This window comes from Enoplosus armatus, chromosome 14, assembly GCF_043641665.1.
Source record: "Enoplosus armatus isolate fEnoArm2 chromosome 14, fEnoArm2.hap1, whole genome shotgun sequence".
Taxonomy (NCBI): domain Eukaryota; kingdom Metazoa; phylum Chordata; class Actinopteri; order Centrarchiformes; family Enoplosidae; genus Enoplosus; species Enoplosus armatus.
This window is the reverse complement of record NC_092193.1, coordinates 23,322,635-23,393,560: the sequence shown is the minus strand read 5'-3', so window position 1 is coordinate 23,393,560 and position 70,926 is coordinate 23,322,635. Positions and strand designations below refer to the sequence as shown.

Here is a 70,926-nt window from a genome sequence, read left to right as displayed (position 1 = left end):
AGCAGAGAGTCAACCTGCTCTACAGGTTGGGAATTGAACCCCCCAACCCACTCTAACCAACTTTACCTCCCATGCAACAGTGCTAACCACTGCGCGCCACCATGCCTAAAGGAAGTAGAGGACCTGACCTGCTGGTGTCAGGACAGCGTCAGCAAGACTCAGGAGCTGATAGTGGACTTTGGGAAGAGGCAGGGAAGGAACTACACCCACCTTAATGTCCACATCACAGAGGGCCTGACCTGGGTGCTGCATACTGACTCAGTGGTGAGAAAAGCGAGGCAGAGACTGTTTCACCTCAGATGCACGAGGAAATTCCGGTTATCCCCTCATTTACTGAGGAGTTTCTACTCCATCGAGAGCGTCCTGACGTGGGATCATCACACCTGGTACGGAAACAGCACCGAACAGGACCGCGAGGCCCTGCAAAGAGTGGTTCGATCAGCTGAATGTACAATAGGTGGTGCTCTACCCTGCCTAAAGGATATTTACATCAGGCGCTGCAAAAATAAGACGGTCAGGAAGAAGGTACCGGATACATAAAGCCAGCACTGAGAGGCTCAGGAAGAGCTTCTACCCTCAGGCCACTGGGATCCTAAATCATACATTATTATTATTTTTATCATTATTAATATTATTCTTTTTGAAGGATCAACTTGGATTACGTTTTACTGTGATTGTACCTTGTATGATTGCATGTGACAAATAAACTGATTGATAAAGGGGAGTAAGCTTTTAATTGTGGAACAGACCATTCTAGAAACCAAGGGGGTTTGTGGCCATGATGTGGCGGGTACTTGGTACAGCCTGATTAGCCAGCTCCTGTATTTAGCTGCTCTGCTGGGGGGCCCATCTTTTGCTGCTCTGCCTTGACAAGATGTTCCTCCTGCGGCAGGAGCAGCAGCAGCCAGGGTCAGGGTTATGCAACCAATATGATATGAATTTGATACTTGCTACAATTAATGCTTTTTGATCCTATTTTGTAAAATTCTACCATGGCTTGTATTTGAGGATGTGCTGCCACATGTATTCAAACTTACGGCATGTTTTAAGAGATGCTTAAACAAAAGATCAGTTATTTCTCATCCATATGGGTTCCTATTTTGATCACGGTGTGTTGATGTTAGAGTGAATCTGTTAGGTGTTAGTGCACTTTAGGACACAGAAGCGGAACCCGCTCGCAGACTGGCAACAGCAGATGAAGATTATTTTAAAGTTGAAGGAGTTGAGTATCCGAGGAAGCCGAAGAGTGGCGTGGGAGCGGGCAGGTGGAATCCGAGCTGGGCTGTGGGCCGGCAGGCTGGCGAGGCAGGCGAACAAACAGTCACAGGCAGGAATGGACCTGAGTCACAGGCAGACACAAAGTTAGTCAAGTTGTCGGGGGAAAAAAAACATGAGGAATCTCTAGTTACAAGCTTGGCAAAACCGAACGATCTGGCAAAGACTGGAGGGTTGAGCTGGAGTAGTATACTGCTGGGGCTTGATGAGTGGATGGGTTGCAGTAGGCAGTACATACAGCACACTGCTTGTCATAGTATGCTTGTCAAGTATAATGCAGTATGCCAGGCCAGGCTTAGCCGGTTTCTGGTTTTGGAAAGTGGAAGTAATAATCATGCAGGTATTATGCCCCTGCCTTAACGACGTCGGAACAAACCTTTAAATTAGACCTTGTAGATGAATCTAAACAGTTCCAGGCCAAAGACAAGCAGTCTCCTAAGCGAGAATTATTAGGGATCTGAGTCAAATAATCTGCTATTCAAATAATTAAATTAAATTCCTGGCTCACTATACCTACATAGCGACGATCTGTGTCAGATAATCAGAAATGAGAAGCAGTTGAGTGTCACAGTTATCTCTCATTGAGCCACAAGATGGCAGCAAATAACTGATGTACTGACGGACTGTGTTGGTCCATCTACAGTCAGATACTTCAGAAAGTTATCTTAGTTAGAAAATATTAAGATGAACGCCAGGTGTTCACAGAGAATATCTATGTCTAGACATACGTGTATATAAAAAAATGCCTGATTGGATGATGACAATTCAACATGCTGTACTTAAAGACATAAACAGACAGACCATATATAAAAGAAACATGGGAATATAGAAAGACATGATGTAAATGTGATTTTAAAAAGCATTTAAAACAGAAGATACAAATAAGCTAAAGGGCTTTGGAACTCCAGATACGTAGTGCATACAAAATGAAAGCTGCTTATTCCATGTTTACATGCTCATTTAAGTCCAACGATGGTTATCACAAGTGGAGGTGTACAGCAAAGGATTCAACTGTCCAGACCTGTGCAGTATATTCAAGGGAAAAAGCCATTGGTTTACAATGATGTCCTGTTTAATTGAGTTAAATCGCTATTGTGTGGTAACACAGCTGAAATAGCAGTTGACTCCTTTAAAAACAACCAGGACCATGGTGGTGGTCTTCCTATTAGCACGCACGTCGTGCTTCGGATACAGCTGATCCCGCTTCTGCAAAGCGGTTTAGAGTTCCATGCACTGCCCCCTTAGAAACCTTTAGTCTAGCAATGATTTGACGCTGAGAAAGCCCCTCTTAGGGTCTGCTCAGGGCTGTGCGACCACCAGGGGCCTCCAAACAAGCAAGATACAGTGAAATCCTCTGTTTTATTTCAACCAGGAGAGATTTAACTGGGTGAGCAATTATGTACTGATACGTGCATAATAAAGATAAGAAATGTGAAAGTCTTTGGCGATTAGACCCCATCGTGGTGCCATAATGTTCAAGGGGGTAGTGAAGCCTTTAGTATAGAACTTTTGTTTGCCTAAAGTTGTTTGAGTTGTGATACCTCAAAGAAGGGGTGTCATTTTTTTTTCCACTGAACACTTAATTAGGTAGGATCTCGTGTGTGTGTGTGTGTGTGTGTGTGTGTGTACTTGTACAGCTATGTTTGTGAGAACCAATTTGAGTTTTTAACCTTGGGAGTAAGGACATTTTTGGAAAGTGAGGACTCTTTGGCCGGCCCTCACTTTCAGACCGAGCTTCAGTGGGCTGTTTGAGGGTCCAGACCATAGACTGTATATGAAGATGGAGGACGACAGCAATTTCCTTTTAAGAGGCAGAAACCTCGAGCAGAAGCGGGACTCTAGGTGGGTGGGCATCTGCTTTGACCGGTTGGGTTGGAGGGAAAGAGAGGTGTATAGCAGCACCGGTAATAGCCACAGCAACTATAATAATAATGAAAATATGACTGATAATAGTAGTTACAGCTGTAATAATAGCTGAGATTAACAATAGCAATAACAGCTTTAATAGTAACAGAACTACGACTAAGCATAATAACTGTAGTGATGAGAGTCAAGCGGGCCTATGGTGGCAGCAGCACCCAGGCGTACCAAGACCACGATCCACAGGAACCTGCGAGACAAGAAAGCACAAAGAAACAAAGAGGGGAAGATATAAAGTTAGTAACATGCATCGGAGGGAGATGAATGTGTAAAGATGGAGAGGGAGAGGAGGAAAGCTCAGTGCATCATGGGAAGCCCCCCAGCAGTCTAGGCCTATAGCAGCATAACTAGGGAGCTGGTCCAGGCCGGCCTGAGCCAGCCCCTAACTATAAGCGTTATCAAAAAGCAAAGTTTTTAGCGCAGTGCTCTAGTGGGGTAACAGGGTACTACAAGATATTTAAGATATGATGGTGCCTGACCAGTAAGAGCTTTGTAGGTGAGGAGAAGGATTTTAAACTCTATTCTAGATTTTACAGGGAGCCAGTGCAGCGAAGCTAACACAGGAGAAATATGATCTCTTTTCCTGGTTCCTGTCAGTCCACGTGCCGCAGCATTCTGGATCAGCCGGAGAGTCTTCAGGGATTTATTGGGGCAGCCTGATAATAAGTAATTGCAATAATGCAGCCTAGACGTGACAAATGCATGGGCTAGTTTGAGACACGATAGATAGATAGATAGATAGATAGTCAATCTCAGCTGTCAATCAAGACATTTCACCCCATTTTTATAGCATCATAATAACTAATTACAACCAAAGTCATCAGAAAAGCCTACTACCTAGAGGTAGAACCATGAGAAAAGAACTACCTAAATTGACAGAAAACATTTTTGGGAAAAAATGGGGGGAAAAAAACGACGTGTACTTTGGTTTGGCCCAAATCCCAATCCGCTAACATAGCCACAGTGGGGGGGGGGCAATCGAGATGTTTTGGCTTCACTTTTGGGGAGCTGTCATGTCGTCCATCTTCACATACAGTCTCTGGTTCAGACATGGTTTTAAGGTTCTGGTTAGAATTAGGTTTAGGTTAGGATTAGGGTTAAGCTTAAGGGTAAGGTGCATTATGTCAATGAATGTCCTCACAAGTATAGAAGTACAAGGTTGTGTGTGTGTGTGTGTGTGTGTGTGTGTTTTAACAGGGAAACATCAGTGCTAATCAGTGAAACGGTTAGGACACTGACATGGAGGCTGGGGGTGGGTTGGAGGGTTCTGCTCCAGGCCCCATACGGGCTCTGTCCGGCCCTGCACCTGCAGAGGCATGCGGGCATGAACATCGCATGCCCGCATGCCACCTTCATGAAAGCAGCACGCGCGGGAACCGGATAACGGAGATCAGTGAAGGCTGTGCAAGAGGCGAAAAGAAAACGTGGAATATTCAGGATATTGCGATAAAATCCTCACAGCTCACCCGCTCCGCAGCACTGAACCCTGGGTGTTTGGGATGGACGTGAAGGATGGTGCGTGGGAGATGTGCACGCATCGGGGGACTAATCCAGCTCTGCTAGGGGAGGACAGACAGGGATATAAAAAAAAAAATAATAAAAAAAAATAATAAAAAAGCGACCTGAGCATCCCGATTTTAAAAGGAGGAGGGGTGGATGGGGAGGTGAGAGCTCCAGGAGTGAAGGACGGGGCCACCATCGCATCTCCTCGGATGTGCTGCACTGTTCCGCTGAAGGACCGGGAAGCCAAACCCACCGGGGTTTGGAGGAGCCTATATAAAGCCCAGCAGCGGCGTTCCGGCGGATCATCATCACCACCATCATCATCATCATCATCATCTCGCCTCCTCTGCCTGCCGCTTTTTTTTTTGTTCGACCTGCAGACGGGACTCGGATCGGATCACTGTTTTTTTATTTTTTTATTTTAGTTTTCTCGTAGCACACAGCAGGAGCAGCCATGTCTCACGGATGGGGATACGGAGCCACTAACGGTGAGGAATCTCGCAGCATCCGGCCGGGTCTTCATGTGCTGGGTGTTCAGGTTGCTGTAACAGGTTAAGGGCATGCTGCCTCACACTGAGCTCAGGTTTTACTTGAGTTCAGACAGTAGCCTATATATATATATAGATATAGATATATATCTATATATATATATATGGCTCTCAACAATTACTTCAATAAATACAGCACCACAGCAGCCTGCTTTATAGTACAACTCCAGGTTAAGGTTAACAGAGCATTTCAATTTTAAAAGTTCCTTTAAACCTTTTAGGCCTTAACTTGCCCAGTTAGCTATACTCTGCAAGGCTTGTACGATGATGATGCAGGCACCACATGGGGAAACTTTTAAAAGGTGCACTGTGGGAGTTGAAACAAGCCCACAGAATGAACAGCATCAGGACACACACACACACACGCATTCATTTTTTTCATTTTACTGCTGAATGGCTCCAGGAACCTTTTAATGGATTTGAGGTATCACGTGAAAGACCTGCAAACAGCTTCTAATAAGACACTTGATCTTACTTTCCATTTCCTTTTTGAAAAGGCTGCTTCAGGGCAATGCACTAGCAATAATACAATGGTAACGCCATGCTAAGGACGCTGCTCACCTCGACCTTCGTTTGAGGAAGCGATCTGAATATCACACTGCCGCCAAATGGAACGTAGGCTTTTTGAATCTTTACTTTTAATGGAGCGTCATGAGGTATCAGGAGTACTTCTTTCGACACCACTGCCTGATAAAGCAAGGGTCTGGACAGAGGCGGGGAAAAGAAAGGGGAATTACTGTCTCAGTCATAATTACTTTATAGAGGATGGTGTTGGAGTGTGTATCAGCGCACTTATGTATTATTTGAATATGTATTTGTAGGACCTGACACATGGGTGGAAGGTTTTCCTGTAGCCAATGGGCCCAGGCAGTCTCCCATCAACATTGTCCCCAAGGAGGCCCAATATGACTCCACTCTGAAGGCTCTGAAACTCAAGTACGACCCCTCCAATGCCAGGGGCATTCTCAACAACGGACACTCGTTCCAGGTGGACTTCGTGGACGACACCGATAGCTCCAGTAAGACTCAGCTCGGCTCCTCGTGTTAGGGCATGGAGCTCACACACACACATCCACTGCATTAGTTGCCCTTGTATTTGCATGTTTTGCTCAGCTGTACAACCCCTGCACCACAAATGATGTGTAAAACATATTTACATAATATAATATAATGTAATATAAGGTTTAGAAAAATGAGCAAAAAAAGATTCTAGAGCCAGAATTCTCTCTTCTGAAACTGTGGCCCTAAATGATGAAAAAATATATATGCATATGTATTTCTTTCCAGTAAGTAAACTTTATCTGGCCCTCTTGTTTGTGCCTCCACCCCTGTTGTGTGTGCACAGCAGCAGATAAGAGCGTCTAATGATGTCAGCGCTCAGTTAACCCTGATCGGCCTTGTTTCATTATCTGGAGGTCAGTGGGACATCTGCCTCTGCTACCTCTGCTGACGCCGTTTGTTCAACCCTCATCCAGCGGAGCACATCAATATATGTTCCCAAAAAAATGACATGCAACTTCAACTTTTATTATTTATGAAACATAAAAAAAAAAAAAAACATCATAACATGTTGCACTCTCTTGAGTTTATTATGGCACCAAATATGTCCTGTATATTTAATATTTAAAGCAGCAGCAGTGACTGAAACTACCCTCAAGTGAAAATCCAATTAAGGCGGTACTTCAACTGGTTTAGGATTGCAAATTCACGCAGGACTGACAACTGACCCTTTATGCGTAAAATTCCGTGCAGTGCCCCCTTAAAAAAAAGATTAGTTTTTCCATTGACAGAGGATCTCTTGAAAGTAAAGTTTAAACGTACCATTTGGATTTGCACCTGCGCAAAGCGTTTCTTTGAGGTGACAGGACCACAGCAGCAAACATTACACACCCTACACCAAAAGTCCCAACATGTCTTTACACTTCGATGACGAGCATAGGTTTGCTTAAATTGCTGATGTCAAATTTGCCTTTTCCTGAGTGCGGTCTCCAATGACTCTGTTGTCGTTTTGTTCTGACCAGCCCTGACTGGAGGTCCTATTTCTGGAACGTATCGCTTGAAGCAGTTTCACTTCCACTGGGGAGCCAGTGACGACAGGGGCTCCGAGCACACCGTCAATGGCATCAAGTTCCCCTGTGAGGTACTGAAGCTACTGGAGCGTCTCGGAGTTACCTCAACGGGAATTCAAAGATGCTTACAGCTGATAAACAGATAGGGTGTGTGTGGTGTTAATGGTGATGCTATCCGGTCTTTGCAAAGAGGCTCAGGTAAAGAAAAATAACAATATAATTATTAACATCTGTTTCTCATGGTTCTTTTAGTATTTTGCAAAATCACAGGGGATTGGGAAGATGACTGTGAGGCATTAAAGACTCTGAAGTCATTAATGTGTAGTTCTTTCTGGGAATTTGGGGGTTTACATTCCACAATTGAAAAATACAATGGGTAATGAATGGGTCGATTCAAGTATCTTAGACCCAACATACGTAACAACAATCTGTACAATTAAAAAAGTAAAAGAGTTGGGGGTACTTGGACTCATGACCTCAGCACGTCTAACATCCTGCCGTTTATATATATATAGATTATAAAGTTTTGGGTAAGATGACACACTGTCTGTAGCTTGTGCCGTAAAAGTCAAACTCAGCCTCTTCCTCTTGTTAGCTTCACCTGGTGCACTGGAACACAAAGTACCCCAGCTTTGGAGAGGCTGCCAGCCAGCCTGATGGACTCGCCGTGGTCGGGGTCTTTCTCAAGGTCAGTCTGCGCCTGCGCCACAGACTAGGGGTGGGAAGATGCTTTGACAATGCACTGAATTAAACTGTGCGTGTTGTGCTCCAGATCGGTGCTGCCAACCCCAGGCTTCAGAGGGTTCTGGATGCCCTGGATGCTATTAAGACCAAGGTAAAAACAACTGTCCCTGAATTCCCAAAACACAGCTATGAACAGCGATATATAACCTTGGGAAAACCCAACCCAATTGCCATGGTTAACAATGAGTTACTATTGCTTTCCTTCCTTCTTCCCTTCTTCCCTTCCTCACTCCCTCTCCTCCATCCATCCTTCCCTGATGCCTGCAGGGAAAGCAGACCACCTTTGGGAACTTTGACCCAAAGACTCTTCTTCCTGCCTCCCTGGATTATTGGACCTACGATGGCTCTCTGACCACGCCCCCCCTGTTGGAGAGTGTCACCTGGATCGTCCTCAAGGAGCCAATCAGTGTCAGCCCTGCACAAGTACTTAACTTCTTTCACACACTTACTTGCTTTACCTATATAAAATCACAATGAGTAAGACAGAACACACACACAAACACACCAGACGCAGAAAGCAGGGCTTCAGTATTGTATATAATCTCAATATCATCACATATCAATAAGGGGTGTAACGATTCACCAATACGAATTGGAATCCGGGTATAATGTTAAAGATGCCATTACGCGGACCCCTGGATCGATCTAAATGTACCATGAACAGGCCGATAAAACGCAACGTTAGCGCAGTGTTGCTTGCAAGGTAAAAACAAAACATGTCCGACACGGGTTTACAGTGCACCATCAAATCGAAAGTTTAGAAGACGTTTGTATTTCATAAGAAGTAAGGGACATTGGACAAAAGTCTGGCCCTTTGTAAGGTCTCTTTGTAAGACTAAGTACCGCGGTAGGACGACATATCTCAACACGCACCTGGTGGGAAGGCATGGAGGAACCCACACGGGTGTTGCGGTTTAACGAGTGACCCCGTTAACTGGCGACTTTCAGCCAAATTAGTCTGTTGTTGTTGTTACAATGGAAAACAGAACGGAAATGGAAAATGAATGCCTACATTAAACTAATGTGTGTCAGACTGCATCATATCACACTGAATTGGATTGCACAGAATCGTTTCGTATTAAAACGTATCGCCCCTGAATCATATCATAGCCCATGTATCTAGATAGGACCCCTAACGTCAATATCACCTCTGTTTGCTGGCGAGCTCATGAATGCTCAAAACTGAGGTGATGGACCTGCAGGCCGTATTTTTGCTCTTCTTTTACATTAAAACGTTAATAGTTCATTAACATAGTTTCATTAATGACAAAACGCTGAACAAAAAAACAAAAAAACAAACAAACAAAAGAGCAAGAGTTAATCTGTAAATCAACTCCTCGGACGGAGCAACTACAGAAAAGTGAGATTATTAGCGCCGTGTCTCTAGATGACAGCGAGAAGTAGGGCTCCCTCTGAGACCTTTTCCACCTGTTAAATTCCACATTCTAACCTCAGACTATTCCCCACAGTGTGCGCGTGTGTTTCTTGTATAAAAGTGTTATACCCTTATAAAAGGGTTGGACCCCCCCCCCATGTCGACGTGTCCTTGAGCAAGACACTGAACCCTAAGTTGCTGATGTAGGTCAGCACCTTGCACGGCAGCTCAGTCGCCATCGGTGCGTGAGTGAATGGGTGAATGAGACCTGATCTTCAAAGCGCTTTGGGAACCGCGAAGGCCGAAAAGCGCTGTATAAGTGAAGACCATTTCTACCATTTACATGTGTCTATGTGCGGCGAACATGCACACAATACCTGCTGGTATGTCAGGTGGACATGCTGCTTCAGTACAGCTAGTGAGTCCGGCGGGACTGCGGCTGAATTCTCCTGTGGAAGCTGAAAATGTTTGACTTAAAAGGAGAAAATGAAAAGGATGAATGAAGTCAACAACTGCCGAATTAATTAACTATAATATATCAATTATATTATCTTGGAATAGCCCCAAACACGCTTCAGACTTTGATTTGGCCGTCACCTCGTGTAGTGTTTGTGCATGGTTTACGGAGCCAGAATTCTGGTCCAGACGCTGACAAGGTCAAGAGTGTCAGACGCCGTATCATGCTGTAGAGCAGGGTGGGTCTGAGTGCCCCGTGTGTCACAAAGATTACGCCGACTGCCTGTATCAACAGCGGACAGTTTGCACTCTATCTCTTAACATAAAGAACACTGCCACATTGTACGTTCATGTGACGTAAAACCCACATGCTAATGCTCACTTTTCCCTCCCTAAATGAAGCCTAGATGTAAAATGACTGTAATAATTATAAGATGTGTAGAGAAATATTTCTGCAATGCAGAAATGAACGCACCGATACGCCACGGCGCATGTACTTTGTTGTGACCGGGAACCGCAAGCATTGCTGAGTGAGCCTGCTGACGGAAACTAAATTCAGGCTCACCAGCTAGCTAAAAGCTAAATGGCTCCCAGAGGAGTTGTTGTTTATGCCACGTACTGCTGCTGTAGTTGTTTCACACGCAGCCAGATCTCTAACACTCACACTCCACCTAACATGCACTCTTGGTTGCAGTAGCTCCGTGTTCGGAGATTTGGCTTGTTTTTTCAGAGGGAAATGAAAGTGGTGGACATCTTCCATATACATCTTAATGCTACTATGTGCAATATGGGACCAGTTTCAGTGTGTGTGTGGAAGGGGGCTAACCATGTGTACATGGGAGATAACCTCCACAGAAAGAGGGTGGGGAAGGTAACTGCCCTGTACTACATTTAAAGATTAAAGATAAACTGGAGCAAGTGAAGCAGCTGATTGCATTCAATTCCACTTTTCAGCTGCTGGCTAATCATATAACATGATCCAGGTAGTCACTGTTTCCCTGTACAGTAGCAGAGCGAACGCTACTGTATTGCTGGCCTGTTTTCTCCCATGCAAATCAAAGTGCTCTTTAATTTGACCAACTGAGGATACAAGAGCTCATGGGAATGTGTCATCGTTCCTATGCAACACACACTCACACATTTGCATTTGTGAAATGATTCTATAGCCACAGAAAATGGTTGTTCCTGATTGGATGGCAGGTGTCGGATATCTGGAAAGTTATATATCCGAACTGTCTGTTGGGTTTTTTTGCACTGTACACATAATCACAGATTCTTGTTGGCATAGCGTTTATGTTGATACAGGTGATACACATATTGTGGTTACAAACTTTTTTCTGCTAAAAACTTGTATGTATGTGTCTGTTTGAATTTGAAATGTCAGTAAAACTGAATTCTCTGGCCCCTCACTAACCGTGACGTAATAGGCAAGACTCTGAAGTATATTTCAGAATGTACGTTGACCCCCCCCCCCCCCCACCCCCCCCCCCCCCAACTGGTAGCTGCCGCTGAGTCAAGTATAGACCCCTTTTCTGTTACTATTATGATGTTTTTTGTGGGCGGGGCTTAGGTGGAGGCAGAATAATTCCCAAACACGTTAGCTAACCGCTAGCTAGTGAGTTTTGTTGGTTTGTTTTTTAACAATGGCTGAAGAAACAAACCCCCAACCTGCTCTAACCAGCTTTTCCTCCCGTGCAACGGTGCGAACCACTGCGCCACCATGCCGCCTGGTTTGAACTGGGAGTTGAAGACCTTTTGGACAGGCAGCTGATCCCAATTCACCCTCACTACATGCCACCCACCCCCACCACCTGATCCAATTCGCCACCAGTGTCAGTGTACCTGGTACAGAACATCTTAGGCCAAAGATTTATGATCAACCATGCAGTCATATCAACAGTGTTGTGGACACTTGGGTAAAGACAGGAGCATCATCTGATCTCCACCTGGTGGCGAATTGGATCAGGTGGTGGGGGTGGGTGGCATGCAGTGAGGGTGAATTGGGATCAGCTGCCTGTCCAAAAGGTCTTCAACTCCCAGTTCAAACCAGAATAGTTTGTCCTGCATTCCAGAAGCTGTAGCCAGAGTTGGGTGCCTGTCATGGTGGAGCCTGCTACTGAACACCAGTGTTGAAGGAAGTGGTCAAGCTGAAGAAAGCCTTTCAGGCTCGTTCAGCTCAGGGTCCGGACAGAAGGCCAGAAAGAAAACTCTGTTGTTGAACCTGATTCCAGAGGAGCAAATTTGCCCATCCATTCTACGTGCACTTTGCGGGCTTGCGACCATGTCGTCTGAGATGTTTTATGAGGGGCACTGTGGTAAAATGGGGTGCCAGAGCCATTCGTACAATGGATCCTATCCTATTCTCTGCAATAAGTCAAGTACACATCTCTAGGAGGAGCTGTCCAAAGATGTGTTGGTAGTTCCTGGTGAACTGTGTACTGGCTGCAGCACCAGGTCCAATTCATGACAGATCGCAGTCCCAGCTTTTGAGTCCATATGTGTGAACAGCCCGTAAGGCTAAAGTCCAAGACAAGGAGGCAGAGCAGCAGGGCTGCCAAGTGCCACTGATGTAGGCAGATCCATTGTGCTGTCAAATAGATCATTGCAAAGTGGCATCTGAGTGGAGTGGAGCGCACATTCCAGGACACAGGTTCATTGACCCCTGTAAATCCTGCTGTACTCTCGCTGGTGATGATGGAGTTATACATGCACCCGCTAATGTGACCTTAACCGTCTTTCTCTTTTTCTTCTTTCTCCTTCCTCATTAGATGGCCAAGTTCCGCAGCCTCCTCTTCACCGGCGAAGGAGACGCTCCATGCTGCATGGTGGACAACTACCGGCCTCCTCAGCCTCTGAAGGGCCGCCCGGTCCGCGCCTCCTTCAAATAAGCCCTGCTTCGTCTTCATAGCGCCTCTGCCCCCTTTGCTCATCCTCTCCCGAACCTTCTTAATCCCATTGTTCTCCACGCGCAGTCTTTACTTAGCTTATATTAACCCTATTGACATTAACTTGAAAAGTAGAATAAAACCCCATCTGCTTACATGTTCTTTAACATAGACTAACTGGATGTATCTTGAATTGAAGGCATAAAGACATAGGCCCGATCTACACTTGTCATTTCAAGTGTCTCGTATTCGGATGAAATCCAGACGATATTTAAGGCTTAACTTTCTTACACTTCACTTTCATTTACGCATGAATTAATCGTATTTATGAGCTGCGAGCAGGACAAAAGTTTAAGATAAACGCTTGAAGCCGTGTTTTCCTTGTTGCCATGGCAGCCTTGTCGTTGAGACAGAGATCAGCGTCCACTTCGTGTAACTTTAGCTGCAGTTATCACAGGGACCGGAGGAGACAGACCTTGGATGTATTAAGTGATTCAGACAGTGAGTGGCTATTTCCAGGCCGCTCACTGATATAGTTGCACTACGGGAGGAGTAAAGATTGTGTATGTGTCTTGGAGAGACGGATGCATTTATACCTTTTAAACATCTACCGCCTCTTGAATGCTTTTACACTTGACTTTTTTGAGATCATACAGCCCATCAGATGAACCCCAGAGGCATGTAAATGTAAGGTACCCTAAGAATTTTGATCTATTCCAGCAAACAAGGGACTAGTGACCTACTGAAATTGTCACAACTACTACCAATTGAAACCCTGGCCCCTGATCTCTGGCCATTTTGGCCATAACATGTTATGTATCCCATTTTGGCCACGCTACAGCTAATAATCTAAATTATGTTCTGTATAGTGCGTATTGATGTGTGCCAAGGCAGTCTGCTTCATGATAGCCAAAATCCACCCAAAATAGAACTTTGGACATTTTAATAAATCTAAGAATTGAAATCATCAGCAATATACTTACTATTAGCATTAGTGCATTGATGTAAAAATGTATATTATGGGATCATGTATGCTATATACTACAATTGAAAAGCACACCTAGCCCATCCGAGGTGGATATAGGCCTGAAGCACATGCAGGGATATTGATCAATGACAATAATGATAATAATTCCTCCATCATTTTTAAAATATGAATAACAACTAAAGCATTTATCAACTTTCCTGAAGCTTCTTTCTATGCATTTCATTACGTTGCGAATTGTGCCGCAGACAGCTGCTCAGATTGTGAAAGCGAATGTTTTGTACCGATGTCTCATTTTGTCAGTTTGAGACAAAGTGGCCATACTATAAGTTTTGGACGTGACATTTATCAGTGGCCGCCACCCATCAGCTGGCATTTCTATGCAAGCAGATTTTTTTTGAGACTTACCGCCTCATGATGGTACAGTAATGACATGGAACGCCCAAGTATGTTGGGAGGGACAGTCTTACCCAGTATTGGCTGATGGTAGAGCCTGAGGCCATGTCCACATTAACGCATGAAAATAGAAAATGTTTTTTTTTCCTCTGTGTTGGGCCTCCGTCCATTCTGGGCAAACGGAGCTTTTTGCCAAAATCAGCCGGCACCCTGCCGTCACATCTGCATTACTGTGGTCATGGCTTCAGCCAACTTAATCTATCAGTGGCTCTACAGTACAAGTGTCACTCCATTTTAAAACTAGGACAACTGAACTACCTATCACCACAGTGCATTAAACATTGTTTTTTAAGACCCTCGCAAGACAGACCTGCTAAGTTGGAAAGAATTTAAAGGATCAGTTTATGACGAGACATTAACACGTAGGCCATAGAAGTTTTCATTCAGTTGTTGTACTTTGTCAGCAATGTCTACAGTCATTACTCCGCCCAGCTAAGCTGAGACCGGTGGCGGGTGTTCATAAGAGACCAGCGCAATGTTACTTTTTAGCTTTTATATCGAAAAAATGTATCGAGAAAAAAAAAAAATCAGCTTTTCAGATTGTGGCTATAGTGAAACAGCTGTAACCCTTTAAAGCGTGTCACTTGAAACTGCTGTCACGTCGCAGATGGAGAGATGTTTTGTGTGAATCTGTCATGTCTTTAATGGAAAAATAATTTTGATCAATAAAAATAAAAAAACCTCATAACTTACAGATGTCTCAAATTGTCCTTCTTGCTCACAACTCCTAATCACATATTAGGACTTTCAGATTTCAGGGTCACTCAAAGGGGGGGGGGTTTCCTTAGTCAACCACAGATAGTGTTCTTTGGCCATTCTAGCGATTGTAATGTCGTTAGTTCTGTTGGTCCACCATGAAATATTTCAACCGCCGTTGAGTGGATCGCCATGGAATTTTGCACAGACGCGAATGGTTTCCGGAGGACGAATCCTGTTGACTTTAGTTGTCCCCTGATCTTTTCCTCTAGCGGCGCCATGAGGTCGACAGTTATAGTCAACTTCGTGGTGGCTGTTTGATGGATTACCATGTAAGATGGGCCAAGTACCCGCAGTTCCCAGCGGATGGAATGTAGAAACTCCGGTGATCATCTGATCCTCCGTCACATCATATATTCTTAGTTTGTCCAATACGACTTTATGACCAAATGACCTGCAAAGCTAAAGACATCCCCATCAGCTTCGGCTGTACTTCCTGTTTGATGCCACAATTAGCAAATGTTAGCACGCTAACAGGCTAAACTAAAATGGTTTAGTAACAATTACTACATTTTGCATTGAGACTTTACATAATGCAGACAATTAACAAACAGGGTGCAATTATGAAATAAGATTCTATTATAAATCTATTACAAAACGGTGCTGCGGCATTTGGCAGGGGATGAGTGGTGTTGGCGTGATGTGATGTCCTTATGTAACACTGTTTGGCTGTTTGTTTGTGTCTCTACCAACAGTCCTTTGTTAAGAGTCCTTATTATCACAAACCATTAGCTGGACGCTCTTTGTTGGACAGTTGGCCACTAAACAGCCACTCTGTCGCTTAACTGTCTCTTTCGGTGTCTCGGCCCGGAAATACAGAACAAATGACTTGAGATGACGAGCAACATAGTAACAGAGAAAACAGCGGGGACAAAGTGAAGATCACTGGTACGCAATAAAGACTGAGGGGCTCCCATTGCCTTCAGAGGTCAGGAGAGGATTGCCACGGAGATAACTTTGTAGATGAGGATTATGGGGTGCACTGCAGCATCTGGTGGCTATGGCAACCTCGGAGAACGGCGATGCTGAGCCACTGGCGAGTGTTTCAGACACAATGAAAGTGATGACAAACGAAATCAACCACTTCAGGCTTGGACGAGATGACTGTCGTGATAAGTCTGTCATTGGCCGACTATTTCAGTCGGAACCCCCCCCATTTATTTTGCCAACGACTAAAAGCCAGTCCCAGATTTTACTCTTGCTCGGTCACTCTCTCTTCCTCCGCCAACGTCCTCTTTGGCCTCTCCTCCTCTGCCACGATGTCCGGACTGAGAGTTCCGAGCTATAGCTTCTTCGTTGGTGGTGTGTGACGTAGTGCCGCAAAGCGTTACGCACTTCTCGCGGGAGATTGTACCTGCCCATTACATAGTGCAGGGCCAGGCGTTAAGGAGTGGGAATGGGTATTGCAAGTCAGTGTACCAACTAAATGATACTGAAGCTGTTATTTTAAGGTAAAATAGTTACATAATGTTGCTTTAAGTAATGTTGTACCCATCTCGAAGCTGCCATTTTTAGTAGCTTTCAAATCAGCAAAAGTTCGACCATAATCCATCAAGTCTGCAGTGGTAAATGTTAACTGTTGTTTATTGGATTTTGGTCCAGATGTCCCGCAGCCCTTTTCCAGAAGGTAAGTGGAAGTTGAACAGTACATTGGTGGGTTCCCCCTAATGAATGAAAGTGTCCAGCTGGGAAAAGGATTTTCCACAACCTGGCAAAAGCAAAAGTTGCTCGGATCAACGCCTTCCGACTGATCTATAAATCATTAGTAAACGATTGATTAACCATCGAAGCTATTGAGAGTTCCTTGGGTTAGTCAAACACAGCCTCTCTCTGACCAGTGCCTGCCCCGAGAAATCAAAAGGCGGCGCCATGTCCAGTATTCAAACCCAGGACCTCCATGCCCCGACCTGGCAGTAAACCACCATGCTGTTAATATGCTTACACATTGCGTCTTTGCTTGCCTGCCTGTCCACTTGCGTGGAAGTGTGTGCTTGTAAGAAAGGGTCTGGTTGGGTGGGTGAGGTCTGGTCTCTGTTATCATCCCACAGCCACAGACTGGGGGGGGGGCTACAGCGAGAGGACAGTTCCTCAGAAGCCGCTCACACGGAATAATTATCAGACGCAGACACGGAGACAGAGGGTCGCAAACCCTCCTGACACATGCCTACGTGGATATCCATGCACCATTACTAACACAAACACACACACACACACACACACATGCATAATATCAGAATGCACAATAATGTCAAATGATACAAATGTATAATCAATACACAAAAGTGACAGTACAATAGTGTAATATGCACAGCAATAATAATAGGACACACTGCATGCCCAAAGACACAGTCCAATTAAAATAGCTTGTTAATGGTCCCGATGTCCTTGTCCACTGTCTCCTGTCTGATAAATCTGGAGAGGATATTAATGAGGACAGATGACCCAGTGGCTCCACAGAGCTACAAAAATGGCTAACAATGGCGTGTCCACTTCAAAGGCAAACTGGGGAGGTTTTCTATGTGTGTGTGTGTGTGTGTGTGTATGTGTGTGTGTGTTTCTGCATGTGTAGCGTGGCTGTCAGGATATGAAAGGAGCTTTGATGAATCTGAATGGGCTCTCTGCTTTCGCAGACTAGGCCACTGTTTTAGGGAGAGAGAGAGAGAGAGAGAGAGAGAGAGAGACAAAGACTGACGGCAAGAGGAGAGAGAAACTGAATTCTCACTGAAGATGGTTTGAAGGTTGTGTTGTGATTGTAAACATGATTTTTTATTTTTTTTTGTCGTTAATCTGCTTCTCTGCAGATTCTGCCCTGCTTTGACGGAGAGATGCATGACTAATCCTCTGTGTTAACTCCAAATATTACGTAATGAAAAGATTCCCTCACCAACTTTCTCTCTCTCTCTCTCTCTCTCTCTCTGGCACTACAGCCACCCCTCCCCCAGTACCATAGTAACGTACAATGCCACTCTCTCCACGGCTGAGTGACAACAGTAACCATGACAACTGCATGTTCATATCATAAAATATAGAAAAGGGGGGGGGGGGGGGGGTGCACAGGCAGCTTTTCATTGGAACAGTTTGCAGGCTGACCTGAGCAATGTGTTCATCTGTAAACAGAACTGTGGCTGCTCGCCCTCATGGGACCACACTGATTTGGGGGTCTTATGTATTATAATATTTGTATGTGTGGATCAGTGCAAAACAGTGCTACAAGATATTTTCTGGGTGCGCACAAATATGCGCCACGGTTGGCTAACAGTGCGGCACATTGGATAGGAACCATTCAAGGCCCACTGGAAGATACGTATAGCCCAGTCATGGTGTCGGTTACTTGACATGGAATAAAGCTGACAACGAAAGCTATTCATTTGGGATGAACAAGTGATTGGGTCTTGGTCACATTGTTCTACAACTATGGGTTTGGTGAGGCATTTTCTAATAAGGGAAAGATCAGCAGATTCAGAGAATCCGTTTTCTCAGTAAAGAGCATAAAACATGGAAATGGTTCAGAGAATCATTCATATAGTTTGGGTAACAAACTGGATGCTGTGTCAGTCTAGAAGAAGGAAAAGCTGATTTGTTCAATGTGCTGTCTGAATGACATAGAAAATGAGATTGAGATGGGGGGGGAAAGGCCTTTATTGAAAGAAACAGTAGGGCGAGGATAGTACCTGTACATGTTGGTGTTGCAAAGTGTTGTAAAGGACTGAATTAATTTCCTACAGAGGCTTTAACAGTGGGCCACCAAAAGTGTTAATGTATTTTCTCTCTCAGCACGATTGCTGACCGGTTACCATAACATCTGATTTTGGTGACTGTCATTCATTCCTAGACAGCCACGGAGAGCTCTGAGTACTTGGGCATCTGATGAGGATTTCTCCTGGATGTCCTCCCTCAGAAGGAGGAGCCCCCTGGGCTGGAGAGATTACAGGCATCTGGTCAGGACATCTGGGAAACAGGAAGTAGTATCATCACAGCACAGGTAGTACTGGTAAAAGGATTTGTTTTAAGGTCTAGGGGTTTTAATTACTGAAAATACCCTTTAAGATGATTCATCCCGGTGACATGATTTTGCACTTGTGCTATACAAAGCTTGAGATGAGGAATGGGAAATGCGTTGGGCTTTGACGCACCGCTGTTCTTCAAGTCAGCACACCTGTCATCTCTTTCTTCCTGAGCAGCTAGCACAACAGGTGAACTCCAAGCACTATGAGTAGGTTCAATAACTCAAATTTGACCTCCTTCTGGACTAGCACAAATTCCGTCTTCATACTACAGAAAAGGGCCATAAGAACTGTCGGTAAGGCTAGTTATATCGTATAATGTATATATATATATCGTAAGGGAAATTTTTGATTTAATTAATTAAGTATAAGTTAGGGATAAGGATAGACATCATATGTATAATATTATGTTGGAGTTTGTTTCATGTATTTGATATAATGCTTTAGTATTATTTAACCACTTCCATTGGTTGATGTTGTGTATACGAACTAAACTAAACTAAACAATTGAACTATATAAACTTTTCTAGAATGAACAAAGAACATCCAAGATCTGTTCCACTCTGACTCTCCTTATGTTGCATAAATGAGTTGCACGGTTGTTGCACTGAGTGGCTGTAACTCAGGTGGCAGTTGGGTTGTTCTTTAATCGTACGGTGGGTGGCTCAATCCCTGGTTCCCACTGTCTGCATGGACAAAGCGGAAGGAAGCCCTTCGTTCACGCCGCTGCAAGGCAGACCATATTAATGTTGTATCCCTTTTCCCCCCTGCGGCTCCGCAGCCTTTTCCCCTCAAACTGTACACAGTGCAGTCATTTTTGTACAGTCTCCTCTGCCGCATTCACAGTTCCATCGGGCGCTGTGAAAGCCATGGATGTCAATTTTTAATGTGGCGGGATATGTGGATGCACATTCATAAATGATTTTTCCCAGTAGGCAGGATAGGTTGATCCATTATGTATCTGCTGGCCTTTCGAGGCTGTCATGTCTGTCAGGATGTTAACCTTTTATCAACATGGCATCATGGCTGCTTAGACCTGTTTCGAGAGACATGCATCAAATGAGAAGAGAATGGCAGCAGAATATAAGAAATTCCCATGAAATCAATGTAATAAACATTACTTTGTATTATACTTTTGACTTACTTTATTCCACTCATTGCTGTGCGCTTTACTATTTATTTCCAATTAGCTTGTAGATTAAAATCATATACAGTATGTGGACACCTCAAACATACTTCCAGTCAACTGTTTGACCACTGGTCCAATGTGAAAGGTATATTTAACCGCAGGAAACTTTGGCACAATATTTATGCTGTTTACCACAAGGCCCGGACGACATGGTGATTCAGTGGTTAGCACTATCGCATGGGAGGTAGAGCAGGTAGGGGCTTCGACTCTCTGCTTCACCCCCATCCACGTGTCGATCGAAGTGTCCTTGAAACCCTATGTCGCTCCCGACGGAGGCCAGCACCTCGCATGGCAGCTCAGTGTGAATGAGTGAATGTGACCAGATCTGTAAAGCGCTATGGGAATCGTTACAGTCGAAGAGTCCATGAAGTCCATTTACCTAACCATGGCTGTCTCAATAAGTCCCTGAAGACTGTCCAGCTGATCCAGAATGCTGCAGCACGTGTACTGACAGGAATCAGGAAAAGAGATCATATTTCTCCTGTGTTAGCTTCTCTGCACTGGCTGCCTGTAAAATCCAGAATAGAGTTTAAAATCCCTCTTTTGACCTACAAAGCTCTTACTGGTCAGGCACCATCATATCTTAAAGAGCTCATTACCCCACTAGAGCGCTGCGCTCCCAGAATGCAGGGTTGTCTCCAAAAGCAGAATGGCAGCCAGACCCTTCAGCTATCAAGCTCCTCTCCTCCAATTATTATTATTAGTCATATTTCTTTCATTATTAAGGTTGTTATTGCTATTATTAGTCTATTTCTGTTATTATTAGTCATATTTAGCAGATATGCCTCGATCACTTGCTGGGGTGGGTATTGTCTTTTAGTATCCTTTGGGCTCTGCGCAGGGCAGTGGAGATGGCATCCTCTGTTGGTTCTGAGCGCAAAACTGATGAAGGTCCAAGTTGGCTGGGATGTTGCCTGTTGATGAGCTGGAGAGCTAGTGTCTGATAGCACTCCATCAGAACGGGGTGAGTGCCACAGGGCGGTAGTCGTTTAGACTGGACACCGCAGACTCTTTAGGCACAGGGACGATGGTGGCTGTCTTGAGGAAGGGGGGACAGAGATCCTCGCGCATGATGGAGGCGCTCCTGCTTTCGTAGCCTGTGATGGTCTGGATCACCTGCCACACGTCTTTGGTGTTGTTGGTGTTGACGTCTCTCTCCAGTTTCTCCTGATGTCTCCGCTTTGCCTCCCTGATGCCAGCTTTCAGACTCGCTCTAGTTCTGTATGCTTCCGTGCCACCTGACTGGAGGGCAGCTTTTATGGCTCAGGATAGGGCCCTCACCCCTCCATTTATCCAGGCCTTCTGGTTGAGGAAGGATTTTAACGTGAAAACTTTGCCCAGATGGTGACACTAAAGGAAATGTGGTCAGTAGTTATCCGGATATCTTGCGTCGGGACCAAGTGTTTGGACCTATATTGACATCCTTAGCACGTCCCATTAATGGAGGCAAGACAAAGCAACATTGATCTTTATTTTTGGAGTGTTTGGCTAAACTCTGTTCTGTTCTTGTTGTTGTGACTGTGCAGCTGCACGGAATACAACAAAAAAAACATCTCCAATAACACCGAAAAGCACCTGGAACTCTCAGACACTCACTGATATTGTAAAGGTGACCTTCTTTCATGTGCTCATATCTCGGGCAGACAAAATCGGAACATCTCTTTCAGAGACAGGTCAGCTGAGTTTGTAAAGGCGTCTACCTAACTTCACGTGCTGGACTACAGCCACAATCCTGTCCCCTCTCGAAGCCATTTAGAAATTCTGATCATCCAAACAAATCTCCAAATAAAAAGCGCCATTTATCACCTAGTAGGACCGCATTCCCCTTAATCACCAGCTACTTGCAGACGGGGGGATGAAGATATTCGTAATATATCTATAATGAGATGCCATTACGCATTTCTCATTAACAAAGGGGTCCAGACTACCTTGTTTAATGTAAAATATCATACTGTGTCATACTTCGGTTTGGTTTCTGTCTTGGCTCACGCACATTACCAAAGGTCAAACCGAAGGTACAGTCCTTTTCCTTCTGAATGTGTTTACAGTGCCAATATTGACATTTAGATAATACAGCAAACACAAACCTACTAGACATCACAAGACTCCTAGAGGGTACTGTAAATCTCCACTGATTTGCCCATTAGATATGGAGGCCCTGAAAGACAAGGTGAAAATATCTCTGTAGGGTTTTATTTCCGAATTTGTTTCACTTTATCTTGTCTGGGTAACATAAGTAAATGAAAAAAAGTAAGTAAAATAAACCTCCAGGGACATTAGTAATCTCATTTCAAGGATGCTAACGAATGATAACCCAGGGTTTATAATCTAGATCCATATAATCCATGCTACACATGAAAGATCCTGTCAGTGACATATGAAATTAGTTCTTTCATTATTGGTAACAGAGGTATTTTCCCCTTAAGAACAGTGCGCATGGATTGGTTCATTCTTTAGAGTTTGACTTAGTGTTTAATTATATGTTGAAGTTGAATAATTAAATGTGCGACTGAATTATGTGTAAAAAAAAAAAAAAAGAAAAGAAAAAAGGAAAAACTGAATACTGAGCCTGGAATCCCTAAATTCCAGCAATCATATGGCAGCTAGCCAATCACAAAAGGGAAAACTCTTAATGTTAAAGCAGGAAACAAATTGAGAGTTTACTTTTAGTTTCGAATGCATACAATATTGGTTAAATATTGGTCAATTTGTGAGTCATGATTTTTATTTTTTGCAGCCAAAATGATCGTAACCCCAGAGAGATCAGCTCTGTTCTCAATGGACTGTCCCGTACAGATCTTGAACCTTGCAGTGACTAGACAGAGAAATTCGCTTTTACATTACATTGCAGCTACAGTTAGCGGTGCTTGGCGGTCACTTTATAAAGCTATCCGTCCCTCGGGAAACTCCGTAAATCAAATCTCCATAAAATATGGTGATGATTTTCACCAAAATCAGTGGAGAAAGTTTTTGCACAGAGGCCCCCGTCCCCAGAAACACTCCGCCCCGGCTGCATCTGTCGATTTTCCAACCTAATTCCTGTCTCATTTGTGGTCTGATAAACAGTAAGTTCATCAAATTAAGAGAACGAAGCAAGTGAATGAAACGGTGGGGGCTTTGCTCAGGGCTCAGAGGATTTTCCCTGCCCCGCCATGGGCTGCAGGGAGCTGCCCAATCAGATGGGCTTTTAGGGAGGGGGGGCCTTAAAGAGTCAGGAGCTAAAAAAGCTTTTTTTTTTTTTTTTTTTTACTGTGAATCATGCAAAGCTTCTCGAGTGGTGTCCCAGAATAGAAATATAGAGCTGGACATGAGCATAATAAGTCCCCTTTAACTTCTGGCAATTTTACTCACTGTATCAAACACACATTTATTTATTTATTTAATTGTTACCGAAAGCCCTATCAAAGGTGCTAGAGAAAAATACTATTTTTGATCGTTTTCAGTCAGGTTTTGGAGCTTGCCATCGCACAGGGACAGCCACTTTCGACACAGCTGACACCGGTACCCGGTATATGGTCCAAATCTTGACGATCCCGACTTCTTGTTGAAAAATTGTTCAATACTACACCCGATCTATCAGACTCTAATGTGATCATGTGAGGAGGATCACAATTGCCTTTTAGTTTCAAAATTCAGCAAGCAACCAAACCACTTGGGCACATACAACAGCAGTGCATTGTTAAACACTCTTATTCAGTCCAATCTAATTGGTGTTTTGCCGATTACTTCGTCCAACTGGAAGAGAGTTTTCATTTTTCTCCTCTGCACACATTCTTTTTTGATGGATTTAAGGTTAAGTCAGGCTACGCACCAACATACGATGAGAGTTGATGAATGGGTTATACTTAAAAAGGTTATGGGGTTCTAATCAGAACAAGACTCAAATTTTGGTCAGAACAAGGGTTGTGGACTGATACTCGCTGTGTATATGTATTTTACTATATTAGAAATGTTAAAGTCCTATGATTTGCTGATTGAGTGTTTTTCTTATCTTCTAAATAAATGTTATATGCTCTATAAGTGAAGTCCATTATCATATTATCATATAAGCAGTTAAGCAGTCCTTTGGCTTTGTCCCCACTGATACATTTGCTATTCAAATAAAAATCTCTTTGCATAGTGAAACAGAAAGAGGCTGGAGGGTTTTGTTTGGGAACAGGTGGGTGTATTGAATAGGTGGCTATGGCATTGAAAACCTGTGCAGATGTAATCCAGAAAAATGTCTGAGGGAAGATTGTCATCTGAGACGCAAGCGAGAGCAGCCTGCTGACACCCTCATTGTCTGGTGTTTGGGCTCCATCTAGTGTTCTGACGGCACACTGACATTCGGGCCTACTGGGTGGCTTCAAACTCCAAATCAGCTAATGGTGCACACACTTGTCTGATCAGCAGCTACTTAAACTCAGGCGTGGCCGTTGCTCGCTTTTTAATCCCCTTGTGTGCTGCTCTGTGTTTTTCATATCCAAGTTCTCAACAAGGTAAAGTGACTGTGCTTTGTTTTCGTCACCACAGACAACATGGAAAGTGCATACAAGAGACATGGAAGCCTGATTTTTGGGTGGTGGCAGTAGCTTAATTAAATGTTTTTTTATTTTTTTATTTACTAACTTTAGTGGTTCAGCTCAGGACTTTCGTTGAATCTCGTCTTGCATGTTTAACTCTTATTCATCACGTTGGATTTTATTTTCTTCAATTTTACTATTCTGTTTGTCAAATAAGACCAGAGCTCCAAGCAACACACACCCACACACACCCACACCCACACCCACACACCATAGTTTGTTTTGACTCAATCCCACATGCGCTCACCAGAGCAACAAATGTGTTTTTTAAACCATGGCTGAAAATGGTTCCCAAAAAAAGTGGGCCAGTCAAACATGTCTTTGGTCGATGGGGTCCTGCTGGGTAAATTAAGACTCATGACCTCCAGTATTTCTAAACTTCTTGCTATGGCCCTGACTTCTTCTTTCTTGACGATGGTGCTGTATCAGCTAGTTGGGGAGTGACAGCCATTGGGCAAAACTCACAAGCCAACTGATAGTCAATTATTTCAAGCACTACTGAGCCTCTAGTGTTTTTCCTCCCAGCTGTGGTATAATGTGAACACAACAGGAAGCTGGTAGGTTGTTGTATAAAGTGATCCACTTTCGCCACATTGAAGGTCTTCGTTTCTCCTGTCACCGCAGTGTGGATGCACAACTGTCTAACAGTCCTCCACCTCCCATGTAGGTTGAATATGGCAGCAACAGCAGCTGTTAACAGACCGTCACCAGCTCACCAAGGACCAAATGGAGGGAACCTGTACTCTCGCCCTAACGGCGGTATACCAAACGTTGGACAGCAGGATCCAGGACAGCACGGCATCAGCCAGGACCCAGGACCTTCATCCCATCCCCAACACCACCTCTCTGCCCGGCCTGTCTACTACGTCCCTGCACCACCGCCGCCCCCTTTTCTCCACTACCAATGGCCCATGCCCTTCTCTTATAACCCCTTTGCGGGCTTCCCAGGCATGGGTGAGTCTTGTTTTACCTTTTTTTTCTTTTTTCATTTAGGAGATTTTTTTAATTCAGTTTGTAGACATTCCAGTGATTACACTTTTCTATTACCATACCCAAGGTGAAGGCTAAACAGTCTTTTACTAGTGGGTACAGTTTGTTTTTAGGAATATGATACAAGGGGTAGCCACAATAACATGAAAAATGTACAAACATTTTGTTGTCCAATGTAATAGTCCTGAAATATGTAATACGTGTGATATTGTATGGTAGTTCTTCTTGGACTTCATTCAAGTATTTAAAAACTTGAACCATCATCTCGGTTCATTTGACAAATTTTTTTCTCCACCTCTCAGGCTATGGTATGGTCATGCCCCCATTCCCTCCTCCCCCCTACATTGAGGCTCCAGCCTACGTTCTGCCCCACCCTCACATTCAACCGGTTGACTACAGACGCTTGCTCCACCCCCAGGTCCACGCTCCCAGCGCACCCTACCAGAACCCAAACCAGACCCACAGAATTCGCCACCCTCATACTGCCCCTATAAGGGTAACTGTGAACTCTGAGGTTCAAACAGAACCCACACAGAGATTGGTAGGTGACCACGGTGAGGGAAGCCCATTCATCGGCTCCGATTCTGGGCATGGGACCGTGTCAAACTCTCCATCCTCAAGCTCCAGCTCCCAAAAACAAGGCTCTGAGGTTGAGAACTATACCTTACCCAGCAATAATGCAAAAGACTTCCAGGTTAACAGGACCTGCACAAGTAGCACAGTCAATAACGACTTTAACATCCCACATCCTACAGAAACAAAGACTGTCCAATCATGTATCGGAGCAACTCTAGAAACACAGAAGAGCCGTAAAGACAGTGTTGGTCAGGAGAATGTTCCCCCTTGCAGAAACGGTCGCTGCAATATTTGGTCAGTGAGTTCTCCAGATAGTATGGTTCCTGTGTGTAGCTCTTCTCAACAAGAGGATGACGTTGTCAGAGAGAGACTCATCTCTGTTCCTGACATTCTGAGTTGGGGAGGTGGCACACCGCAGGCTACAACGCCGAAAATGGCAGACAAGGCGCCATCTCGGAATGACCACCAGTTGTTGCCTTACGAAACTGAAGTAGAGCATGAAAAGGGTGTTTGCGAGAGTCCAACTGAGACCGATGGTCCTGCAGTGGCTGACGGTGCTGAGGGCATCTTAAGTTCTAAGGACAGTGAAACCTTTTTCCAGATCCTCAAACTGCCTTTTGCTCTTGAGTCCAGAAGAGAAAATGAGTCTGTAGGATTGGTTGGCTCTGTAAGCCCACCCTACAGAGATGAGTCACTGCATTCCCTAAACAAGTCCCATAAGCTCCCTGACAATGAGCAAGGAAATGGCAATGAGACAAATCCACATGAAGAGACAACAGAGATCATTCCCTATCAAATGTCTTTAAATAGCTGTCAGATGAAGAGAAAAATGAATGAGTCTGTTTGGTCTGTGGAGTCTCTAGCCCCCTTTATCCCCACTAAGGAGTGGCTGTTGCAGAACAGCATATTTGAGCCTGAAGTAATCATTGAGATGGCAGAGGGAGCTGAAAATGGTGGGCTGTCAACCCAAAATGACAACCTAATTGTCAAAGCCAGTAAAGAAAGGGGGCGGAATCGCAGGGTTTCCTCTTCTGACTCCGTTCCAATGTCGGACAGCTTGCTAATTTTCAGTACCCCAGATGTGAAGCGTTGTCCACCAAAGAAACCAGCAATGGATAGTGAAATGGATGCCTCTGAAATAAGGGGACCAAAGGAAGGCCGACGCATGGCTCCTTCAGAAAAGGCTCTCTTGGCTTCCCCGACTCACCTGCTGAGTAACAAAATTTTATCTAACCCCACTGGAGAGGATGTGGACAAAAATGGGTCTTCTGAACCGGAGGCTATTCAAAGCCCAAACCAGGAATGTCTCACTGTAAATGAGCAGCAGGAAACTCTCCCCTTGAACTCTGCAGCGGGGAAGAAAATCTCCTCTATGGGCCAGCTGATTCCCCAAAATGGAGCGGACATGGAGGCGGCGGATGGAGCACGTAGAAACGAAGAAGTCAGTCAGCTGAGAAACAAGAAGCTGTGCGTCCCAGTGGCTGACCGGAAGATGGCTGAAGTATTTCCGTCAAAGGGGCACTTGGTGGACTGTGGCATCCAGTGTACGGAATTACAGGAGCGCAAGTGTCTATGTAGGGAGAGGGGCAGCATGGGACCAAGCGGAATGCCTCCTTTTAAATATTCAGGTGATATGCTTCTCGCATCAACATTGATCGTGTGCTGTGCCCTTTTTTTTGCCTCTTGAGAACAATATGTGTAGCGCTTTAACTGTCCATCTCCCTAGAAATGAAGAACGCGAACCATGGTGCAAACGAAGAATTTGGCAAGAACGGACACATGCATAAAAACCAGAGGAGGCAGTGGAAGAACAGAGGTCAAGGTAATGGATGTAGGTGAAACAGCAGGTCAAAATTACAGCTTGGGTTTATGATCAAATGCCTGCAAGACAACAGTTTGATTTTTTTTCTTTTTTATTATTGAATGTCCATGCAATTATTTTCCAGTTTACACAAGTTACATTTTGGGTACAGGAATTTGTTGCACAGTCATAGCTAACTCATGAAATCCTAGAATGTGGTGTAAATAATCTCAGAAAAGAGAATAACATTGAAACAAGGATAATAAGTGGATAATTTTTTTTTTTTGATCCATCCCAACAGAAAGTAACAAAACTTAAAAATTTGAATGCATCCTAAAAGCATATTTTGAACACACCAAAAAAATGAACATATTTGCTTTTCCCCGTCCACTTCAAAGCAGTGCAAAGAGCACAGAAAAACCAAATGCAAATCTCTAATGCAAAATAACCAAAACTGTTCAAACCTCATTGCTCAGATGCTTTTTTTTTTTTTGGCTTTTTTTTTCAGTGACTTAACAGCAATCCTCTCTATATCCACAGAACAGCAGAGCGGCCAGCAAGAAGCCTACAACAGATACGGCGGCAAACCTGGGAAATCAAGAGGTGTGTCTCTGCTTTTATCTTAGCTTGTGTCAAGATGGGTGACCATGCAGTGCGGATTGCTTTGGATATTGAGACTTTCATTCCGACCGGTTTAGTGGGAACAGTGTAGATTTTGGTGCAGACCACACAGGTCGAATGATCATAACTCTAAACTGCTAATAGATGGATATGAAACCAAATTTCACCACAGGCCAACGTTGAGTTTTAATTCTACAAGTAGCTGCCAGTTATGAATCCACTGATGGTCACATCCACATACTCTGCACCAGAAAGCACAAAGTAAGCCATCATGAGGGGGGTGCCATACTGTCGGTTATCACCAGATGCCGCCATATACTTTCATATCCTATACAGTGGCTTTTTTTTTTTTTTGATTAAGGGAAGTGCCACCAGATCGTTACGCTACTGGTGGTGAATACACCATTAACCACTAACCTGCCTCGCGTATTGCTGCCTTAACAGATGAAAGTGGGCTGTGGGCTTTCTTTGCCAAAATATGATTTTCTTTGTTTTGTTTTTGTTGTTGATTCTTCCAGGTGGAAATGGAAGGAATCTGCGGTAGTGAGCACAGACTACGCTCTACAAAGACAACACTTGGTTTTAAATAATCCATTTAATATTAAAATTAATTAAAAATGTAATCCTATATTTCAATAAATGTTTTGTATGTCAATACTAAAGGTTTTCCTTGTTTTGTTTTTTTTCTTCTGTCTTTTAAACATGGTTTAAGATATCTTGATGTCATTTGTGGGTGTTTCGGCCTGTTTCTCCAGAGCTTGCAACTTCAGCGTTGAATGGTTAACAAGACAAAACCTTTTTTAGGGGCTTTTTCTAGGAATAAGTCAGAACTCGCTCAAATGTTTTGAATGAATTTGAACGTTTTTGTTGCCTCAGGAGCTTGCATGTCACTGAATGGGAATGCAGTAAACTTTCATTTTGTTTGGAAGCCAGCATTTGGATGGAAACAGTGTGGCTGTAATAATAAACACTGTTGGCTTGGATGTGTTCCAGAAGTATAGTCTTCTATATGAATGTAGTATTTGAAGTTGGATACAAAAGAATCTATTCAGTGTTGTGTAACAATAAAGGCTGCATTATGACTTTTAACCCAAAGCGCTCTTGTAGTTTTTGCATCTCATGCATGGCGCAATTTGGGGTTGAGTGTCTTCCCCGAGGACATTTTGACATGTGGACCAAAGGAGATGCTCCCTGAATCAGAGGGATTTTCCCAGCTCTTGTGTTAATATAAGTGCTTACAAAGAAGTGAATAAAAGCAAAATGTGTTTTTAACACAGCAGCATTATACAATGACTGCTGCTGATGTTTGATCGGAAGGGATAGGATCTAATGAAATGGTCTACAGTATCCAAGGGACACTAACACATGCAATTAAAGATATATTTAGATATGTTAATAGCGAATGAGCTGCCACCGGCTATATGCAGCAAGTATGATAATGATGATAAATAAAAAGGACTGCTGGGATAGGCTCCAGCCCACCACAACCCTCTAAAGGATAAGGATGGATAATGGGAATCTGGAAAATGAGAAAGAAAACCGTGTGGTGTTTTAGCTATATTGTCAGTTGCATCGTAGCTTTCTTTAGAATAGCTTTCGTTGGGAAGCTAGACACTGGCGGCTACTGAGCTGCCACTGGCTGTATGCAGTAAGCTGCAAGCTAATGTTAGCTGACCTGCTAATGGTCGGATCAGTAGTGCCTCCTGCCTTACGACAGCCGGAAACAAACTTTTACATGAGGCCTTGTAGATCCAATGTGAGTGAAGATTCAGTAACCGGGTCGCTTCTTTCCCAGAAGCAGATTTTGGCGGGCCGCTGAGGTGAAATAAGTGAAAGTTTGCCCTACGTTAACGGCAATCCGCCGCTAGCGCTTTGCATTGTGGGACACAGTAGGCGAGGTAGACTAGTCCGATGCATGCTGGCAATTTTTTTCCCCATGTCACTACGACATCCGGGTGTTTTCGACACACTGCATTTTTTGCTTTTGTTTTGCATGCTACATGCTACATTTTGGCCAAATTGGTACGTACTGTTAGTATAGCAGGCGGTGTCGAATACACCCTTCGGACTGGGGTGAGCCCAAACAATATCAGAGGTCATAGGTCAAGGCCCAGCCGGGCAATCTCATCCAGCAGAAAGTCGATGTCCTCTAGCTGTGTGGCAGGATTGGAGAACACACACCTGAAGAAATTGACTTTGGCTCCCAAAGGCTGATAGCCAATCAGAACAGAGCCCTTCTCCATCATCCTGCCTTTGATCCGAGGAGCCACCTGCAGAGACATAAAGAGTGAGGATCACCATCAACAGCATGGGCCTCTTTTCTACTTTCAACTCTTTTCACCCACTTCTAATATTTGATACAAAATTCAGTAACGGCCAGGCTCCGCTGCGTCAGACTAATGAGCCCAGAGGGAACCACTGCCATGTTCTGTACAGTACCTGATGGAGTCTTGTGTCTCTGTCGGGTCCGGGCGGAAGGCCTCTCAGGCTGGGAGGGATGTACCAGAAACACACGTTACTGTGCTCTGGCTGCGAGAGAGGCGGAGGTCAAATAAATATGCCCGGTAAGAAAATAGAGTCAAATAACTAAAATCTTATCGAAGAAACTGAACTAAAACTAAAAACTAGGACCAAAAATATACGATAGTGCCGAGTAATGTAATAATAAACGAAATTGAAAAGTGGAAGCTTTTACATGTAACTGTTCTGAGAATTACAGTGACACAATGTAGTCGCTGAAATGCCTTTGAAACAATGGATAGATGTCTGTTACAACCACTGCCTCGTCAATGTGCTGTAGCCTATCCTAAAGTAAATTTAAATGATTTCGTCTCGTCTACATCTCGATCACACCACCAAATTCCTATGCACCTCTGACGCATTTGAAACCGGCCTTACTTTGTGTTTGAAGACCAGTTCAAAGTCTGTCCTCCTCTGCAGTTGGTAATGCAGATACTCGGCATTCTCTAAGCATTTGTTGACCTGATGTCCAAAACCCTCCGAGCCCTGAGAGAGTGAGTGATGGACACAAAGGCATAGATATAGGTTGGCATATTGGTTAATATTTTGGCCATTTATGGGCCAATCTTCGAGCTTTTTGCAAACTGAGGCAAGGCAGCTTTCTTTATATGACAAACACAGAGGCCAAGACAAGCATTAGAATGGAATTCGAAAAACAATAAGCGATAAAAACTAGGATGGACTAGAGTCAAATCAATTAAGAGTAATAAATAAAATGCAGTTACGGTGCAGTAATATGTTGTAAATCGCAGTAGAGAAACCAGTGAAAGACCCAGCAGATCAGTTTTATAATTTAGATTTGAAAGTGGCTAAAGTTGGGGCGCATTTGAGATCATCTGGAAGTCGGTTTCATCTGTAGTGGCTAAAAACAGCTTCACCCTGTTTGGTTCTGACTTGAGGGTTCTGCCAGCTGACTGCTTCCTAAAAATCTGAGACCCTACTGAGTTTATACTCTACAAGGGTCTGTTCTATAAGTAACTATAAGTAACACTGAACCAGTGTAGAGATTTAAGAACGAGAGTAATGTGCTCAGTTCTCTTGGTTCTCTCTAGAACTCTGGCAGCAACGATGAATTACTGAAGTTATCTAACGGCCTTTTTGGGAAGACCAGACAGGAGATCATTGCAATAGCCCACCCTGCTGGAAATAAAGGCATGAATGAGTTTCTCTAAGTCTTGCTGATTGTTTGGGATGATAAAATGCTGATTTAGTTGTCGCCTTGAATGGGTCTATTAAAACACCAAGATTTCTAACTTGGGTTTCCGTCTTTAGAGCTTTGGTGTTAAGCTGAGCAATAACTTTAATTCTTTCCTCCTTGTCGCCAAAGACAATGATTTGTCTCGTCTTTATTTAACTGGAGTACATTTAATTGCATCCAGCTATTTACTTGAGTGAGAGATAAATCTGAGTGTCATCTGCGTAGCTGTGATCACCAACATTATTGTCATGGATGATTTGACCAAGAGGGAGGACGTACAGGTCGAATAACAGCGGCTCAGCAATCGAACTCTGGGGGACTCCGCGTGTCATAGTGATCCACTCATATTTATAGTCACCAATGGCAACAAGATTGCATGAAACTGGACCAGGTTGGGGGTTATACAAATAGTGATCAAAATCCAAAATAAGTTGGTTGCATTCAATTCAATTCCATTTTTTCCAATTCAAAGGGGCTTTAATGGCATGGGAAACAGACGTTTACATTGCCAAAGCAAGTGTGAAACACAAACATGTACATAAACAAAAGATTGCGCACCAGTTTTGAACTTGCACGAGTGCCCAGAGTCATGTTAACTGAGCCCATAAGCCACCAAACTCTATAAAGTCTAAAGTCTAGAAATTAGTTGATAGCTGAAGGTATATAAATAAAGAAAATGAATACATTTAGTGAAGAGTGAAGAACCCTGGGAAGGGAAGCCTCCAACATTAACAAAAAAGCTCTTCTCCTCAAAGATTAGATTAAGTCTGATTTAAAGGGGAATTGGAAGGAAGAGTGAAACGAATATTAACTTCATTGCAGTGGGTATTACACTGAAACATGTACATCTATACCTTTGCCTTCCACATGAGCCAAAGTTTAAAGGCATCGACATGTCGGCCACACTGGATGCTCTTATCCCCAGTATCATAGCTCACGTCGTAGGGCTTGTCTGTCTGGAAAAGGTACTCAGCCCCCAACTCATTGCACTCCTGTAGGAGACCCTGCAGAAGAGACAGGCATGGAGCATTCATGCAAGATACAGCTGGAGATTATACATGGACAGCCTTTAGAGAAATTTCCAGTCAGACGGGGGTCATGTGGCAGTCTTTTTGTGCCAGATGCACTCATAACTTTAATGTCACTGTACTGTACAACACTAAAGGTTCTGTGTGCAAGTTGTTGCCAATAAACTTTGAAGTTGAGTGAGTGAATCGATGTTTACAGTGTGTGGCACTGAAGAAACAAAAATCATAGTGAATTTTTACAGACACTGTTTGGGGAACCTGATTTACAGTCAACGTCCACACTAACTGTTTGGGCAGATGGATCGATATTTCGATCGCCAAAGACTAAGACCGTGAATGAACCAAATTTCTATGCCGATCCGTCCATCAGTTTTACTCTGAGCAAATGTCGACCTCATGGTGGCGCTAAAAGGAAAAGTCAGGGGATCACCAAAGTTAATAGGACTCATCCTCTGGGCACCATGAACATCCACCATGAAGCTGACTGACATGCTAGCATGGCTAAAAACATTCAGCGAATGTATTTCATGATGTGCATTTAAACTGAAGAGTCGGGGATCATTCCTTACTCTCTTCTTGATCAGTACGACAGAGCACTGCAGAGGGACGCCCATCATCTTGTGGGGATTCCATGTGACAGACCAGGCTCTGGAAAACATCGTTTCAGCTCTTACAATTCCATACCGACTGATGATGACACCAGGCAACTGTCGATCCTGCTGTTAACCGAGCTAAACGGCATCTGGCCTCGAACTTTTAGTTTGGCTCATATATTAAGAGGTGGACACAACACAACCCCCCAAAAGTAGCCTATGCAAAATAGTTGAACATTTTCCTGTTGTCTGTTCGGTTTTTCACCTAATGACTAATCAGAATCAGAAATAGAAAAAATAAAAAATATACACACTACAAGATTTAAGTGAAAAATAACAGTACAAAATATAAACAAAAACAATGTATATGTATATATATATATATACACTATATGGACAAAAGTATTGGGCTTAATCATTGAATTCAGGTGTTTCATTCAGTCCCATTGCCACAGGTGTATAAAATCACGCACCTAGCCATGCAATCTGCCTTTACAAACATTTGTGAAAGAATGGGTCGTTCTAAAGAGCTCACTGAATTAGGCAGACCACGTAATGTTACAGAGCGGGGTCGCCGAGTGCTGAGGCGCATAGTGCGTAAAAGTCGCCAAAGCTGCGCTGACTCAATAACTGCAGAGTTCCAAACCAGCTCTGGCATTAATATCAGCACCAAAACTGTGCGCCGGGAGCTTCTAGGCATGGGTTTTCCATGGCCGAGCAGCTGCATGCAAGCCTTACATCACCAAGCGCAATGCCAAGCGTTGGATGGAGTGGTGTAAAGCACGCCACCACTGGAGCAGTGGAAATGTGTTCTGTGGAGTGACGAATCACGCTTCTCTATCTGGCAGTCTGATGGACGAGTCTGGGTTTGGCGAATGCCAGGAGAATGTTACCTGCCTGACTGCATTATGCCAACTGTAAAGTTTGGTGGAGGAGGGATAATGCTATGGGGTTGTTTTTCTGGGGCTGGCCTAGGCCCCTTAGTTCCAGTGAAGGGAAATCTTAATGCTTCATCTTACCAAGTCATTTTGGACAATTCTATGCTTCCAACTTTGTGGAAACAGTTTGGGGAAGGCCCTTTTCTGTTCCAGCATGACTGTGCCCCTGACAGAGTCCTGACCTCAACACCTTTGGGATGAACTAGAATGGAGATTGCGAGCCAGGCCCTCTCGTCCAACATCAGTGTCTGACCTCACAAATGCTCTTCTGGATGAATGGGCAAAAATTTCCACAGACACGCTCCAAAATCTTGTAGAAAGCCTTCCCAGAAGAGTGGAAGCTGTTATAGCTGCAAAGGGGGGGACCAACTTCATATTAATGCCTATGAATTTGGAATGGGATGTCATAAAAGCTCCTGTAGGTGTAATGTGTAGGTGGCCCAATACTTTTGTCCATATAGTGTATGTATGTATATATGTATTGCTCTGGAGCTAATGGAACTGAGCTTTCAAACTAAACTGCTGAACCTTGTGAAATAAAAAGGAGGAAAAAAATAAAGGAAAGCTGTTTGGTCGCTGAGTGGAATCCAGTCAACAACCTTCCAGCAGTTCCTTTCATCGGGGGAATTTCCATTCAGCCGAACTGATCCCAGCGCTTGCCAAGTGTCAGGTGGCAACGTGCTTTGCCTTATTATTTGTCTTTGTACCTGCTTCCCACAGAAATTGTCGGAGAACACAAAGGCCGTGCCGTGTGAAGTGGTCGGCTTGCGCGGCGATGCCATTACCGTTCAATGCCCTGCAGTTTCATCCTGTGTCTGTCTGACATCAGCAGGCCTCCGCCCCACGCTGCCTGGGGAGGGACAGAGTCAAAGTGCTCATAAAACATGCGGACCCAATCAGGTCCCCCACAATACTGCTGCAAATATGAATTGTCTAATTTGTTGGCGTTGACATGTTAAGGAAATGGCTCATTTATGCGCCTGTTACAACCCAATGTGTGCTTAAATTCCAGATTTCAGATTTGCATTTACTGTACTGTACTGTATGCTGTCAACCCCAAAAAGCACAGTAAATGGCAAATAAAACCAGTACATGGAAGTGATGACTATCGTTATGGTTACTGTTGTGGTTGAGGAGGATGCCTTCAAACCAAAACCTCTGAAAAAGTGAGATTTTGAAACTTAAAGATGCAAAAATAATAAAAGTTTCGGAGTGTTAACGCTAATAGCCTCAATTCTTCCACATGAACTCCCAACTATCATTATTATTATTATTACAGCCATTATCATAAAAAAAAACTAGTCATAACCCACTACTTATTCAGTGCACAAAATGGACCTTTTTAAGTAAAAGTCATTCTCATTATTATTATTATTATTATTATTATTAAGCACAGCAGCAGCACTGTACCTTGAGAGTATAAAGGCTTATCGTGCAAGTCAGGTTTTGTAACCCAGGTCCATTTTGGACCTTCTGAGGGACAATCACGTACCCCGACTGAGCAAAAAAAAATGTTTTATTAAACATGAAGGTTTCGGAAATATGAAGGAAATCAGAGTGCTGGCCTTTATTTATGAATTCATTAGTTTTCTTTTTTTTTTGTCTTTGGTGGCTTAAATCTGGTCAAATGATGGTCGATTATGTTAGACTGTTCTGGTGCATCTGTGAAAAATGTACTTTATAGTACGAACAAACACGTTCACTCTTCCTGCAGCAGTCTTTCTATTCATTCCAAACCTTTAATGCGCCTTCGAATTGCAGTTTGTGGAATAACGTAGTTTGGTGACGATAAAAAAAGGCTTACCTCTAAACATTGCGTATATCATTTCTAGACATATAATGCAATTTTTTTTTTTACTGTACGTTCTCAATACTGTGCATTCATTCTAATAGTGCCTTTTAAGTGAATCACTTTGGCATTGTCTTTATCTTTTATGTTCTATTTTCTCTCATAATACACATTTCTTCTGTTTTTGCCAGACTGCAAAACCAAACACATGACGTTGTGATGTGTTGCTATGGTGATGTCGTATCAAATGGAATAAAATATATCAAATACTATAATTTCGAGTCTATTATCTCATGCAGTTACTCTAGTAATGCATGATGTCGGCTGTAAAATGCCGGAATTCATGTGAATGCAGCATAAAGGTAAAAAACTAAATGTATATACATTATTTACAGGGACTGGTGTGTGTGTGTGTGTGTGTGTGTGAGAGAGAGAGAGAGAGAGAGAGGCTATGGGGGCACCTTACATCGACATGCATCCACAGTGTGTGTCTGTGGCAGATGTCTGCGATGGCGTCGAGGGGGTCGAAGGCTCCGTACACCGTGGTGCCCGCCGTCGCATTCACATAGAATGGAACCAAACCCTGCAGGGAGAGAGAGAGAGAGAGAGAGAGAGACAGAGACAGAGAGAGGCTGGCCTTTATCAAATACATGGACAGTACTGGATTATGTTCCAGCTGTCTGCACTCCATCAGATGTGACTGTATCACTAGAAATATATATATATATATTTTTGCCTTCCATTCATACCTTTTCTTCAGCCGTGGCGATGGAAGACTCGAGTTCAGCAGGGATCATTTTCCCTCTTGTAGAACCAAAATCAAAACAAAGGTTCAGCGAAGTTCAGTGCTCCTTCACTCACACATACTGACACCAGCCTGCTTTCCAACATACTGTACGCTGTTGTGCGCCATATCATGACATGAACTCTCTAAATGTCTATTTAAACAGCAAACTAGTGCAATGTCTTCTAAAAACAATTAAAAAGAAGTAGAATAAATGGAGTAGAATGTAAATATGTAATATACACTATGTTTACTAGCCCACATGTATGGAAGAATTTCACACACACACACACACACACACACACATATAGAGCCGCCACAGCTGAGCAAACATCTCTTTTGTCATGAGTCCCGTGGGCTATTAACCCGATGCATGTTTTCAGCCTCGAACTTACCCACCTTTCATCACATCTCACCGCAACCACATTCCCGCTGCCCAGCCCCAGCACAGCTGCGGACTTCTTTACCGAGTAGTGACTCTGAATGGGTGAAAAGACAGCTTGATTCATCTCCCTTTGTCTCGCTTCGATGACACCACAACAGGCACTGAAAGAGGTGGCGGCGTTTGTTCTGGCTCCACGGGGGAAGGTCAAGTGAAACGGAATTGCTGTTCCCTAATGTACTGCTGTTTCCAACCGCAGGAATGAACTTTCACGTTAGCTCAACGAGACAAAGGTCTCACTATACAAGTGTCGTGGACGAAGTCAGGCAAGCTGAGGCGTCTGCTCGACAAGTTCCATCTGAGATGACAACAAAGATCTATCTCTCCCCCTCTCTGTTCCCTCCACGTTTTTTGGCCGTATTGACCACCTCCGCCGGCTACCTCGCTGAACTGCTGCAACTTGCCTTTGCTGGTGGCCATCAATAATAGAATGTTCCATTTCGGTACAAATTTCATTTATATTCACTTGAGACCAGTGCCTGACTTGGACCAAAATTAATTCAGCAGTTGCATGACACGATCATCTCATGTCTTGGATGTATTTACACTAATACGCATATCTTGATAACATATCCTGCTTCGAATCTATTTTTTGTATGCATCTCATTATACAAACCACAAATATAATATCGCATATATGCTAGAATAAAATCGACTGGATGTGATGGCCTGCACATTCAATTGGATAATGAGAAGGAATACCAGGGGCGAGTTCTTGTCTCGTCGGTTCCCGCGGATCGTGGTCCTGGTACGCCTGGCTGCCGCCGCCGTGTGCCTGCTTGACTGTCATCGCTGCTGTTATTGTTACTAGTCATACATCTGTCATCATTAAAGCAATGTCACCTTGTAAAGTAAAGTGCGAAGTAGTCTGAAGTTTAGACAGGAAAAAGCTTAAGAGGCGTGTGTTCGGTTGTATGTTGAGCTCATGCATGTGACGTATTCTACAGATATAGACTTGAAACATGTGTGCTGTCAATATGACTATCAACAGGTCAACATTTTTGTTGAAACGTTGCTGTGCGTCCGGATATGTCCGCGTTGTGAGACATCTTAGAAGATACGTAACACGTGTGGAATTGCACGCAGACTGTGTAAAAGCAGGGGATGTAGCCGCCATGACGTCACCCGTCGGGTTTGTGGACTGCCGTTTTGAAGCCTCGAGTTTGGTATTTTGGTCGTCGCCGTCTTGATTTTTTTTTGGGGAACCAGAAGTGACCATATTTGAACGAGAGGGTGGAGCTGGGGATCCGAGAACCTAAAGACAATGTGTACATGGTAGCGACCTGTCAATCACAAGTTTGGCCCCGCCCTAAAGCATACCCCACTTTATCTATTAAATGTGTAGGTTTCTTCAGAGGCAGATTTAACTAAATAGTCTTTTTAGCAGTGGTGAGCCTTCAGGGCCAGCAAGGCCTTCTCTGCTGGCCTAAACATCATCAGAACATAAATTTCATTTTAATATTTTTTTTCATAAATATGTATTAAATTATTCCTCATAGTCTTTTCTCTTCATTTCATAGCTTTCCTCTTGGTTGCGCTGCTTCCAGCATTGTATATTTATGTTAGAGCTTTCATCCAATCATATTTCAGCTGTCATGTGTTGCCAGGCTCCAAGAAATCTTCACGAGGCCTTCAGAATTAACAGTGGGGGCGCCTGTACACTTAAATGAACTGAAACAGACAGATTGTGATAACCAATCAGATTTCGAGTTGGCGACATCAGGGCCAGCTAGCAGGTATCACGTTGAATGTGACACGTTCACGTTCTCTGATTGGATACGCACTAGTGAGAGGCAGCGCTATTAGAGTGCAGTTAACCAAATGGAAGCTGGTGTCCCGTTAGCGACGAATTCGCGTTAATTTCGCTGTTTTTTTTCAACCCACAATGGCTGAAGGAGGAGAAGAAAACTGCTTTGCGGGTGCGACAATGTGCTGTTTAGTGGACTTAAAACTTTGTAGACTGATTTGCCTTTTATTTTTAAGTTGTGACAGTATCCAAGCGAACATATAACTTTTACTTTACTACTCTTAATTGTTAATACGGGTGTATTGATTTTAAATGCTCCGGAAATAAAGTAGTTGTACTCGACTATGTTTGTTTCTGTATAAATGTATGGTTTCGAGAGCCATGGCGTCATAATGATGGTATTAAGAGGTGGATTCATTCAGTGTAGGACATCACTGAAGGCCTAGGTGTGAAATGCACGGCTCGCCACTGCTTTTTAGAATGGGAAATCTCTTATGACAAAGTCTTGACTGACCCACGTGGGGATCACTGCAGAGAATGTGCCAATGTTTTTTATACATATATACATATACATATATATATATATATATATATATATATATATATATATCGCTGTTCTACAGACCTTACAAAAAGCCAGACTTTTGTCCAATGTTCCTTACTTCTTATGAAATACAAACTTCTTCCAAACTTTAGATTTTATGGTGCACTGTAAACTGTGTCAGACATGTTTTGTTTTGACCTCGCAAGCAACACAGCGCTAACGTTACTCTCGTGACGTGAGAATGTTGCGTTGACCTTTGACCTTTTTGCAAGAGCGGAGACACTGTGCAGAGTTAGCATCAAAGCTTCCGTCAACCGATTTGTAACTTTAGAATCGGGCCGTAGACCGGTTCATGGTACATTTACATCCATCCAGGGGTCCGTGTATCGATGTAGTCGCAACCGGATTCCGATTCGTATCGGTGAATCGTTACACCCCTAATGATGTCTTTTAAGATAGGAAGGAAGTGAGTGGAGATATACTGTATAAGTTGACATTTCATAGAAGAAGGAGAGAGTCGAGCATGTAACTTTGTGCAGAAACAGCACTAAAATGGACTTGTGGGTATCTGACCCACAAGTCCCACAGAGGGTAACAGTTAGTGTGTGATGTGTGATTACATGCTCTGAAGTGAAGAGAGCCAGCTGAGGCAAAGCTCCCATCCCTCTGGCCTTCACCTCTGGGTAGAAGTGATATCTGGCCACCAGGATGCTGTACAGGTTGGATATCGTGCCTCCTTTCAGAAAACAGAAGGTTGCAGAATGGTTTATGGGCGAGCAGCAGACACTATATTTGCGCTGTGTGGTGGTGGTGGTCCGTCCATGCCTGCCTCGCATGCATTACCTGGACAGAAGAGTCCGTCTCCCTCGTCGTCCGACCACCCCACAATGCTTTGCATCTTCCTCAGCAGAACCCTCTCCATGAGGATGAAAACAGGAGACACTTCGTATGTAAACCTGGTAAATGAATAAATGAATTGTGTTGTGTTACGTTGTAAAGACAAAGACTTTCACGCCTTTATGAAATTAAATAAAGAAAGTTGTGTTAGAAAAAGCGCCTCTCTCAAAACGTTGCAGATACATTTTAAAGGGGCGGTGACTGCATAGTTGTGACATCACAACCTTACGGAAGTCCTGACGGCTCATTTAAAGGCGCAGTGTCTGAATACGGGCTGTTTCATCTCTCAGTGGACTGAGCGTTTTGAAATGCTCTCTAGGCTTAAATCATTCCACTACTTCAAGTCATCCCGTTCGCCCGGTGAAGATGTCTGCGACGGGTACTGGCAGCTGTAGACCCGAACCCAGGGTGAGTCCTTGTGAGACGGAAGGCTCTGCCCGGTTCTGCTTAGAAGTGGTAAACTTACATCTCACAGCAACTTAATACGATATAGTCTCTGGCTTTTGTTTGATGTCTCGTGTCGGCAAAAAAATGTTGCACCTTTCTGATCCGTCGTTAGCGTAGTTAGCACGCATTAGCTCGGAGGGCTAACTCGGCTTGTTTACTACATTACTGAACGTCGCTGTCGCCTTGAACGTCCCGACGCAATGATACTTAAGTAACATTTTATTGTTGTAGCTGATCAAAGTGAGCTAGTTTTAACTATGTTATATACAGTTATGTAGCTTAGTTCAGTGGTTTTCAACCTAGGGGTTGTGCCCCTCCAAGATGTCACAAGATAAATCTGAGAGGTCGTGAGTTGATTAATGGCAGAAGAAAAAACAAAAAACAAAGCTCTGCGTTCATTTTTTTTTTTTACTTTACTTTATCTTTACTGTTGAAATATTGGAAATATTGGATCATTTTAATTGTTCGGCCCTCAAACTGTCATTTCAATGAAACCATCTGAGAGGTTTCAAGGAGAACTCTCTCTGTAGTGGAGCTGCTAACAGCTCATAGACCTCTGAAAAGTGACAAGCAGCCCCAACCACACATTGCTTTTTTGTAAAGGGGTCACAGTTATGAGTTACGGAAAACTAAATAGTAATTGTAGCTTTCAAATAAATGTAGTGGGATAAAAAAAAAGGACAATATTTCCCTCCATCTTACATGTTAGTGTTGGCTGTAGAGGTCAACCACTCGCCAGCTACACCGATCACATCCAGACCTGAAGACAGCTGGTTGAAGAAACGGGGATGACCTGGAAAAACAAAGGTCAAGGAGGTCAAGCAAGCAATTAGTTGAGAGTCACACGGCGGCCATTTTCTTCTGACGTTACGCTCCGGGTGGCGCCCTGTCGTATAATTGTAGGGAATCTGAACCATCCTCATTTCACCGCCACCCAATTGATCAGCAACTGAAAAGACAACGGATAGTGAAAGTCTGGGGCCATATTTCAAGGTAAAACAAAAAACTTTTTGGTAGCCCATTAGCTACCGTTTGACAGCGTCAACGTTAGCGTTCGACCGCTGGATTCACTTTTAATCTGACTAAACTGAAATGGAAGGTAACATCTGCAAAGGCTCTGCAAAGGCACTGCAAAAGCGATACTCCAAAGGTACATCATTCCAAAAAAGGGAAACGACTACAGCACCTCAAACCCTCCGTTTTCTTCTGGGCGCCAATATTTCACAACAACAGCCAGACAGAATCCTTTCCGACTGTGGCAACGGGGGGAGAACGCAGCTTTTTTTCGGAGTTTAAACAAATCGAGAACCACATGCGCACATCATCATGTGTCTCGGGGCGGACTGCGTGGCCTCGCGGTTCCATCCAGTTGAAAAGAATGAAACACACAGGCCTTACTGCTGAGTTTGCTGCCAAGAACACAAGAAAAGCGTCCTCAACATAATTAATTCCACGTACGGTGAGGCCATGAGTTACACAACTTGATTGAGTTCTCACGGTGCTATTGTATTAAAATCTGCCAGGAAAAACGTGTGACGACTTGTCATTAGCGCTGGCTGTGTATGAAAGTGATGAAATGAGAATGCTGTTTGGTGTGTGTTGCACTGTGGTTTGTGCTCAGTCCCCTGACGGCTCTGGATAGAGTCCTCATCATGAACTGTGAATAACGAAACCCAGTTATTGGGCTCTTTTTCTATTGTCGTAAATTGCACTGTGTTCATTTCACTCTATAGACCCGACTGCTCTGACTGATCTGGGGTCGGGAGTGTAGTGGAGTGCTTACGTCTGTATTCTTACAAATACACCGTTTTGGGGATCTTCAAGTGATTCATCCGCACACACCTGTGCTGACACCATACTTGAGTGTGTCTCTACAGTCCACTAGTATCTGCTCCAGAGTTTCCGGGTGGTCCGGCAGGTCCAGACTGAAGCCCTCCAGTCCCTCCTTCAGCTGGTGAGGATGGTGGAAGTCCAGGACCTGAAACACACACAAAAATCTCGTCAAAATAGTTTCATAACTAATTGGGTTTACATCCAAAGTCTTTATGTGGGTTGATAGAAACGGTTGAGCACCTTGGAGCTCCTCTGGCTTGACTTGCAGATGTAACCCAGCAAGATGTTGACCAGCTCTTGCAGAAACCCTCTGGTCATCTCCTCACCGTGTGACGCTGGGAGCAGGTCTGCGCGCACACACACACACACACACACACACACACACACACACACACACACACACACACCATTAGATGAATTGCCTTTTTGACAAAGATTTGGATCGGCGGTGGTTTTAACTGGTCCGCTGAGCTCCTCCAGAGCTCAAGTATAGGTTGGCAGGGGATTTAACCATTCTAATGCCAGGGGCTGCCCATCAGTGACAGAAGCCTGCAGTCCTGACAGTCCCTGGACCACCTGAGCTCTCACCTTTGCTGTAGATGCTGCTGAAGTCAGCGGGCGCGCGCCCTCTGCCTCTGACTGCTGCTGAGTCCTCCTGCTGCTTGTCCGTCACAGCTGATTTGTCAATGATTCTGTCTGAAAGTACAAAGCGCACACGTTTGTCGGCTAATGAGCTGCTGGCGTCTCGGCTAAGTCCATGGGGACGTTCAGATCTGGTCCGAGTGAGACGCTTCAGTACAGGCTGAGCACGAATCAGGAGGGCGGTCGCTTCCTTCTTTTTCTCTAGAGACAGAAGCCTCAGTTCAATCAATCGAATCATTTGACATATTGTTTTCTGACCACAACCAGTCCTGCGAGGTTGGGTTCCGTCTTTGATCCAAAAAAGAGCTTCAAGCTGCAAGGCCTGCAACTAACAGTTATCTATGTTGTCAATTAAGTTGCAGACTATTTTCTTGATCAATCAAAAAAAACACCCGTCACATTTTTCCTGAATCTGAGGTGATGTCTTCAAATGTCTTGCTTTGTTCGATGAACAATTCAGTGTGGAGAGATATAAAACAGAGTAAAACAGAAAATCTGTCTCTGTCTGTCTTTCTGTCTATCTATCCTCTTTCTCCTCTGCTACTCTCTGTCTCTATCAAGGACACATCAAAGGCATTAGTGGTCAGGAAATTGATCTCTTAAACAGTTTGCATATTATTCAAATGGATAGAAGTATGACTGTGTGATGTGTTTTTTTAATGAATGGCCACCATCGCTGCTTGCTGTTGTACGGACTTTAAGTTTAAGTGCAATGAAAAAAGTTCTTTTCTTGTTTCTTTTTCACAAAAAAAAAAAAGGTCATGGAACGCAAGGTTGACGCGAGAACTGATGTTTCGACTGTAAAATAACATTTTCTTGTGGATTTCTCTAAAGAGTGCTTATTGTTGCAAGCAAGATATTTCTGTAGGTGTTTCTTTTAAGAAATAACAACTAAAGATGTTTTGCGTCTTATTTAGTCGTGAATAATTTCAGCGGGCTTCATATTCGATGCATTTGACTGTAAGTTCACCCAGCACTTCCACTTAAACCGCTTTTCATTTTCATACTGCAAATGAGTTCAGTTGCTTTCAGCATCTGCACATCAACTGCTTTCAGAGCTTCGAGCGACACTTCAATTGGTTCCATCTCATGAACTCTGAATGAGAATCTAATTCAACTGACACTTCCACTGCTTACACTGACACTTCATCTCTGTCAGTGATTTCAACTTTCGGCCTCAAACGTGTTGACAAACAGAGTTTTTAATGCTTTGATCATTTCCAAAGTATATACACTATACAGTTGGATTCTAAAGAGGGTGTCATTAAATGACTCTTACCCGGCAGCTGTAAGAAATCCATATCAATACAAACCGACGTTAGCTCGTGTGGATAAGCCTGGTAGTTGCTGCAAAAGTCTGTGAATCCATGCGACCTACGAGAGAGAGAGAGAGAGAGAGACACAGTGTTGTGTCTGGCGGCTGCATTTAAGGAGACACCGGCGAGGTGGAGGTGGGGTTTGCTGCCAGCTGCCGTTTGTCTGTCACTGAAAAGCAGAAAGCAGAAAGGACACCTGCATTGATGCTTCAGTTATGTAACGTGATGCCACGGGGCGCTGTGAGCTTTGGAGTGTTAAAGGGCGGGTTTTGTTGAAGTTAAAAAGAAAAGAGCGCTCTGTATTATAAAGTAATAAAATGTATTCAGCACATCAAATAAATCCATATCTGATATTCAGGTTTTCACAAGTAAGAAAAGAAAACTTGCAGAAACTTGAAAGGAAATGGCGCTCCACCAAACTAAAGGAATCACGTTTAATTTGGCAAGATAGTCTTAGAACTTATAGGAAGGCCCTCTGTAAAGCCAGAGTAGCCTATTACTCAACATTAATAGAAGAGAACAAGAACAACCCCAGGTTTCTCTTCAGCACTGTAGCCAGGCTGACAGAGAGTCACAGCTCTATTGAGCCATGTATTCCTATAACCCTCAGCAGTAATGACTTCATGAGCTTCTTTAATGATAAAATTCTAACTATTAGAGACAGAATTGATCACCTTCTGTCTTCAGGTGGTACCTTACCTTCAAACACAGTAATCTCAGAAATAGCTGTAAAACCTGATGTATATTTAGATTGCTTTTCTCCCATTGACCTTCACCAAATTACTAAAACTATCTCTTCATCTAAGCCATCAACTTGTCTCTTAGACCCCATCCCAACCTGGCTGCTCAAAGAGGTTTTACCTTTAGTCAGCACTTCTTTACTAGACATGATCAATCTGTCTTTATTAACAGGCTACGTACCACAGTCCTTTAAAGTTGCTGTAATTAAACCTCTTCTTAAAAAGACCACACTTGATCCAGAGGTTTTAGCCAACTATAGACCTATATCTAACCTCCCCTTTCTCTCCAAGATCCTTGAGAAAGCAGTCGCCAACCAGCTGTGTGACTTTCTACATGACAATAGGTTGCTTGAGGACTTTCAGTCAGGTTTCAGAGCTCATCATAGCACAGAGACAGCACTGGTGAAAGTTACAAATGACCTTCTCACTGCATCAGACAAAGGACTTGTCTCTATACTTGTTTTGTTAGATCTTAGTGCTGCATTCGACACCATTGACCATCATATCCTATTACAGAGACTGGAACATTTAATTGGCATCAAAGGAACCGCACTAAGCTGGTTTAAGTCGTATTTATCAGATCGATCTCAGTTTGTACATGTTAACGATGAATCCTCCATGTACGCCAAAGTCAGTCATGGAGTTCCACAAGGTTCTGTGCTTGGACCAATACTATTCACCTTATATATGCTTCCTTTAGGGGATATTATTAGAAAACACTCCATACATTTTCATTGCTATGCAGATGATACCCAGCTATATTTATCGATCAAGCCAGAAGAACCTCATCAGTTAGCCAACCTCCAAGCATGCCTTAAGGACATAAAGACCTGGATGACCTGTAATTATCTGATGTTGAACTCAGACAAGACAGAAGTTATTGTTCTTGGCCCTGAACACCTCAGAAATACAATATCTAAGGATATTGTTACCCTAGATGGCATTGCCCTGGCCTCCAGCGCCACCGTGAGGAATCTCGGAGTTGTCTTTGATCAGGACATGTCCTTTAACTCCCACGTAAAACAAACTTCACGGACTGCCTTTTTTCACCTCCGTAATATTGCAAAAATCAGGAAGATCCTGTCTCAAACAGATGCAGAAAAATTAGTCCATGCATTTGTCACGTCTAGGCTGGATTATTGCAATTCCTTATTATCAGGCTGTCCCAATAAGTCCCTGAGGACTCTCCAGCTGATCCAGAATGCTGCAGCACGTGTACTGACAAGAACCAGGAAAAGAGATCATATTTCTCCTGTATTAGCTTCTCTGCACTGGCTCCCTGTAAAATCTAGAATAGAGTTTAAAATCCTTCTCCTCACCTACAAAGCTCTTACTGGTCAGGCACCATCATATCTTAAAGAGCTCATAGTACCTTATTACCCCACTAGAGCACTCCGCTCCCAGAATGCAGGGCTGCTTGTGGTTCCTAGAGTCTCCAAAAGCAGAACAGGAGCCAGAGCCTTCAGCTATCAAGCTCCTCTCCTGTGGAATCGGCTCCCAGTTTGGGTCCGGGAGGCAGACACACTCTCTACTTTTAAGAGTAGGCTTAAAACTTTGCTTTTTGATAACGCTTATAGTTAAGGGCTGGCTCAGGCCTGCCTGGACCAGCCCCCTAGTTATGCTGCTATAGCCCTACACTGCCGGGGGACTTCCCATGATGCACTGAGCTTTCCTCCTCTCCCTCTTCATCTTTGCACATTCATCACAGTCCAATGCATGTTACTAACTTTATTTCTTCCCCGGAGTTTCTTTGTGCTTTGTCGACTCGTAGGTCGCTGTGGATCGTGGTCCTGGTACGCCTGGGTGCTGCTGCTGCCATGGGCCTGCCTGACTCTCATCACTACAGTTATTATGTTTAGTCGTAGTTCTGTCACTATTAAAGCTCCTATTATTAATCTCAGCTAATATTACAGCTATTTCTACTGTTAGTGCTGCCATACATCTTTGCCTACCTATCTGTCTGTCTGTCTGTCTGTCTATCTGTGTCTCTATGTCTATCTCTCTGTCTCTGTCTGTCTCTCTCTCTCTCTCTCTCTCTCTCTCTCTCTCCCTAAAACCCAACCGGTCAAAGCAGATGACCGCCCACCTAGAGTCTGGTTCTGCTCAAGGTTTCTGCCTCTTAAAAGGAAGTTTTTCCTTGCCACTGTCGCCAAAGTGCTTGCTCATGGTGGGAACTGTTGGGTCTCTGTAATAACATTATAAAGAGTCGGTCTAGACCTGCTCTAGTTTGTAAAGTGTCATGAGATGACTTTGTTGTGATTTGGCGCTATATAAATAAAATTGAATTGAATTGAATTGAATTGAAAACTGTGTGCTTGAAGGGCATGAGCTGTAGGCAGTAAAACCAAAAAAACAGGGACTGAACATCATGCGCAGCAGAGGAGGCGGCAACCACTGACAAGTAATATCAGGAAACTTCGTCCCTAACGAAAACTGTTGCACAGCGTGTTCTGCAAAAGTTATGTTTTTGTTTATTTTTGTAGATTTGATGAACCAAAACTCATATTCCAGGCTCTCAAAAATGTAGAGCAGCTGGCCACTTCAGGAGGAAATAAAGTGCTGGGGATTATTTTTTAGCGGCGGATCAATCCACGTTTCGGTGCTCTAGCATGTCTGGCAGCAGCACGTAAAAAAAAATAAATAAATAAAAATGCATAGACGCTGAGCGCCTGTTTTCAATCCTTGATGGCGTCCATGAGAGACTTGCGCCAGGTGAGGCCGAATGCATTTTTATTTCATTCCCCGTCTCTTCTTCGTGACGTTGAACTGCCCCGTGGGAAAGAGAGTAGGAATGTTGAACGTGTTGCGAAAGAGTTGCAGGAGACAATTAACAGAGAGAATTGATTCTGGATGAAAAAGCACCGTAGCGTTGACGTTTCTCAACCGATTTCATCTCCAGTTACTTAGAATCTTAATAGCTAGGCTATAATCACTGTTGCCCGGTCCAATGTAAGGAAAATAAGCCAAAGCCATGTTTGACAAACGTGAGGTTTTATAATTCCTTATGATAATTAACTATATTCCACCACACAAGTAATTCAGTTAATGTGAGCCGAAAGTTGATTGTGTGTATCAACATTAGGCTTACATATACTGCTGTGCTATACTGTATATTCTTGTGCTATACTCTTTACACTGTACTATATTTTTTACTATTTCTTACCACGTCATGGTGCACTGTCATTTTGAGTTGAATGACTCTTGTATAGTTTCTATTCATTTGCATTTTATTCCATCTGTCAAACACGCAACAAAATATAAGGGCAAGACTGACTGTAAGCGTCTCACTGTTTTGAATCGTGTTTGCAGACTTTGTTCCATGTTTTCTCAAACTTTCTGCGCTTTTCATGTACATCAAATTATATTACATAGTGACGTCTTAACCAAGGAAAACAAGCCTGAGCCATGCTTGACAAACGTGAGTATTCATAGTCCTCATGACCATGAATTATTTCCCACCTGTAAGTAATTCTATTAACCCAGGCCTAACATTGATACACACTCCCCAGCGTCCAGCAGCAATTATAGCCTAACTATCAAGATTCCAAGTAAGACTCTAGATCTTAAATCTTATATATAATATATATAAAAATATAGAAACGAGTCATCGGCTGAGAAATGTAAACGGTTGTAGTGCTTTTTATCCAGAAAAGAAACGCGGCGTTTACTTGTATTTGTTTACAGGTCTTGGCCTGTCCAATATAGCGGCGACGTTAACATATGATCCAAAGGCCAATGCGGCGTCTACGTATACGGGTCTGTGTGGGTAAAGCACGGATGCTGCTACAAGCTCCGGTACAGTAGGTGGCGGTATGTACCTATACGCGTTGGTTTGCGAGCCGCCATTAAATCAGAGAAGAAGAAGAAGAACGGACATTCCGTGTTCAAGTTGGGGATGCCGTTTCAGATGATTTTGAAATTGTAATTGTTATTCCGCGAGGTAGTTCTGTCTGACATTATGATGAATGATATTTTATTCATTCATCTTAAGATATTGGGTCATCTTAGCCTTATGCTAACAGCAATCAGAGAGCTACGTTGAAGGTTGAAAGATGGTCTGGTCATGTTACGTGTCCTTCACCAGGAAGGGAAGGCTAGATAATGTGCAGCTTAAATTGTATGGTCAAAGTGTAAATGGTAAATGGTAAATTTACAGCTAAGTCTCATTCACCCATTCACTTATACATTCACACACCGATGGCGACCAAGCTGCCATGCAAGGTGCTGGTCTCTATCGGGAGCTACTTAGGGTTCAGTGTCTTGCTCAAGGACACTTCGACATGACGGGGATCGAACCCCCAACCCGCTCTAACCAGCTTTACCTCCCGTGCGACAGTGCTAACCACTGCGTGGAAAGGGTAACAGAGTTGAAATATTTAGGACTGTGGTTTGATGAGAAATGTATATGGAGGAATCATGTTGAACAGGTTGAAACAAAATGTTAAAAAATAAAAATAAAAATAAAAAGTACTGAATGTCACAAGATCAGTTTCTGGTTATGCATGGGGAGCAGATAAACAACCACGACTGGATATTTATAGGGCCTTAATACGATCATGTATTGATTATGGATGTATGATTATATGGAGCAGCAGCCAAGAGAGTTTTGTAAAAAAAAAAAATAATAATAATAAAATAAAATACGAAATAGAAAGAATACAGTTCTGAGCGCTGAGACTCGGTATTGGTGCAATTAACACAACTCCTACGCATGCGCCGCTGGTGGAAACTGGCGAATTACCGTTACATTTAAGGCGGTCAAAGTTGTCATTAGCGTACTGGGTTAAGTTAAAGGGATCTGGAGAATATGGATAACATTGGATATTTGGCCTAAAGATTACGTGAAGAGGAATTATTATAACTATATGCCAATATTTACTGATGGATCTAAAGATCCAGGGAGTGGACATGTTGGACCAGGAGTGTACGTACCGGAGTTTGATGTCGTTATACGCAAAATAATTAATGATATCATTTGACGATTACTGGACTGGATTAAAACCGACTCTTTATTTAAGTGCATATCGGATGAATGTGATGTTGCTGAAAATGTTGAGCATGTTTTTATGAGTTGTAGTAAATATAATTTAGAGAGGAACATCTTACTTCTGTTTTTTGTTCTTTTTTTTCCTACTTGCTTAATTTCTTTGATGTAACGTAAAGCAGTGAAGCAGTACGTAAAGCCCTGTTGCTACACACTCCGGTACAGTGGGTGGCGGTATGCACTTCACCTTGGTCCGCCATTAAATCAGAAGAAGAAGAAGAAGAAGAAGAGGAGGAAGAAGTAGAGTAGGAGGAGGAGGAAGCGGCTGGTGCTGGGCGGAGCTCGAAGGAGGAAGTGGAATAACAACAGCACAACTCCGTTAGAAATATTCACGTTATATTTGTAAAAATGTTCTTCATCTTCCTCACGTTTGGTCCTTAAGTGCCTGAGGTGAGAGCGTCCCGTGGGTTTGTGAAAGTGAGCTCGTTTAACAGGCGTTGAGCGTTAGCCTTAGCCCTGCGTTGTTAACGCTAGCTTGTGCCATTGCCTGCGTTTAGCTGGAGGATTTAAGGGAATTTTCTAAGAAGTGGCCACGCTGTTGTTTTTATTTGACACTATTTGAACAGTTTGCCCGGCTGCCGTGTCACGTCACCAGTTGCCAAAATAGAAAACTGACGCCAGTATGATGCTAGCTAACCGCTAGCTCGCTAGCTGTCATTGCACTGCCAGCCTGTTAAGTTACTAATGTTAACGTTGCAGAATGCTACACTTAAAGTAACGTTAGTGAAGCCACGTAACAATGTTTGGCGGCTGAGGAGCTCTAAGAACATTTAGGAGAAGCCGTGTCTCTGCTGCCCTTTTTTTTTTTTTTAACTGTGTCGCCTTCACCCGGAGAAAGAGGTCATGTGGATCTGTTGTGACAGGAATTAGACAACCTCCTCATCTTCAGCGTTGACTAAACCCTAACTAATGTTACACCACCGAAATGCTGGATCTAATAATTAACTATCGATGTGGATATACCTATAATGTGTGGACCAAATGGGCCTTTAAAGCAGCCCCGTGATGGGGATTGCTGTGCCTCAGTGTCTCCACTCCCATAGTTGCAATGTGAGCCAGATCAGTTATTTTGTTTTTTATCTTACGGTGTGACAGTCATATTATATGAAAGGACAAGAAATCTTCTCGAGACAATGTCCTCTTCAGGCAAATGTATAATGCATCAAAAATGCTAATCTGTCTCTGTGTAAAAGTGTATCATTTGAACAAAGTGCTATCATCTCTTCCTGATATCAAACAGTATGATAGTTTTAAAGGTCCTATATTATGCAATTTTCAGCTCTATGTTTTTATTCTGGGACTCCACTAGAGCAGCTCTGCATGATTCACAGTTGAAAAAAGTCCTGACTTATCTTCTCCTGGCCCTTCATGCAGCCCCTCAGTTCCCCCCTCTGCCTGAAATAAGCTGAGACAAACTGAACAACTTCCAAAAACCTGAAGAGTAGTCCTGCGCAGAGCGCTCAAATAACTTAGACAGACTGAGCGGGTGGATGAGCGTGTCCCTGTACTTGGTGGGTGGTGCTGTGCCTGGAGCAGATGACCTGCTGGGGGTGTGGCTAAGTGACTGTATAGTTGTGACATCACAACCGTACGGAAGGCCCGACGGCTCGTTTAAAGGGGCAGTGTCTGAATGCGGGCTGTGTTTCATTTCTCCATGAACTGAGCGTTACAGCACCCAGACCTGCTTTATAATCAAACAAGACATGGAGATCTCACTTTCTACAATATGGGACCTTTTAATAAGTGTGGGTTTCAAATATTCCCCAGCATATTTCATTATGTGATTGATCGTCTTTGTTTTTGTCTGTCAGCTCAAGACCGTTTGCATGAAGCCTTTGGATACGACTCGTACTTTATACTACTGAGCAACACTATGGAAGAGACCAGTCGGGAGGCGGTCGCCACAGCGGTGCAGCGCGTGGCGGGGATGCTGCAGCGATCAGACCAGCTGGACAAAGTAGAGCAGTACCGAAGAAGAGAGGCCCGCAAAAAGGCCTCTGTGGAAGCCAGGCTCAAGGTGATGTGTTGACCGACGGCACGTTGTAGTTCACTATACGCTCGTACATCTCATACACATCAATTCGCTCACTGGTCAGTTCACTATCCACTAATGTTTTGTCAGTTAAATCTCAGAAAATAGTGAAAAATGATCAGTAATGATTATCAAAATTGTTATAATTAAATGAAAAAAGATTTATTGACTAACAGCTTCAGCACTAAAACAATTTATTTGCGCAATCACAAAAAATGGTAATTTCCAATGAAATTAAAGCGACAGTAGGTAATATTATTGAATTATAATTTTGGTTGAAATAACAAATTTTGACCATTGCATGTCACTAACAATATCTAATTGAAGGACTCCTTTAAAAAAATGTGTGTCTGTGAGCACCCGCCCCCTTTGTATTTAGTCTTTTTTTTTTAAACTGGACCATGTCTGAATCAAACAACCAATCCGGGGTTAGCTAGCACATCACTGGCCAATTACATTGACTCTGTACAAACCAGGGCGTTCTACAGAAGGTTCCACCTTCTGGATTGGAGTGTGAATCAGAACGGTTGGGAGGGAGGAATCAAGACACAGAACCCCCTGATTACCCTGATTGGTCGTTTGATTCAGACCTGGTCCAGTTTTAAAAAAAAGACTAAATACAAAGGGGGCGGGTGCTCAGTGACACATTTTATTAAAGGAGCCCTTGTTAGTGCAATGGTCAAAATTAGATCTTTCAACCCGAAATTATAAGTCACTAATATTGTACTGTAGCTTTTAAGTTTGTGGTGTTGTCGTCATCCCCTGGAGTCTCAACAGATTAAAGCAATATGTCAATCAAAATCCCCGTTAAGTTTGATTGTCCATCAACTTCTGATCTAGCTCCAATATGTGAAACAGGTATGTTCTTTATTGTCTTTAACGGTGACCAAGCATCGAGTATGCCGTTTTACAATAATATCTGTCTCTTTATGGCCCCTGACACCCTTCAGGCAGCCATCCAGTCCCAGCTGGACGGCGTTCGCACCGGACTGACCCAGCTGCACAGTGCCCTGGTGGACGTCAAAGACATCCAGAGCTCGCTGGCTGATGTGAGTAAAGACTGGAGGCAGAGCATCAACACCATAGAGAACCTGAAAGACGTCAAGGATGCTGTAGTTCAACACAGTCAGCTGGCCTCCGCTGTGGAAAACCTCAAAAACATTTTCTCTGGTAAGCTCAGTTCATCCGTACCTAAAAAGATGTCAACTATTTTGTGTCCCATCGCAGACTACATACTGCCACTATAGCAACATCCCAGGCTTTAGACAAGCCATCCATGATATTTGACTTGGACTCACTTTGCCATGTGCACAGTGCCAGAGATTGTGGCCGAGACGCAGCAGCTGATAGAGCAGGCAGAGCTGCTGCAGGCCCACCGGAAGCTGATGGAGCTGGAGTGTTCGCGGGACGACCTCATGTATGAGCAGTACCGCATGGACAGCAAGAACACAAGTGACATGAACCTCATCTCCATCTACTTTGAAGATGTAAGTTCAAGTGAAGGAGTATTGGAGTGTTGTAACATAACTGTGAAAGATCTGAACATCATACATATCATCAACACCCTTTTCTCTCCCTGAATACCAATTCTGATACTGATACCAGAGAAAACTGATCTGATACCAGTGCTGTTCATTTATATGTGATTGAGAATATCTCTTTAGCTTGTGAGCATTTGAATTACCAAAAAGTGGCACCTCTATGCCTGTACCTCAACAGCAGAGAGAACCAGGCCCTTTATTTGGAACAAGCTTATATAAGATACAGGCCTGTATTAATGCTAATAATAATGATGATAATTCAACACTCTCTCCATGTTAACCTGTTGGGAATAATCCTTCCCCTTCCTGGTAGACTTTTAATGTGGACAAAATGTGTTGAATTTCATTGACGGTTAAAAAAAAAAAAAAGTCAGTGAAAGTAGGTCTAAAATAAGGACAGGCGATTAATTAGTTAACGAAAACAGTCGGGTTTTTTGCAATTCTTTATTTAGAGTATAGTTGAGAACATTTCACCAACTACAAAAACAAAAATAGCCTTGCAGTTACTTAGAGCATTAGTTAGTTGGCAACAAATGAACAGCATGACTTGAAACCCATCCATTGTCATTATCCCTGTTCTTTTTTTTTTTTTAAACATTATGAATCCTAAAGTTTTGTGAGTCTGTTGCATGTTGCTGTGTGTATATCTGTAGGTTGCTGTGTTGTACTGGCTGTGATATAGTTTACCTCTCTAGCAGACAGAACATTTTTAGTTATTATGTAACCACATAAGTCCAGGCTTTAAGGCAGTTGGTTTTCAGTCTCTTGCCTGTTCCCATCCAGGTTCAGGGCTTGTCAGATGAGCTGGCCAAACAGCTGTGGATGGTACTGCAGAGGTCCATGGTAACAGTTCGTCGTGACCCTACCATGCTGGTGTCAGTGGTTCGTATCATTGAGCGGGAGGAGAAGATTGATCGGCGTATGGTCGACCGCAAGAAGCAGACCGGGTTTATCCCACCTGGGCGACCCAAAAAGTGGAAGGACAAGATGTTTGAGGTAAGGGGAGTGATGGAGGATCAGAGTGTTACTCTTTTTAATATTTCCTCTGACTCTTCTTCTTCCCACTCTTCTTTTTTCTTCTCACTCTTCTTCTTCTGAGTCTTCTGACTTCTTCCTCTGACCCCTCTTCTTCTGACTCTTCTTCTTCCAACTCTTCTTTTGATTCTTCTTTATCTTCTGACTCTTCTTCTGATTATTCTTTTTTCTTCTGACTCCTCTTCATCTGACTCTTCTTCTGACTCCTCTTCATCTGACTCTTCTTCTTCCTCTGACTCTTCTTCTGACACATCTTCCTCTGAATCTTCTTGACTTTTCTGAACTCCTCTTGTAAAACTCAGCTTTCTTCTCAAATGATCTGGAGGCTGCTTTGAAGCAATGTTTACCATCATGACTGAGACAGTCATGAGCCCACAGTAGATTGTAGATTTGCTATTTGATTTAATGGTGAAATCTGATTTGATCTGCTGTGAAAGGGAGTATTTAGTTGCCTTTACCTCAGTAAGACATGGTCTTTGGCCAACCGTACAGACTCTAAACTCCTAAACCGATGTGCTTTTCCTGTCTTCCTGTTTCTATTGCAGGTGTTGGAGGGTACAGTTAGCACGCGCATTGAGGGCACCCAGTCAGTGACGAGAGAGGCTGATAAAATGTGGCTGGTTCGTCTCCTGGAAATAACTAGGAAATATGTTCTGGACGACCTCATCGTTGTCAAGAACCTCATGGTGCAGTGCTTTCCCCCATACTACAACACTTTCGACAGGTAACGGATACGAAATGAATCGGCCGCTAGAACAATTGTTTGTTCATTGTGTGTTAAATTGAACCATGAATTAGGAACCTGCAAAAAGGTACCACTATCATTAACACGGTCCAGTAAGCGTTTGCATGTATGTACGCGTGTTCCAGATTTTTCAGTCTCTACCACAATGCTGTGTCCACCCGCGTCAAAGAATTGGCCGCTGAGGACTTGGAGGCTAATGAGATCGTGTCCCTGCTAACCTGGGTCCTCAACACGTACAAGAGGTACGCTGCACACATAAACGCAGGCTGTGTCCGCGTACATGGTGTTTCACTTGTGACATCTGTAGGGTATTAGATCAGTAGGGCAGCACTCCACCTCCTGTAAGGTTTCACTTTGAGGCTCATGCCAGTCAAGTCAAGTTTGAGCTTTATTTGTCGCACGTAGTGCAGCCATTGGACAACAGTTCTTCAGTTGAGTCAGTCGTTCAGTCTGATAGGACTACTGATTCCTGAAAATTCGGGACAGCTCTCTCAGGGGGGAGAGGTATGTAGGGGCTCTGTTTTCTCAGAGCATCTTAAACAATCCAGTGGTATTACAAACAGGTATTTGATGTTACCATCATCACCACCAGCCCATCTGGCTTTACCCCATTAAGATGCTGTTGGTTAGTTAGATTAGTTAGATTTACCTAACACATTGAGAGTCTAAACCGGTCTGCTGTCTATGTTGGACTTCAGACTAGGAGGAAAAAGACCTTAACTCAAAGCGTGTCACCACAGGCTCGCAGAGTTCATTAGAACCCACCGGAGGAGGTGATTTATAGTTATATGTGTGTGTGTTTCAGTGTGGAGATGATGGGCCATCCAGAACTCATTTCAGAGTGTGACATCAACCAGCTGGAGACTCTGCTGCCTCAGGACGTGGTGGACGACCTGCTCAGCAAATACGTCAAGACCTTTACAGTAAGCGCCATTCACACTAACAAGAAGACGAGCAGGCCGCCGTAGATGTCGCGTGATCTTTGAGATTGCACGGAGGCGTTTATGCTTAACGGGGCGATCCGTTGCGGTGTTCTCCGAAACGCCAGCGGAAGATCGTCACAAACCAACATGGCCGCACCCTGCACTTGAGCTCGTTGTTGCTGAGGAGGAATGTATCTGTTTTTATCTATTAAATGTGGTGGCGGTCTCTCTCCATGAGTTCAGAATGGTCGCAGAGGTGCTTGAAATGGCGTATTGGCTCGGCCAGTCTAGTTTCACGGGCGTCCATGTTGAAATGTTGTGTCATACACACTATGCCTGCCTTTTTTATTTCATTTGGACCTGCTGGTGGATGCCCCGCATAATGAAATTGTGAGCGCTGCACTCAAAATAGACCTGCTCCATCCAATCACAGTAACTTAATTAAAAAAAAAAAAAATGCCATAGTGTCATGATGAATGAAAGTCAACTAGGCTACAGTGGCACAGGAACAATGTTACAAACCATCTGTTTGTTAAGTGTGGACCCAGGCTCTGTGTGACTGTCCATGTCTTCAGTGTAATATAACAGGCTGGCTGCGGAAGGCCCTGGAGACAGACAACAAGGACTGGCAGAAAGAAACGGAGCCTGAAGCTGACCAAGACGGATACTACCAAACCACACTGCCCGCCATCGTCTTTCAGGTAACACACACACACACACACACACAGCCACTTCAGACTTTGAAGTATGAATGAAGTATGAATGAAGTATTCCTGACCCTGAATAGGACTGAGCGGATGAAGAGAATGACAGAGGGTGGTTTCAGGTGCCGGTTCAGGAGGGGACACTCCAACAACATTCAGAGACTTTTCCTACAGGTTTCCCAGATTTAAGTGACTACGGACTTAGTGTGTTGCCTTACTGAGAGGGGAAATGTTGACCATGCAGGCCAACTAATATTTCCCTCAGGAGTTGTTGGAGACCAAAGCAGAACTGAAGGAGAGAGAGAATATTGGACTTAGCATTCACCCGAGAGGCCAGAGAAACAACTCCAAATGAATGTCGTGTAGGCAGATGTCGTGACAATAATCGACAGATGAATCGATGCAACAACAAAAAAAAGACCCCAGTTAAGCTCTGGAGCCATGTCAAGAATGATCAAAGCAAACTGGATCCAGTTTTAGTTTGAGCATCACAACATGTGGTCTGAACTCATGTAAATGAGCTACAGCATTTGTGTATTTCAATTTGAATACTGTAGCAGACATTTACCTCCTGAAGCCACCATTTGTTTGCTCCCTGACCCTTTTTGTAATGAAAACATTTTCTTGGAGATCACAGTGCTCATCTCACTCATTCTCTCTCTCTCTCTCTCTCTCTCTCTCTCTGTCTCTCTCTCTCTTCCTGGTCTTCATTGTATCCTTCACTCGTCATCAGATGTTTGAGCAGAACCTGCAAGTTGCTGCGCAGATTGACGGGGATTTCAGAGAGCAAGTTCTGAAGCTCTGCCTGAAACAGATGAACACTTTCCTCATCAGGTCTTTTTTTTCATACTTTTTGATGACCTATTATGCTTTTTCCTTCTTTTCTGTCACATATATAATGTTACAATGTCGGATATTCATACTAAACGTTGCCAAAGTTGCCAGATAATGAGGTAAAGGTATGTAAAAGTAATCCCTGTGAGCCAAAAGCTCAGGCTGCAGACTGCTCTGAACACTCCGTTTCAGTTTTTTCAACCGCCAGGTCTATCTGATGTCAGATAGGCACGGATGTCCTTATATGGTATCTCTGCTCCAGGCACAGACCAGATGTTTATGTTTATGTCAACGTTGCTCAGTAACGTTAGGTTTACAGTTTGCCTTTGGAAAGTCTTCCAAAGACTTCCGGAACTTGGCCCGGCCAATCAGAAGAAAGTGGGCTTTTAAAGAGACAGGAGCTCAAACGGCTTGTTTCAGACAGAGGGTGAACTGAGGGGCTGCATGAAGGGCCAGGAGAAGATAAATCAGGACTTTTTTAACTGTGAATCATGCAAAGCTACGCTAGTGGAGTCACAAAATGAAAATATAGAGCTGGAGATGAGCATAATAGGTCCCCTTTTAAACAATGTAGTGTTGGGGTTGGGCGATATGACAGTATATACCGTGCAACAGCAGAGATGTGTCCACCGGTAGGGATTTGGCAATAGCGTTTCCACCGCTGTCCACTATAGATAGATAGAGATAGATAGATATCTCGCAAATTCAGCTGCCTTGCAATGTAACGTTCTCACGTAATGCGTGAATGACAGTTGGTGGCGGCAGCGTGCCTCTAAGCTGGTTTGCCAACCACCGCAGAAGAAGAGAGTGACAAGAAAACATGGAGGCGTGGAGTGAAATTATAAACACAGAGCACGAGGTATGGTGTGGTCTTGATTTTACAGAACAGTTACTGTAGGCTATCGTGATATAAAATAACGTGTGCCATTTTGGCCATATTGCCCACCCCCTACGTAGTATTACAACCTCATTTTCCTACGTGTGTGTGCGCTCCCTACATTCACATTCCCATGTCCGAAATTGGAAGAGTTACCCTTATTCCCCTTATACCCTTATATTCTAACAATTACTGTGTAAACCTAATAGATGTGTGTGTCTGTCTGTGTGTGTGTGTGTGTGTGTGTGTGTTGCCGTGTGTAGGTACAGAGAGGCGGCGGTGGCCTACAAGGAGGAGCACCTGAGAGACAGACAGCTACCTCAGTGTTACGTGCAGTACATGATAGCCATCATTAACAACTGCCAGACATTCAAGTAAGATTTCATTTGGTGCACCGACGCGTTCAGCGGATGATGACTCTGGTCGTAACAATGTCAGATGTATCATATAGAGTGTCACCAGTTATAAGTCTGAGGTCAGACTGGTAATCAGCGGCTTAGCCCATAATCCAGAACAACCCTCTTTCTACAGGTCAGAGCGTAGCTGCATTTGGCTCTGCACAGCAGAGTATAAAACACACACAGAAGAGACTATCTCATATAAATGAATGGAGAACAGGACGGGACCCAAAATGGATCCCTGGGGCACTCCCCCAGTAGACCGGCAGAAACGAGTGGCAGGCGGTAGAGAACTGCCATCATTTGGACTTTCACGACAGTCAGAAGTAAAGCTTGTGAAAGTGTTGTTGAATAGCAGCAGCTTGCAGTATCATGACGGGGCTACCCCACCACCCCTGCCCGCTCTGTCCGTGTGATACACATCAAAGCGTGCAAGCTTTGCTAATAACAACCAGGTGGATTGTTGTTTCTGCATCTTTTTTTTTTTTTTCCATCATGGTGATTCTCTTTTCCCATCCCTGCCATTGTTGTTTCCATCTTAACAGTGGTAGTTTCCAGATGATCAGGGTTTTTTTTTTTCTTGTAATCGATATACAAACATTTAGAATAATAAACTAATTCCAACGGGGATGGGAGACAACTGGCCTGCCACTCTATACCAGATGATTCTGTCCAGTGAAGTGCTAAATTTATGTGCTACAGAATTATGGTTGTAATAAAAAATCATTCGGGACTCGGCCTCGTCCGAACCTATTCGGTTAATTAATATGCGCTTTGGGGATCAGCATTTGAAGGCATAATGGTTGTCCCACGTGTTCCTCAGAGAGTCCATCAACAGCCTGAAGAGGAAATACTCTCAGTCCTCAGAGCCCACTGACAGCGATGCCGCCATAGAGAAGACACTCAATGAGGTGGCCAAGGAGGGATGTCAGTTCCTATTGGACGAAGTCTTCCTGGACCTTGAAGTAAGAATGTTTGACTGAACTATATTTGCTGTATGCTTTTGTAGCAGAGTCTTTTGTTATTTTCCCACGAAACAATTTGTGTTTTACATAGATATTTGCGCACGCGAGTGAATTCATGTGAAATCTGACCAAGGTTTCGCGACAAATATGAATTCCTTTTTAACATTGTGCTCGGGGGCTTCAATAAACAACTCATATTGTCCCGTACTCGATAGGCTTTCCACCGTGTGCACGAAACTGACCAGTTCACCATATTACAAAGAGTTAGTTACGTGTGTAACTATGGTTCTACGAAACTTTGAATTTTTACTGATTTAAAAAAAAAATAAAAAAAAAAGCTCAATGCTGCATTTAAGTGCTTTGATTTTGACCTTGCGTTGACCAGCATCACCTGAATGAGCTGCTGACCAGGAAGTGGCTGACAGGCTCTCACGCTGTGGACACCATCTGCGTGACGGTGGAGGACTACTTCAACGACTTCAACAAGATCAAGAAACCCTTCAATCAGGTAGGACGGGAGCAGAACACGGTGCTCTCAACAGAGCATTTCCAAAGACGCTTACTTAATTCCTATGACACTCGATGGAAATGTTGGGTGCCATCTTGTGTTCGTAATACCGAGGGCTATTGATATGACCCCGTGACACGCTGGCTGTGGTGTGCGCAGGAGATGACGAGCGAGGCCCTGCGCAGGGTGGTGGTGGAGTACATCAAAGCAGTTATGCAGAAGAGGATCACCTTCAAAAATGCTGACGAGAGGAGGGAGGGAGCTGAGAGGATGATCAAAGAGGCTGATCAGTTCAAGTTCCTCTTCAGGAAGCTGGCTGCTGTGAGTTCTCCATATCATTTCTATACTGCAATATTATTTGCGTTCAGCGCCAGCATTTCACTTCTTTATCCAGGCGTGTTGAGTTTTAACAAATCTGCAAACAAGCTAGTCAAAACACTTCGTAGTACACCAGCATTTACTGTGGCCAAACAGATCCGCTAGAACGCACCGTAGACGCGGGTGTGACAGGGCGGAGGGGCATGTCTGACTTTGGTTGATTCTCGTAGGGTGGAGACACAGACCGGCTTTGTGGTGCCATCGCTGCCATCGCTGAAGTGTTTAAGCTCACTGACCCAACGCTGCTGTTCCTGGAGGTCACCACTCTGGTGTCCAAATACCCTGACATCAGGTACACACACACACACACACACACACACACACACTACTACTACTATACTGCAACCTTGAGTGTCTGCTGATACCGATACGTCTTCTTCAACGCTCTTAAACAACTAACAAATCTAAACAACTCCACTCCCCTAAAGGAAGAAACACAGAGCCCACAACATGGCTCAGTTATGGACCGCACGGTACACATGGCGCTCACAGCTGAAACTCGAGGCCCTTCCACCTGATATGAAGTTAGATTGGAGAAAAAAAATACATATCTAAGGCTCGAAACAGTGTGAGCTCTAAAGTTTCTTTCACATGTAACCTCTGGAGTTGAACTGTACGTAGTACGGTAGTAGGTGCAAGTGTTTAACCCAGTTCAAGTTTCCCCAACGCTGCTGCCAGCCCTCGAAACACTCGCGTTGCATGAACTGCACTGCACTTTTGGGTTTTTTTTTCAGAGGACACATATGCCTCTCACCCGTGTTACTCCTGACACATTCCTCCTTTACGCCATTTCTTGGTCCCAGTAAGCCATGACGGCTGCCCAGCATGCGCCGTACCAGGGCCCTAAACTGGCACACCTAAATGGAATGCAGCCATTACAAACGCTATTAATTACACCAATTGTATAAGTGCCTTGGATGAGTTTGTTTTGTCCTTCCTGCTCTCCGTAGGGAGGAGCACATCCAGGCATTGCTGGCGGTGCGGGGTGATGCCAGCAGGGAAATGCGCCAGATGATCATCGGGACTCTCAGCGAGAACAAAGTATCCTACTCCGGTGCGACACAGCCCATCTTCAAAGACATCACCGTGCCCACCATCACCATGACGACCATGACTACCATGACCTCCATGGCCACCGCAAAGCTGCTCAAATAAAGCCAGTCACCATCACTACTTCAGCACCTCTTCAGACACGATAACATAAGCAAACTTTTTTTTTTTTTTTTATCCCCCAAGACTTATTTTCAATTGTTTAACGGAGCTTGCTGTGATTTACCACCCCCCACCCTTTTATTTGCTGTTTTTATTGTCATCCTGATCACGCGTCTGCTTCGACAAAATAATAAAATTATAGTTGTAAAAAAAGATATGTGAGATGACTACTAATTAGAGATGGTTTCTCCTCCTCCTCCTTTTCCTACCTTTCCTCCTCATTCTGCTGCTTCTCCGCCACTGCTGTGACTTTGACTCGTGCGCGGATGTCGCAGCGAACTTCCATACAAAGCCTTCTTCATTTGAATTAGAGTTGGTGAAGGCAATAAAATCCAGGAGGATGCATTACAGAAGAACTCAAACTGGCCCCAATATTATAGCCCCCCCAAACACCATAAAGGCATTGTTGAGTACAACAGGAAGTACGCTACTTCGCCCTACCCTACTCGCACGGCACACAAAATGAAAAACGTGTGTCGAAGTAGGTCGCACATAAATAATGCATAATGCAATAATGCAGGTTTATCAGAGTAACACAATAATTGGTTGCAATTTTTTTAAATGGCAAATTGTCATCAAAACAGAGTTTGCAGTGGTCATTTTATCAAGATTATAGGCATCCTTTAATGAAAGACAGATATAATTAGAATGGAGCTGGTACTGATGGTATACTACAGTTTGGAAAGTATTGGAAACCGTCTACTGTACTAGCAGCGCGTACTGATTCGGCCGAAATGTAGCATGTAGCATGTAAACAAAAGCAAAATATGCAGTACGCCACAAAAAAACACCCGGATGTCGTACTGATTCGGCGGAGAAAAAAAATGCCCCGTACGCATCGGACCACAATGCAAAGCGCTGGCGGTGGGTTGCCATTAACGTTATTTCACCTCAGCGGTTCACCAAAATCTGCTTCTGGACGAATGTGAGGCGAGAGATAAGCAGCCCGGTTACCAAATCTTAATTTATATTCCATGTACAAGGTGTAATTTAAAAGTTTGTTCCGACTTTCGTAAGGCGGCGGCGGCGGGGGGGATAATACCTGCATGATTATTACTTCCGCTTCCCAAACCGGAAACCCGTTAAGCCTGGCCGGGCATACTGCATTATAACTCGATTTGACCGTTTCATACTGCATATTACTATGAAAAGCAGTATGCTGTATTCATACTGCATCTGTGGTTGTAGTAGTGCGTAGTAGGCGGTTTTGAATACAGCCCATATTCTTGTTATGACGTTTCGTTTCCTCTGCCGCTGCCCACTGTGTCCAGTTGGTGGCGGTAACGCGCCTGGAGGCTGTAATAACCGCCAACAGACAAGAAAAGAGTAATGAGGAGAAAGAAGAAGAAGACGAAGCGGAAGAAACAAGACGTTGCGTCTAATCGGACAACCTGCAGACTGCCGAACATGAATAAACCTGTTTAGCCTCTGCCACAGCCTCAGCAACAGACTGTGTATCTGTCCCACATCTGTGTGAGACCACGGGCAGCTGGACTTGAATCGGGTAAGAGTGCCTTGACGGGACAGCTAACGTGGCTAATGATGTTTTAACACCAACTGCTAAGCGGAGCTAAGACAACGCTCTAACGAGCTTAAACGTCAGGTCCGCCGAAGGGAAGCAGCTACCAGCAGCTACCGCCACAAACAAAACCAAATCCAGTCGTAGATTGTATTCCTCAATTTGGGAATTACTGGACACGCTACGTTTTAAAGGTGCGCTGCTAGTGAGTGCAATGGCTCCTTCTATTCATGTCAATGTTATCCTGGTAGCAGCAGCAGCAGCAGCAGCCATCCATGGTGACAGAGATAAACAAGCTAGCTGAAACAGCCTGTATGGAGGTCAGGTTCGGATGGTTGGCGTTAAAGGCACCAGTTTGTCCTACGTGTCTTCAAGCTAACGCTATGCTGGACCTTTTTAAAATGATGCCGTGTCGCGATAAGTCAGGGACATGGGCATAGTTAAGTCGCTCTACGTAAGGCTCCATGCCCAGCAGCCCTACCATTGGTTAGCATCGGTTGTTGGTAAATAACATAAACACGGGGAAGAAGAAGAAGAACCGCTGCACAAAGACGAGACGAGATGAAGGCTATTTTAGGGAAGACTTTCCTGATGGAAATGCACGTGTTTTGACGCACGATTCTGTTAGGCAATATTCACATTCTCACTAGAGAATCATACAAAAACTATTTTCCCCGTGATGCACAATGCTCTAAGCTGCCGTGCTTTGTATGTCTCCAAAATAATTCATAAACTTCGCATCATTAATTTTACATTTAGTTAGCCTTTCTCCATATATGCTGAACGGCTTCAAGTGCTGCATTCACGGGCCAAGGTGCCGTCTGAACTTATGAGTTTTCAGTCCACAACAGAGAAGTTTCTGGCAGTTCCACAAGCCCCCCCACCCCCGAAAGTACAGTTGACAATACAATGACACAGAAATACATAAATATGTCTTTTGGGATTGTTTTTCTTTGCGGGGGGGGGGGGGGGGGGGGGGTACAAATAATTCTGTGATGATTTGATGGCTGAGTCACCGAAATGGCGGATTTGGTTATTGAATGTCCCCATTGTCTACTTCAGTCCACCTCCTCCCTTTTGCTGCTGCCTTAGACCAGTTCAGACCGACTCAGTGCACCAGAGACTCTGTTATGAACCAGTAGCCACAAAGGGGCCTTTTGTTGAACACATGACCGTGCGCATTTCTGTCCATGCGCATTCAAAGAAAAACAATCTGCGAAGAAAAACGTCTTTTGGTTGAACTGCTCACAGCTCAGAGACATGTGCAACCGGTGATGGGTCTGCTGCTCTTCCTTGTTCTTTCAGGTTCATCGCGTTGGCTGAAGTTTCTCCCCGCATCCACTCATCATGGTGGACTACTACCAATTTTTAGGAGTACAAAGAGATGCGTCTGCAGACGACATAAAGAAAGCGTGAGTTGATACCGTTTCACCTGCACACCTGGCAGCGTCGCAGCGCGCGTCACAAGTCACAACAGGTTAATGAGAGCGTGCGAGGGACCAAGCGGTCGCGGCTCGCCTCACGTGAAGCCTTCCACCTGAGAGCAGGACACACCGCTACATTTCTGGTCTTAGCGGACAGACAGTCTGTCAGACAAAAATCTGGTCAAATTGCTCAAAAGTAGCAATTTTTGACCTGCAGAATGATTAAAGCGTCATTAAAACCCACTTGTGAGTTTGATCATCCGTACTTCTCAGTTTAAATTGTGGATATTCTGTATATTATTATACATAACCTCCTTGGAATTTAGTTTTGTTGTTCCTCATCAATGGCTGCCTTCTTATTTTTGAACGTTCTATGACGTTTCTCAGCTCTTTCCTCCAAAATGAGAACACACAATAAACCTTACGGTCAGTGAGGAAGTCATAGGCCGTATATAAAGATGGACGACATGACAGCTCCTCCAAAAGTGAAGCCAAAACATGTCGAGCCCCGCCCCCCAACTAAAAAAAATCAAATGACACGTCAAATACATTTCCCCCAAAGATGTTTTCTGTCATTTCAGGTAGTTCTTATCACGCCGATGTTTGTTCAAGTGTTTTTTCTGAGAAGTTTGGTTTTCATTAGTTAATCTCTGTGACACAAATACATTGCGTTTCCTCTGTCTGCGTCACAATAAAAGCCACCCCATGGCCCTCCCGTTGAACACCATTAATGTCGGGGTTTGCTTTAGCAGTAAACTCCATACAGCTCTGAGGTAAAAAACAGTCTTAATAACAGCTGAATTGATGCCGCACAGTTGACCGTAACGAGCAATCCCTCCGCCCCGGTGTAGGTACAGAAAGCTTGCCCTGAGGTGGCACCCTGACAAGAACCCGGAGAACAAGGAGGAGGCTGAGAAGAAGTTCAAGGAGCTCTCGGAGGCCTATGAAGTCCTGTCAGATGGTTCGTATCTCAACTTTTTGCACGAGAGTTTCTCCCCTCCAGCAGTCCTCGTGTTTCTGACTTCGATCGCTGTTGTATTTCTAAATTCTACTTTCCTCTTCCAGCCAACAAGCGGAGCATATACGATCGCTATGGTAAAGAGGGACTGACGGGGAGCAACGGAGGAAGAGGTAACTGCTCTTTTTTTTTTTTTTTTTTTTTACGAGTCAACAGTGTTGGCCAAGTTACTCAGGAAGTGTAATAAGTTACTTTTTACTTACTGCTCCTTTTAAAAAGGAATAATATTACTTGCCCCCCCCCCCCCCCCGCCACATTCTGAAAAAGTTCAGCCAGCTCCTTTTTAGAACTGAACCCACTTTATATACTTTGTGTGTTTGTATATATATATATATATATATATAGATATGTGTGTGTGTGTGTGTGTGTGTGTGTGTGTATATATATTGTAAAAATAGCAACAGTCTCTCCCGACTTTTATCCCATTTGCTTTTGATGTTTTTCTGCATATTCCGTCATAAGAGGAGCGAGCAATATTTAATGGTTTTACGAAAACAAACCGGTACTGTATAACCCCCCCCCACCTTCCGGGGATTAATGAAGTATTTTTGATTCTGATTCTGATAAAACGCAGCGTAACAACACATTAAGGCTGATCTTCGTCTGTTTGTTGTCTCTGCACTGACATATTAAGCAAGGTCCTAGTGTTCAGAAGTGAAACATTGACGTTTTGAGAACTGGTTCTGAGCCCCAACCTGGAATCGATGTATGTTGTTTATTTTATTTTATGTATTATTTTTTTTTTTTTTTCTTCAGGGGGCCATTTCCACAACGGAGATCATTTCCACGAAGCGTTCACATTCCGCAACCCAGATGACGTCTTCAGGGAATTCTTCGGCGGCAGAGACCCGTTTGCAGACTTTTTTGGTGAGTCGGCGGGAAGAAGTTCCTCCTCCAGTTCTGATTTTACTTTTTAATACTCACCACTTTTGGTTTCTCTCTCAGGCGCAGATCCATTTAGTGACGATCCGTTCTTCGCCAGTGGCCGGCGGCATCAAAGCCGGGCGAGCCGCAGCCGGACGGGCGGCTCGTTTTACGGGGGCTTTGTTGGTTTTCCTCCCTTCGGTGCTGGCTTCTCGCCATTTGACCCAGGTAGGACACGCACTGACGAATAAAGAAGAAACCCCCCCCCCCCCCAAAAAACATGTTGCTAACGACTCTCTCTCCCTGCCGATCTCAGGCTTCGGTTCCTTCGGCTCCATGAGCACCATGGGTCACATGGGCCACATGGGTCACATGACGACCATGGGCAGTCTGGGAGGTGGAGGCTTCACTTCTTTCTCCTCCACGTCCTTCGGGGGGGGAGGAGGGGGAGGCGGGGGAGGCGGCATGGGCAACTTCCGCTCCGTGTCCACTTCCACCAAGATCGTCAACGGCAGGAAGGTCACCACTAAAAGGTAGATACTGTGGGTGGGGGGCATTCAGTTGGGCCGGACCCGTGACATTTCTGTTCCACTGTTCCAGCACACCTCACGTTTGAATTGAAGGTCGCATTGTCAGTCTTTAGGCACAAAGAAAACCAAAGACATGGTTTAAAATCAGTGTAGTGAACCCAGGAGAACGGCGAATGAACCAATTTTAAAGGAGCCCCGCAGAAGCACGGCGGCTGAGAGAGCCTATGCAAAGCATAAGCAAAATGCATCTTCACCACTTTGACAACACACACGTGGCATGAAGAAACTTGCTGCAAATGCCAGTGTCATACACAACACACCAGAACCGCGTGAACACCCGAAGGATAAGTAAAAGGTCTAACACTGTAGTCAGCATCACCAGTAATATCACAGTCACAATGTTCAAACCATTGACTGTATATATAAAGATGGACGACATGACCGCTCCCCTGAAAGTGAAGCCAAAACGTCTTGATTGCCCAAGACACAGACCAGGGGTCAGCGCTGTCTTGTTCCCTCCGGCCTTCTTCTTCGCATTGTGAATTTTCTTGAGCTCCGTCAGGTCTGCGGTGAGAGACGCGCAATCGCATTATGTAACCATGTAATAGTAATCATAATAATAATAATAATAATGCGTTTTAATTATTTGTGACGACGTGTGGTTTTGAAGTCCCTTTGCACTTCCAACCTGGCAAAAAATGGAAATATATAGTTATATATAAATGATCAAATCAGGTGTACTATACTGTTGTCTACCTGTCCTTTAAACGCTCCTCAGCGTGTTTTATCGTTGTAAAAGGTCTCGAAGTTTATAATATATAAATGTTTCCCAAAGATAGTTTCTGTCATTTTAAGTCTGCCATTTTGGGGGCGACCATTTCAGTCGCCATTCTCCCCCCCCCCCCTTCCTCAATCTGCGCGTTAACGGTTTTCAAAGTCCCCCCCGTCGCTACGGGAACTGCCGACTCATGTCACTGTTTCCATGTCTTTAGTCGGTTTGTCGGTTTGTTGTCCTCACCAGGATCGTGGAGAACGGCCAGGAGCGGGTGGAGGTGGAGGAGGACGGGCACCTGCGGTCACTAACCATAAACGGCAAGGAGCAGCTGCTGCGGCTGGAACACAAGTGAAGACGGGGGGCGCCCTCCGTCGGAGAAGGCGTTACCTCAGCACAAAAAAACGCACCAACAAAACTTGAGCCCGGAGCGGAAGGAAGAAAAGCAACAAAACCATGTAATAATAGCGCTCTGCTGTTGTTTGGATGTACATACTTAGGTTGTGTTCTATTTTGCTCCCTCATGTCCCCCTCCCCACCCCCCGCTGACTCTCATTTTTTCACCCGCGGATTCAAATCAGGACGATTTGGATGCAGACTTTTTCTATGCATTTTGTTAATGTACTTCTGAATTGGAGCTGTCCTTATATTTTGGCTCAGGGTGGTGTTATTGTTTCAGTGTTTGGGACCACAGTATTGTTCTGATGTATATGACCAGCCCCCCCCCACCCCTCCTTCCAGTTCTTTCTGTATGCACTCCACTGTGTGTGTCAGTCTGTGTGCGCACACTGTGTTCAGAAAAACAAAGCATGACTTTGCTTTTTTTCATCTGAATAGTTAAAAAAACAAACAAAAAAAAGTGTTGAATTTGATTGTGAAAAGTGGGTAGGAATAACTGAAGCACCCCCCTCCCTCCCCGACCCCCCTCCTCTTAGTCATAATTATTTTTTATTAAAAAAAAAAGTACCATGCTGGTAGAATGAGTTATGCAATTTTATGTTCTAATACCAATGTGTTTGTTTTTTTCTGTTGTTGTTGTTTATTTAATAATGCATGTACACCTGTTGATGTTGAGTCTTAATGTTAAAGCTGCATTATGATGCACAAATAATGGAAGGCATTCTATAAATGATATATGGATTTAGAAGGAACTTTTTTTTTGTGTACTTTGTAAACCAATAAATCTTGAGTTTCATCCTGTTTTCAGGATGCTGAGAACGCCTCGGCTCGCTCTCTCTCCTCCCTGTGTCGCCGTCGTATCTTAAAGAGCTCGTAGCACCCTGTTGCCCCGCCGGAGCGCTGCGCTCCCAGGCTGCAGGGTCGCTTGTGGTTTCTGGGGTCCCCAAAAAGCAGAACGGGAGCGAGAGCCTTCGGCTATCAAGCTCGGCTCCCAGTTTGCGTCCGGGAGGCAGACCAGCCCCTAGTTATGC

The 70,926-nt window shown here is 43.9% G+C and overlaps 4 protein-coding genes across 5 annotated transcripts; 3 read left to right on the top strand and 1 right to left on the bottom strand.

Moving 5' to 3' along the window:
• Positions 1-5,016: 5,016 nt before the first annotated feature.
• cahz (carbonic anhydrase) lies at positions 5,017-14,908 on the top strand. The gene is made up of 7 exons (XM_070918321.1): positions 5,017-5,186; positions 6,068-6,265; positions 7,268-7,386; positions 7,911-8,003; positions 8,088-8,150; positions 8,327-8,482; positions 12,659-14,908. The coding sequence occupies exons 1-7, from the start codon at positions 5,153-5,155 to the stop codon at positions 12,776-12,778; spliced, it is 783 nt and encodes a 260-aa protein (XP_070774422.1). The 5' UTR covers positions 5,017-5,152; the 3' UTR covers positions 12,779-14,908.
• A 15,903-nt stretch (positions 14,909-30,811) lies between these two features.
• Positions 30,812-45,418, bottom strand: gad3 (glutamate decarboxylase 3). Its single transcript, XM_070919466.1, has 16 exons — positions 45,397-45,418; positions 44,064-44,171; positions 43,716-43,822; positions 43,485-43,620; positions 42,345-42,435; positions 41,142-41,254; positions 40,919-41,034; positions 37,965-38,044; positions 37,531-37,585; positions 37,248-37,364; positions 35,778-35,842; positions 34,031-34,109; positions 33,288-33,437; positions 31,614-31,721; positions 31,155-31,244; positions 30,812-30,985 (listed from the first exon to the last, which is right to left on the bottom strand). Exons 1-16 carry the CDS (start codon positions 45,416-45,418, stop codon positions 30,812-30,814), a joined length of 1,611 nt encoding a protein of 536 aa, XP_070775567.1.
• Positions 45,419-51,497: 6,079 nt separating this feature from the next.
• On the top strand, positions 51,498-63,487 carry exoc3 (exocyst complex component 3). 2 transcript variants are annotated; one of them, XM_070919463.1, is made up of 16 exons: positions 51,498-51,607; positions 53,029-53,234; positions 54,200-54,419; positions 54,564-54,736; positions 55,574-55,786; positions 56,371-56,549; positions 56,696-56,812; positions 57,376-57,493; positions 58,069-58,194; positions 58,931-59,031; positions 60,172-60,282; positions 61,130-61,271; positions 61,657-61,779; positions 61,939-62,100; positions 62,328-62,449; positions 63,108-63,487. In XM_070919463.1, the coding sequence occupies exons 2-16, from the start codon at positions 53,091-53,093 to the stop codon at positions 63,310-63,312; spliced, it is 2,256 nt and encodes a 751-aa protein (XP_070775564.1). In that variant the 5' UTR covers positions 51,498-51,607; positions 53,029-53,090; the 3' UTR covers positions 63,313-63,487. The 2 variants fall into 2 exon arrangements, with proteins under 2 accessions (XP_070775564.1, XP_070775565.1); XM_070919464.1 differs by having other exon boundaries at positions 51,591-51,634.
• Positions 63,488-64,753: 1,266 nt separating this feature from the next.
• dnajb6a (DnaJ heat shock protein family (Hsp40) member B6a) lies at positions 64,754-70,714 on the top strand. The gene is made up of 8 exons (XM_070918371.1): positions 64,754-64,873; positions 66,194-66,300; positions 67,164-67,273; positions 67,378-67,443; positions 68,087-68,197; positions 68,276-68,422; positions 68,511-68,727; positions 69,746-70,714. The coding sequence occupies exons 2-8, from the start codon at positions 66,236-66,238 to the stop codon at positions 69,849-69,851; spliced, it is 822 nt and encodes a 273-aa protein (XP_070774472.1). The 5' UTR covers positions 64,754-64,873; positions 66,194-66,235; the 3' UTR covers positions 69,852-70,714.
• The last annotated feature ends 212 nt before the right edge of the window (positions 70,715-70,926 follow it).

Excerpts from the sequence above, each read along its gene's own strand:
- cahz (XM_070918321.1), top strand. The coding sequence starts at position 5,153 with ATGTCTCACGGATGGGGATACGGAGCCACTAACG. Across the intron at positions 5,187-6,067 it reads GGGATACGGAGCCACTAACG|GACCTGACACATGGGTGGAA; the intron begins GTGAGGAATCTC and ends ATGTATTTGTAG. Across the intron at positions 8,004-8,087 it reads TGGTCGGGGTCTTTCTCAAG|ATCGGTGCTGCCAACCCCAG; the intron begins GTCAGTCTGCGC and ends GTTGTGCTCCAG.
- gad3 (XM_070919466.1), bottom strand. The coding sequence starts at position 45,418 with ATGGATTTCTTACAGCTGCCGG. Across the intron at positions 41,035-41,141 it reads AGACGGACTCTTCTGTCCAG|GAGGCACGATATCCAACCTG; the intron begins GTAATGCATGCG and ends GTTTTCTGAAAG. Across the intron at positions 37,586-37,964 it reads GCGGTGAGATGTGATGAAAG|AGGGAAAATGATCCCTGCTG; the intron begins GTGGGTAAGTTC and ends TGGTTCTACAAG.
- exoc3 (XM_070919463.1), top strand. The coding sequence starts at position 53,091 with ATGGAAGAGACCAGTCGGGAGGCGGTCGCCACAGCGGTGCAGCGCGTG. Across the intron at positions 53,235-54,199 it reads CTGTGGAAGCCAGGCTCAAG|GCAGCCATCCAGTCCCAGCT; the intron begins GTGATGTGTTGA and ends GACACCCTTCAG. Across the intron at positions 61,780-61,938 it reads TCAAGAAACCCTTCAATCAG|GAGATGACGAGCGAGGCCCT; the intron begins GTAGGACGGGAG and ends TGGTGTGCGCAG.
- dnajb6a (XM_070918371.1), top strand. The coding sequence starts at position 66,236 with ATGGTGGACTACTACCAATTTTTAGGAGTACAAAGAGATGCGTCTGCA. Across the intron at positions 68,423-68,510 it reads CTTCTCGCCATTTGACCCAG|GCTTCGGTTCCTTCGGCTCC; the intron begins GTAGGACACGCA and ends TGCCGATCTCAG. Across the intron at positions 68,728-69,745 it reads AGGAAGGTCACCACTAAAAG|GATCGTGGAGAACGGCCAGG; the intron begins GTAGATACTGTG and ends TGTCCTCACCAG.